Source organism: Chelmon rostratus, chromosome 24, assembly GCF_017976325.1.
Source record: "Chelmon rostratus isolate fCheRos1 chromosome 24, fCheRos1.pri, whole genome shotgun sequence".
NCBI lineage: Eukaryota > Metazoa > Chordata > Actinopteri > Chaetodontiformes > Chaetodontidae > Chelmon > Chelmon rostratus.
In genome coordinates, this window is record NC_055681.1 from 7743229 (window position 1) to 7805876 (window position 62648).

A 62648-nucleotide genomic window follows, 5' to 3' on the forward strand; every position below is an offset into this window, starting at 1 on the left:
ACATTTGAGGAAGTGAACATGTTGCTGCTTCTGGTGATTCTCCTCTGCAGTCCTTTCCTTTGGCTCCCTCTTGTGGTCAGATTCACGTCCTGCACTCTGTCCGGCAGCTCTGTTGTTTATCAGTGCGTCACATTGACTGTGCAGTGACAGAAGTTATGTTCAACATGCAGAATAAAGCCGAAAAGAATGATTTCTAAGTATTGGTCTAATGTTGCATTCTCTTTTGCACGAGCAGACTGTGTTGATGTTGTTTCACATTAAATCCCCTGTTTTGCACTTCCATACTTATATGCTATTCATCCTGAATCCATTACTAATTCTGCAATATATATGTTTACTGCAACTTTGCAATACTATTAACACCGTTTTCATTTGAAGGCAACATATATTTGTGTTTTTTATTCTCTTGTGGCAGCAGTATTCTTATAATCCTGCATATGATGTACATATACATGTTTTTTTTATTCTGGATACCTTTTTATTGACTATGCTCTGATGTCTATTTTTATTGCTTGCTGCATGTTACAATTTAATTCCCCGATCGTGGGATTAATAAAGTCTTTTTTTATGTGGATACTAACAAAGTCTGTAATTGGATAATAATTCAGATGTTAAGAGCTATATATTTTACAAATTTTTCTTCTTTTTTTTTTTTTTTTACAGTCGGTTAAATACAGCAGATTATACTCAGTAGACCTGCTGAGGCCAGTTCAGGTTAATTATTGTAAAATTTATCGTGCTGTATCGAAAGGCTGCAGAGGTCATTAATCAGTAGCACAGAGGTAAAGTGCTCAAATGTTTCTAGAGTAAAAGTCACCATGATTCAGTTACACAACAAACCTCACAGAGTGCTGACACCCTGTAAATACTGTTCGGCTCACTTTTTTCTGGAACCTTCTTTGAAAAGTTGTGTTTGTCTAAGTTTCCAGTAGCGTTATGTTGGGTCACACAAGGCAAGAAGTGGGCGGTTTCTGGATCTGCTGTGGATTCCATGGATCAAGTCAGAGAGGCAGCGGTGTGGGACAGGAAGTCAACTGCATGGAAAATAAAAGCATAATGTTTTCACTTCTGACAGTAAAAAAAAAAAAAAAAAAAAAAGTGTCTAAAACATCACGAAACTGTGTTAAACAATTCTTAACTTTAGTGAAAAATATCCTAAAATCTTCATATCCTAAAATTGTGAAAACGTAAACATTTAGGTATTCAGCATTGGGCATAATTGTACAAATTTTGAGGAGTGCAAAATTACTTTTCATCTCATTTTAGTTTATGTTCCTATTATATTGTAATGTGTTGCTTTGATGCGCTTCTATAAATCACTTGCTCGTGTATTTGAAAAGTGCAACTGTTAATTGTAAACAATAGTGCAAGAGTGCAGGGTGCAAAGACAACTAAACTAAACTAAATAAATACTGGATAACAGATATTGAGTGATTAATATTTACACATGAGGTAGATGTTCATGTACAGCATATGCATGTATACAGCATACACAAGGTGCTTAGATTTATATGACAGAGATGGTCAAATGTACGTGTTAAAATCTGTGTGCATTTAAACCCTCAAATATATAATTCAGTAATTTCAATTAATACAATCATGAATCATGAAATGAATAAAAAATGTTAGCGCTAGCTACTTCAAAAAATGCTTGAAATAAATATACTTCTGCATTGGGTCTTTTATTTTGAAGGTATTAACAGCCGGAAGTCTTGTTGAATGGCCCGACTTGACCTTGCGTGTTGAGAAAGTCTTGTCTTGGACTTGAATCATGTCTACAGGGAAAGAAGGACACATTTTGTGCTTCTTTATCAACGGCAAGAAGGTACGTTTAGCAATTCATAGAGTCATAAACAGTTTGTCGTATTTTAGCTAGCTCTAGCTGCGAGCTAGCGGTTTGTTTTAGCTAACTTCCGCCACAAAAGTGTGTTTTCAAGCTGACAAGACGACTTCACTGACGGTACTTGTGATAAATGTTGGTTTAATTATTCACCAACAGTGTTCAGGGTTCGGAAAATTAAATCAGCCAATTAGCTTAATTAAATGAAAACTAGTCAGAGCAGTGCTTAGCCTGTGTGACACCAAAATCTGCCGTCACACCTGTTACGTTAAAGCACTCGCCAGTAGTGGTAAAAAAAAAAAAAAAAGCACAAAGTTTGTGACCAACTTTCAGTTTGTCACTCAGTAATAATGACATATCTACATATATAAACTCAAATGAAATTTGGAATCGGCCAATAAAAAATGAATTTGCAACCGTTCTGATTAGTCAGTTGAGTCATTTTTTTGCGTAAAAATGCCCTGTATTTGCTGTTTCCAGCTTCTCAAATTCGAGGATTATCTGCTTTTTCCGGCCATATACAATACATTTCTTTGGGTTTTGGACTGTTGGTCAGAGAAAAGAAGACGTCGTTTTAGGCTCTGGGAATCTATAAATAGCATTTTGCACAATTTTGTGAAATTTGATAGACAAAATTGATGAATTGAGAAAATAATCTGCAGATTTATCAGTCAGTTGCAGCCCTTCTGTTTTCTGTAAATATGGGGATTTGTTTTTTTCAAACTTGAGTCGTTGCACTTTACTTCCCACAAGTGAAGAAGTTTGGAAAGACTATATAATTTTCTTATAATGAAAGTACGAGCCCACCAGCAGTAGGAGGAAGTCCTAACATTTTTCCCCTTCTGTGAAAACAGGTAACGGAGAACCATGCGGACCCTGAAACCACGCTGTTGTCCTTCCTCAGAGGGAAGTGTATCCTCCAGATCACATTCAAATCCACCTTCACAAATGTGTCTTTTTTTGAACTGGTTGAGGTTATGTTGATGTGAGCGCCACCTTCAGGTTTCAACACCCACAACTGGTTATTTCCTTGACTGTGACCTCAGTGCGGTTGACTGGAACCAAGTATGGCTGCGGCGGTGGAGGCTGCGGGGCGTGCACGGTCATGGTGTCGTGCTACCAACCGGCCACCAAAAGCATCATGTATCCTTTAACATAAACCCCAGGCCTTGCTGCTCCACTCTGATTGGCTGAGACAGAAGTCACGAAAAAAATTATAATTTTAACAACACAAACACAGCTGACATGAATTACTTTCATCAAGTCTTCAGGTCCATAAAAGCTGCCAGAACATCATCAAAGCAAATATGTACAACATCATATGTTTTACTGTTTATGTGTGCACCAACACAGGACTGCAGGAAATCTAAGTATGTTCAAATGAGTTCTGCTGCTATTGTCTCGTGCTTGGGAGATGTTTATACACTAAAAACAAACAGAAAAGTGCTCTGGTTTCCTCACTGACAGACACACAGCTGCAGGGTACAACACAGAGCAGAAAATCAATTTGTTCAGCCTCTGGCTCAGTTGGTTAATTCCAGAATACCAAACGCTGTGGCCATTTTATTTACTAAACTAGATTTTTAGAGAACAGGAGGAAGTCTGAGTGTGGGCCAATTATCTGTCAAAGTAATTTAGGCATCCATGGCTGAGAGTTAACAGAATTTCCCTTCCTGGCACCACACCAAGACAACAACTGTCTCAACCTGCACTCTGCTGTTGCGTGGAATGTAGCGTTGAAACAGTAAAAATCAGGAATGCTTCACCAGTAACAGTAACGTGCTGGTAGTATCATATGTAATGCTTTTTGCAGGATGTTACGTATCAGATGCATCAGCACAGTTTACCTTCACCACACCGTCAGACATTACTCAGCCAACGCCTGCCTCCTGCCGCTCTGCCAGCTTCACGGAGCCGCCGTCACCACTGTGGAGGGCATCGGCAGCACCAAGACCAGGATCCACCCTGTACAGGTCAGTGCTGGGACACCTTACTCATCTCAGCATGATGTGCTGAGGGAGGAGAGAGAACCAGCTCATCCTCACTCTCATTGGTGCTTGGACAAGTCGGTACACTTAATTTATGCCCCTAACCCCAGCCATCTTACGAAAAACAATTAGACTCATAGCACACTACTGAATGATGCACATCAGAGGGGATTTAGAAGCTGGTGTAAACAATGCGTCGTATACCTGCGTATACTCTGCACTACACCATTGAGTATATCCTGCACGAATCTGTGCATATATGGCAGATCTATCTAATAAAATAGGATCATGGACCCGTCCAACCCCTCCCAGCAAATGAGAACCTTCATCCTAAAGCTAACAAGCATAAGCAGCATGAAGATGCCTTGAAGGTGTGGTAACTTTATACCCCTTCAGATGTAAACCTCCAACCCAACATCCTGTCAAATGCACACCGAGCCAAAGAAGAAATGTATGATTCCAAAGCATTTCATGTGACCATGGACTGTTGGTGCTGTGTTTGTAGGAGCGAATAGCGAAGGCTCATGGCTCCCAGTGTGGCTTCTGCACTCCGGGGATGGTGATGTCCATGTACACTCTGCTGAGGAACAAGCCTCAGCCCACCATGGAGGACATCACACAGGCTCTGGCTGGTTTGTTTGCTGGTTTTGTTTTGCTTTTTCTGAAATCAGTTATAATTGCGTCCATTGAAATGTTTGCAGGTGTGTTACAAGATGTCATTTGTGTTTTTCTGCCCTTCTGGCACCTTTTTCTTTTGTGTTATCTGCAATGCAGCACTTTTTTTATGCAGGGGAACAGTGCATATGAATAAGTGTTTTTTAAGTATTGCACACTGCCCTTACACAGAAATACGAGCTGCACCCAGCCCTGTCCTCATTGCGTGTTGTTATTTTTCAGGTAATCTGTGTAGGTGCACTGGATATCGACCCATTGTTGACGGCTGCAGGACCTTTTGTCAGGTACAAAGCTCAACTCTACAGTCAATAAAAGTATAATAATTCTCAACTTAATCTGTATGTTGGACTGGTTATTGCCACAATATGGAGCTCAGATCTGATAGCAAAGCAAAAGCAGGGAAAAGGTTGAGGAAAAGGTTGAGGAAAAGTTCAGCAGGAAGACTTCGACAGTGCAGAATCCTTTTGATCCCACTGATAAAAACATAAAGTCATATGACACGATGGGAAATGTGTAATCGCTGCATGCAGTGTGACAGCCATATAAATCAAAACAGGAAGCCAACTGCTGCCAGGCCAATGGAGGTGGAAACTGCTGTCTCAATGGAGAAGAAGCTCCTGATGAATCAGAGCTTGTGAGTCATTTTGTCTTCTTTTATGTCGTCTTTTGTCTTTGTCTCATCTGTATTTTACTTGAATCTTTATCAGTCTTTTCTTACCAGTTATTTTATTTTGTTATTCTGAAGTCACTGTTTCACTTTCTTCTTGACTTTTTGACACAGTTTTGTCCTTGTCCTTAAAGTGCATCTCTTGGCATTGATTAAACCCTTAAAAACTCATCTCGGTTCACCAGAATTACATACTAAGAGTTTAAGTTTCCTAGATTAAAGTGCCTTCATGCCTTAAACTGGCTTAGATGTAGCCATCTCTGTCCTCTCTGTGCCTTTCCTCCCTTACGTTTTAATTAAAACCTGGCACAGCCTCCTCAGATATTTTGAGGTCAAGCTGGGTGAGATGTCATCTTTCATTTCACTGAACACATTTCTTTCCCATCACACATCATTCCTATAATTCTGTGCTGCTGTGGTGAATGTTGCAATGGGGTCCAGAGAAAGCCACAGTTGTTTGACAAGGAAGGGTTTCTGCCACTGGACCCGACACAAGACCTGATCTTCCCTCCAGAACTGATTGTAAGTTGTTGTTTCCATGGATGTTAAGCACATAATATCAGCGTTGCACAAACACCTCAAGTCTAAAGATGATGAAATATTGATGCTACAAACTTCCTTTACTTACTTCATTTATAGTACTTGTGATATAAAGATGGCACTTTGTCCACAGCTGATGGCAGAAAGATCAAACCCACAGACTCTCACTTTTTTTGGGGAGAGGATGAACTGGGTTTCCCCTGCCTCGCTGGAGGAGCTGGTCCAACTGAAGACCAGTAACCCTCAAGCTCCGCTGGTCATGGGAAACACCAACATCGGTGAGCAGTAAAACCTGGTTTATTCATTCAGTTTTAATTTCTATTTATTTCTGTTCTAGTTTTGAAGTTATCTGTATCCAGAAATGTTAACCTGGGTATTAAATGGTCCGATCTTGCCTTTGCCTTTTACACCTGGTATTTTTGTCCTTGTAGTCCTCATTGAGATCAGATCTCTGTCCTCCACAGCAAAACCTGCGTGTGAGTGATTTTAGGGGGTGGCAAATCAGCACCAAACTCCATTAAAAAGTTTTGTGAGTTGTTGATGACAAGTGGACGGAAACAATGTATGCATTGCTCCCTTGATATAATTACCTTAATAATATTCATCCATCTTGTAAATGTAATACATGAATTTGTTCCTGTCTTTGTATAAAACAACATTGTGCCAGTTTTAGGGCTGAACGGTGAATTGAAATATTATAGAAATCCAGTTTGGCCAAGTGCAATATCCAAAGCACAGGAGCTGCTAGTTTTTGCTAAAGGTAAAGTCAGAACATGTTGCCTTAAAACAAATATGTGCATGAAGTGCGTCTGTGGAGCCAGCACATTGTACAGATTGCGTTTGTACCTCCCCAAGATCCAAAAACAATGTGGGATATCTTGTAAATGGTGTTATTGTCATGTGCAGATTGAGACCAGTTGAACTAAACTCTGGTTTTTCTGCTTTGTGTTGAAGGTCCCGATATAAAGTTCAAAGGCATCCTGCATCCTCTGATAATATCTCCAACCAGAGTTATGGAGCTGTTTGAGGTCACTCAGACACCACAGGGTGGGTAACCTTCCTTTGCAGTTTGCATTTGATGTGATTTTGTTTCACAGACATTAAGTCTACGTCTAAGTCTAAGAGTTTTCTCTCCTCTCCTCTGCAACACTTGAGTGTCCCGGAGGCTCATAAAACCCACCAGACACATACAAAGAGATTACTGTCTTGTCTGCAGGTGTTTGGGTGGGAGCGGGCTGCAGTCTGTCTGAGCTTCTGTCTCTTTTGGAGAAGCTGGTTCCTCAGTTTCCGGAGGAGAAGACGGAACTGTTCAGAGCCCTGATCCAGCAGCTGGGGAACCTGGGAAGCCAGCAGATCCGTAACGTTGCTGTAAGGAGACTTAACTCCACCTTTACTTGCGTATACTGAATCAGAAATATTTTTTCTTATTATTCTATTATTCTTTCTCTTGTGTATTTAGTCTCTTGGGGGCAACATCATGAGTGTGCACCCAAACTCAGACCTGAACCCTGTTTTGGCTGCCGGGAGCTGCAAAGTGAGCGTTGTTTCCAAAGGTTAGTTGATTTTTTTCAAAGACGTACTTGAGGGACTCTGTGACAGCCTGTGGAAGGTGTGACTGCAGAAAAATGCAACAGTTTCATGAAATTCATCTCAGACATGTTTAATTTTCTTTACTCCTGATGAACAAGCAGTCGTATCTAAATCCAGCAGGAGGAAGACGAGAAGTTCCACTTAATCAAGACTTCTTTGTGAGCTTTGGAAAAACCATCCTGAAGCCAGAGGAGATTGTCGTTTCTGTCTTCATTCCCTTTTCCAGAAAGGTACAAATATTCTCTCTGAACATGCTCCTCAGTTTATTGTTGCCTTTGTCCATGTGCATGCAGGTGAAACTATTTCCAACCATTTTGTATAAGACTGCAACTAAGACTCTTTTCATTCTGGATGATTCAGCTGATTATTTTCTCCATGAATCGACTGATTCTATTTTATAGTCACAAATAAACAGAGCTCAAAATGACACCTTCACATGTCTTTTGTCCGACAATAGTCCAAACCTAAAACCCCAGTTTACTGTCATTTAAGACAAGAAAAGCAGCAAATTGTCACATGTGAGAAGCTGCAACCAGGAAATGTTTCAGTCATTTTTGCAAGAAAAGTGACTGAAAGGATTCATTCTTTATCAAAACTGTCGCGGATATGATTCATAATTGACAACTCAGCTAATCAATCAATTGAGAATTTTTATACGCTCGTGAGTAGTTGCATTTTTTACAGTGCATCATGTTTTAAAAGTTCTTTATACGTTTTGCCTTACGTTGTCTGTCCTGCAGGGGGAGTTTGTTCGAGCTTTCCGTCAGGCTCCGAGGAAGGAGAGCTCCTTCGCCACGGTGACGACCGGGATGAGAGTGTTTTTCTCAGAGGGGTCCAGAGTGGTCCAGGATGTTGGTCTTTACTACGGAGGGATGGGGCCGACCACCGTTAGCGCTGCCAAAACCTGCGCAGCTATCATCACCAGGTCAGAGTCATGTTTGTCATACACTTTGTAATTTAGTCTAATTAATGTTTTAGTTTTCCTTCCTTCCTCTTTCCTTTTTCTCATTTTCTTCCTACTTTCTGTCCTTTCTGTCCTATATTCCATCTTGCTTTTCTTCCTGTCTCCTTTTTGACTTTCTAGTTTTCTGCACCTCTTCTTCGTCTTTCTTGTTTGCGCCCTCTGTTTCTTTCCTCTCATCTCTGACATTTACGTCTTGATTTATTATGTTTGTACTAGCTTGATTCCTGTTTTCTTTCCTTTTCTCTCCACCTTCCCTTTCTCATCCCTTCCTTTCTTCTATTTGACCTCTTCCATCCCTTTTTTCTTCCTCTTTCTTTTCCATTCGCTCTTGTTGTTCCTGTTTTGTCCACTTGTCTCACTCTTTGCAAATTGAAAGCAGAAAAAATCTTGATTGTCATGGAGGTGAAAATAACTCAAACATCCTGTGTGTCCTTCAGGCCCTGGGACGATGAGACCCTCAGCCGGGCCTATGACATCCTCCTGGATGAGTTGGTCCTCCCTCCTTCGGCTCCTGGAGGAAAGGTGGACTTCCGTCGCTCTTTGACTCTCAGCTTTCTCTTTAAATTTAACCTGGAGGTCCTGCAGAAGCTCAGAGAAATGGTAGGACATCAACTGATAAAACAGAATGCAGTTTTTTTTACTTCAAATGTGGATTTTTAGCTAACGTAATTCAATCAAACATAGCAGATTCTGTGAGATTCTGATACCAGAGACTTACAAAGAGTTTCTGTTTTCAGAATGTAATTACAGATGAGCTTCCTGAGAAGATGCAGATCCAGCCTTTGCCCAGAGAGATCCAACCCAGCCTGCAGGAGTTCCAGGTCAGGAAACATTTCTCATTGAAAGCATTTTCACACTTTTACACAACACTTTTAATACCAACTGTAAAAAAAAACATTTGAAACGCAGCAAATAAACCCGACTGCTTCCTCTTCTTCCTCTGCAGCATGTGTCAGAGGGCCAGAGCGACCAGGACCCAGTAGGCCGCCCCATTATGCATCGCTCTGCCATCAGCCAGGCCACAGGGGAGGCCGTGTACTGTGACGACATCCCCAGGACAGACGGGGAGCTCTTCCTGGCTCTGGTCACCAGCTCTCGAGCCCATGCTAAAATCACGTGAGGAGCCTTCCAGCCAACGATGTCTGACACACTCTCTCTAACGTAAATCTGCGCTTGTTGTTTTAAACGCGTCTTTCGTCCAACAGAGGGCTAGATACGAGCGAGGCTCTGCGGCTTCCCGGTGTCGTTGATGTGATCACAGCCAAAGATATTCCCGGGAAGAAAGTCCGTACGATGTTTGGTTATAACGAGGAGCTGCTTGCTGAGAGCGAGGTAGAGTGTGAGTGTGTGCACACGCCTTTATGTTTGCATAGTGTGTGTGCTTGTGTACATTCTTAATGGATTGTATATAATCCTCAAAAGAGCAGAAATATTTTAGAAAATGTACATTTTCAGGCTAAAATACTTCAACAGGATTCCCACTGCTGATGAAAATTTACAGGTGCATTGCAAACAGCGAAAGTCACAGCATTGATTCATTCCGAGGCCTTCAATATTTGTCTCCAGGTGTCGTGCATCGGTCAGATGTTATGTGCGGTGGTCGCTGATACGAGGGCCCACGCCAAACGAGGAGCGGCAGCTGTGAAGATCAGCTATGAAGACCTGCCTGACCTGGTTTTCACTGCAGAGGTCTGTGGCGTCAGCTCTTACTGTCACCAAAGAAATTCAACACAAGATGCAATTTTTCTTTGGCTGCACCACAACGTCAGATCCTGTTTCGTGCATCATTTTGTACTTTTTGCCTTCTGCTTTAGCCTGACATATTTAGTGTCTCTGGATACTTTAGCATTTAAAGAAAAATTTTGTCAGCTGAACCAGAGTTTGTCCTGGAAGATTTCAGGACAAACTCTGGAGATCCTTTTTGTTTAACCAGAAACAGCCACTATGTCGCTCTTCTCAAAGCCACCAGACTCCATTTCCAAAAACATTAATTTTATCATCAACAAGCATACTTAATTCAAACTCGACAGAAACAAAATAAAACTCACCAAAACCTTCTTCATTCATCTTTCCACTGCTCAAACAATCACCATCACCTCTGGTTTTGGTTGGAATTAACCATTAAGTTAATTTTGAAGTTGAAAATATCAGGAGAGAAGCAGGGGGGGAAAAACAGCATGTAGAGCCAGAATATTTCCAAATCTAATTTGGGAATTATTTTCATCTGACATTATGACCGGAGAGATTTAAATATGTCGGATTTCAACAGACTTAACAAATGGATAATTACCGGATGATGGAAACTGTAAGTTGAACAATGCCTCTGTGCACCAGAGGTGAAATGTGCTGTGGAGAGCAGTGCAGCCTTAGTTTTCTGCCCTGTGTGTGTTCAGTGTGGAATTACCCTTTAAATAGACTCTTGCTTTACACTACACACTTCGTACAAGTAAAATGCGTGTGAGTTTACATCACAGCTCCTTATCATGTGACAGGAAGCCATTGAGAAGTCGTCTTTCTATGAGCCTCGCAGGGTGATTGAGAGAGGAAATGTGACTGAAGCCTTCGAAACTGTCGACCGGCTTTATGAAGGTAAAAGTCAGTTTCTGCCAGAAGAAGAACATGCATGTGCTGAAACATGTTGGTGTTATTAAAATCTCTAAATAATTACAAGAAACTGAACGGCTTCATTTCATGCGATTCAAGTATTTATTTTTATTTGTTTTGCGCAAAACACTTTCTAACATGCAGTCCACTGTTGCTCTTCTTGCACTGTAATTCATCCCATATGAAGAGAACCAGGCTTTGGATTTGTCCAGTCATCCGAAAGTGTTTTTAGCTCACTGTGTTTATGATTGTTTCCTCAGGAGAGATTCGAATTGGTGGTCAAGAGCATTTCTACATGGAGACCCAGAGCATGCTGGTCGTTCCTGTTGGTGAGGAGAGAGAGTTCAATGTTTATGTCTCCACTCAGTGGCCGACTTTAACTCAGGTACACAGATATTTTCATTGACTGTAATAATGATAATAATAATTCTAAACTTTCTTTTGTATAGGACATTTTGAGAAAGAAATGCAGCTCAAAATGCTGCACAACAAAGAAATTACATACAGCAACTGCTTCACATAAAAAAAAGACTGAACGTTAAAGCAGGAATACAGAAATACAACACCATAATAAATGTAAAGATGGAAAATGAAACCCGCTTGGATGAAAATAGAATACAGAGAATCCATAAGACGGCAAGTGCTTTAATAAAGAGAGACTTATTAGTTCATACTGTATAAATGAGTTCTTGTTTCGAGTGATTGCTAAAAGAGACCTCAGAGGTAAATCAGGTGGATTGTTTTTGTTCGCTTTGTCTCATTGTCCTGACTGCAGGATGTAGTTGCGGAGACGCTTGACACCCCGTCCAACAGAGTCACCTGTCACGTCAAAAGGATAGGCGGAGCTTTCGGCGGGAAGGTCACAAAAACCACGATCCTGGCTAGCATTACATCTGTGGCTGCGTGGAAGTAAGTCACAAAAACAACAAACAGATCCGAAAAAAGAAAAAAAATGTTGATGAAAACATAACATGTGGACATAAGTTAATAAAATCAGTCAGTAAATATTAGTTTTCATGTGATAAGAATCAACAAACAGGTCTTAAATTGTTTTTTTTTTTAATAATAGTTGTTTTAAATGTTTTGTTCAGGACCAATCGTGCCGTGCGCTGCATCCTGGAGCGAGGCGAAGACATGTTGATCTCAGGAGCTCGTCACCCTATCCTGGGCAAATACAAAGTACGACAACGCTGTCTGGCTTTCATTTACCCATTTTTAAACAACCGGATTATTCGCGATGATCCAAATACAGTTTTGATGGATCAGTGAAGTCGTGGTGTGCCAGCGAAGACTTAAAGAAATCCTGACAGCTAACTGCTGTTTGTTTCAGGTGGGTTTCATGAATGATGGAAGGATCGTGGCTGCAGATATCCAGTACTACGCTAATGCTGGCCACACTGTCGATGAGTCTCTTCTGGTTGGTAAAAGTGGCAGCATTTGTTATTTAATTTCATGTGTCAGTTACAAGAGAAGGCGACACATTTTGACGAGAACTAAAAATCGTGCCGTTGGTGATTTTATTCTTGCAGGTGGCAGAAAAGATTCTGCTTCACATAGACAACGCCTACAACATCCCCAACCTGCGGGGCCGTAGTGCAGCCTGCAGGACCAACCTGCCCTCCAACACCGCCTTCAGGGGCTTTGGCGTGCCCCAGAGCATCACAGTGGTGGAGAACATGATCAACGACGTGGCTGTGGTGCTGGGACGCCCTGTAGACCAGGTCATACTCCGTGTAGTCGAGCCACACGCTTGATGTTATTCATCTTGTGAATATTTAGAATAGACAAAAATGACTGTTCAATATCTTGTCTCAACAAAAGACCAGTATCAGCTCAGTATAACTAATTCTTCCTTAGATTCGGGAGATTAACATGTACAAGGGGCTGGCAGTCACCCACTACAAGTTTGAGTTCAGCCCAGAGAACTTGCTGCGCTGTTGGGAGGAATGTAAGGTCAAGTCTGATTACAGCGCCCGCCGCAGAGCTGCTGACCAGTTCAACCAGCAGCACCGCTGGAAGAAGAGGGGCATGTCCATCATCCCCATTAAGTATGGGATTGCATTTTCAGAGGGCTTCCTAAATCAGGTCTGTGTCATTCACTTTGTATTTTCACACCGAGTCACAAGAATGCAAATTTCAGGTTTTGTTCAAAGTCTCGAAAAGTTCTGAAAATGGTTAATTTTAAACGTTATGTTTTCAAGTTTAGGAATATGCTTGAATTCAGTTACATGCTTGAAAAATGCTTGATTTTCTGGTGTTTCAGCCACAGAATCACTAATGCAAACCAAAAATCTTTTCCAATTTGAAATGAACAAATGAAACAATCTTGTGGTTATATTTGTATGTCTGCTGGCCTCAAAATCAGCATTAGATAAAGTATCAAACCATCAAAACATACAATCAAAGTTAATACGAACAGCTGCTGAAATAAGAATTTTGTAAACCGCAGTTGCATTTAGAATAACTATCTAAATGTGATGATAAATGCTTCAAGAGAGTAGAAATCTTTGGTTAAGGTACCTTGGAAGTGCTTGAAAGGTGCCTGAATTTAACCCCCAAAATTGAAGCCTGTTATTTTCCACAGAAATAAAAGTTTTGTCATCTTTATTTTTTAATTGACTGTGATTGTGTTTGTTTGTGTGAGCAACAGGCTGCGGCTCTGGTCCACATCTATAAAGACGGCTCTGTTCTGGTTGCTCATGGCGGAACGGAGATGGGTCAGGGCATCCACACTAAAATGCAACAGGTAAAGCAAAGTGTCCACTGGCCTCCACATTCCACCGCAGGCTCCGAAACCTACTTTATCTGTGAATTAAATCTCTATTTCCACTCATTGGTTAGAAACATTCAACAGCCACTGCTAGAAATTTAAAAAGATGCATAACAATAAACGTGGACATCTGGGAGTTAAGCAGTGTTCTAAATCATTGCATACTCACACAGTTTGTTTCCTGTTAGGTGGCAAGTCGGGAGCTTCATATCCCGTCCTCAAAGATCTACATCAGTGAAACCGGCACCAACACCGTTCCCAACACCTGCCCCTCTGCTGCCTCCTACGGTACCGACGCCAACGGCATGGCGGTCAAGGTAAAGTCCAGTCCCTCATTTATTGCTGGTTGTTTTTAGGCAGCCGCTCCTGCAGATAACTGAGTGTTTCATGTTCTTATTTTAGGCTTTCACATGTAATAATAACAATTGTCATTGTTCTTTGTTCTCAGAATGCCTGCCAGACTCTGTACCAGCGGCTAGAGCCAATCAGGCAGAAAAACCCCAAAGGATCATGGGAGAGTTGGGTATGGTTAGATAAGAAAGGAAAACATGAACAGTGATTGTTCATGCTTTTGGATGTGATGTTTATTTGAAGTTCTTATCCACAGTCATTGTATTACCTGCAGTAGATGGCGGTCTGTACGCCTCAAGCAAACAGTAGAATCTGTGTAGGAGGTCAGCAGCAAAACCGCCGAAGATATTGTTTATATCAGCAATTTTGCACTATATTTACTGCTTTACCTTATTATCAGACATGCTTTTTTGACAGGAAACTTAAGTCGTTGAATCACTGTCATCGAATCCGCCAGACTCCTTTGACGAAAACAGTCATTTTACCTCGCAGAACACAGGAGTTGCTGGTCAACTTCTGCCTCTATTGATTAGTTTGTTTGTGTTATGATTAGACTTTGGTGAACCTGAAATAACGCTTTAAAATGCCAAATTCACACAATAACACAAACAAACCAACCAGTTAAGGCAGCAGTTGGCCAGAGACTCTCATGTCCTGTGAGGTAAAACTACTGCTTTTGTCATCAGAGTCTGGTGACTTTAAAGAGATCATAGATGAATATATAATTGCTTCCTGTCACAAAGGGCTGTCTGATGTCAACATAAAGCAGTGACAATATTCTGAATCGAGTGTACGCTTAAACTGGTATTGGTTTTTAGGCGGCTGAAATACGTTTTGCTGGTGACCCCATCCACAGCAGTACATTTCTTAGCTTCCTATACCGGCACTCTTGGTGTCCCAATGACCTTCTGCTGTAGGTTATACACTACAGTCTATGGAAACCTTCCTCATACAACCTAATTTCAACAAAACCTATCTTTTATTTTGTCCTCAGGTCGAAGCAGCATTTTTTGAGAAAATCAGTTTATCAGCGACTGGATTCTACAGGTACACCAGAAATCAATCTCGTCCGTTTCAACATGGTTATTTACCAAGTGACAGTAACAGTTTCCTGTTTGTCCTCAGGGGTCCAGATCTTCACATGGACTGGGACAAGATGGAGGGGCAGCCTTTTTCTTACTTTACATTCGGAGTGTGTTGCTGTGAGGTGGAGCTGGACTGCCTCACAGGAGACTACAGGGTCAGACTGAATCGTTTCATCTTAGCAGATTTCACCTGTACTCCCACCACACTCAGAATCTGAAAGAGCTTTTTTGTTTGTTTTTTCTCATAGACGGTGAGGACAGACATTGTGGTTGACATCGGGAGAAGTGTGAACCCCTCAGTGGATATCGGCCAGGTGAGTCTGGTTTGTTGTCAGCTGAGCACACATGGATGTTAATGAATATTTCCATGGTTTTCAATCAGATCTGTTAGTTATTTCAGTCATTAAGATTTTAATTCTCCCAAGGAAATTCTTCCAGAAACCACCAGTCGCTGATGCTACAACTGTATTGTTTTCTGGTTCAGTCTCAATTCCCTCTTTCTAACATCCTTTCTTTGTTGTTCTGGCTTTGCTTTCGCCTCTCAGATTGAGGGGGCGTTCACGCAGGGTTTAGGTCTCTTCACACTTGAGGAGCTGAAGTTTTCCCCCTCTGGGCTCCTGTACACTCGAGGTCCATCTCAGTATAAGATCCCTGCGGTGTGCGACATGCCCCTTCGCTTCAACGTTTATCTGCTGTCAGACTCCCACAACCCCCACGCCATCTACTCCTCAAAGGTTAGAGGTCATGATGCACAAAAATGCACCTTCTTCTTTGTTTCTCTGTGTGTTAGCTTTTCTTTTTCTTTATTTCCACAACACAAACAAGGAAGATAAACTTTTTTTTCAAACTTTAAACAGTCATTCAGGTGCTTTTGAAGGAACAGCTCAGTAAGCCAACAAACCATTCATAGTCTAGTCAAACTTAAGAGCCAATGTGTATGGAGATTAATTTAGTTGAAAATAGTCTGTCATCATTGGTCATATTTAAAAGAACTAGAAAATTTTGAAATGTTTGTTAGCCTTCAACTTCACCTCAGTCTTTGTAACTCAGGCATGTTTAAACTATTCCATAAAGGGCTTTGTGGCTGCAGGGTTTCGTTCCAACCAAGGAGGAGCACACCAGGCTGGATGTAATCAGCTGATCTCAGTATTCAGCTGATAGCTAAGTGATCCCTTGATGTTGATTGGTTGATCACTTAATTATCAGCTGAAGACTGAGTTCAGATGAGTCCATCCTGGTGTGCTCCTCTTTGGTTGGAATGAAAACCTGCAGCCACACGGCCCTTTCTGGAATAGTTTGAACATGCCTGATGTAACGAGTCCTGTTGATTCTCCGGCTCTGTAGGGTATTGGAGAACCCATCCTCTGCCTGGGCAGCTCAGTGTTCTTTGCCATCAAAGACGCTGTAGCTGCCGCCCGCTCAGAGTCCGGTTTAGTCGGACCGTTTTCTCTGGACAGCCCCGCGACACCGGAGAGGGCCTGTCTGGCATGTGCCTCCCCATTCACGCAGAAGGTAAAATTGCTGAAATGCTGATGTTCTGACTCAGTAAATGCACTGATTGTACAAGTTGTTTTATTGTTTGCATTTCCTGAAAACACTTAACGCTCCCAAGTCAAACTAAACTGATGACTCTTGGTGTCTTTGAGCTTTTAAATTCAATGATGGGAGAAAAATAATGATGCAACCTTTTAAATAAATAAATATTCCAAAGTAATTGAATAGCTGACTTAATGTTCAAGGAAAATTGATGATCATGTCTGCTATGCCAGCCCACTTTTCTGTAGCTGTTGTCAGACAAGAACATGATAATAAAAGGTCAATATTAATGATCAGGTTAATGCAAAGGAAGCTACTCAACAAGACCTCCATCTATTTTTTCCTCAACTGATTACATTTTCTTGTATTTTCAGATCTTTTCTTCTTGTTTTGTTTTGGAAGTAAACTAGTTACCAAATGTGAAATAATATCATAAACCGGGGGTGGCAAAAGCGGGATGTGTCGGCCAGAGTTGGGCCACAATAATGTTTGATTTGGCCCACCTGATGTTTCTAACGATAAACTGTTAAAATTTGATTTAAAAAATTGCGATATGAATCTCTGTTTAGTACAGCACAGTGCGAAACAATACACTACAGTAAAGCACAATGCAGTAGAAAACAGTACAATATAGTACTGTACAATATAGCACAATACAGTACAACAAAGCCCAGCACAATATAATACAATACAGTACAATGCAATACACTACAGTACAATACAGTGTAGTACAGTACAGCACAGTGCAATACAATACAGTACAGTACAATACAATAACAAGTGTTTGTCTTTGTCCAGTGGCCGCCCATCAAGTTTGAGATTTGGCATTCAAAAAGAAAAAAATTATATATAAAATTATATAAAAATCTTATACTGTACAAATTAAGCTTTATTAAGATGAATGAAGCTATCATAACGAAAAGAAAAGCAACGAGAAAATGATTTAATATGTATTCCTTAATAAGAAGAAATTATAAATGCAAAACATATTAAAACAAGCACCATACATTCTTTGATTTCTGCTCATTTTTAATTCAAGTTTTTCTGTGTCTCCAGATTCCAGCCAGCAAACCAGGATCTTTCAAACCATGGGCTTTAAACATCTAACGCTGGATCTGTGATTTTTAACGTGATCAAACGAAAGCTAAACTGAAGTAAAATGTAGCTAACAACCATTAAGTAACAGTTACTTTACTAATACTCTAAACTTTCTTCACATGTAAATCTGAAACAAACAAATGAGATTTCCGTCGTATTGTTCTTTGCATATGTATTCTCATTTTAACCGTGTATAACATGAAACAGATGCTTTATGAACATGTGAATTTACAGTGATTATAGTTTTGCTTGTGCTGTGATCCTGCCTTATCACTTTATCAATAACAGAAGAATAAATCATGAAGCAGTCATTGAACACATTCAATAAATTCAGTGTTTCCTCTGTCTTCATTCAGAAGCAGGACATAAGCATAGGGTCACACTACAGCCATGGTGAGCAGCTCATAATTGTTGGATTTGTGGGCCGAGGCGGATGCACCTGAGGCGTCACGGTCGTCATCTCAAAATTCATCTGGAACCAAGCTTGATACACTTGGTTTACAGAGCATTAGCTAAAAATATGTAGCTTTAGTGATATGAAATAGACGGACAGCAGCAAATCCTCACATTTGAGAATTTTTTTGTTTGATATTTTAATGATTAAATGATAAACTTAAGAATATTTCCACAAAACGTAGAATAATTTTAACTTAAACAAGAAAATATTGCCATCAGCCTTGGAAAAAAAAAATTAATTTGTTACATTTTTTCTCTCTGATGATTGATGTGATATTGTACATGATGTATAAAGTACCTCTTCTTCAGCAAACAGTTCCTCTGGGTTAATGAACCAGAGTCAGAGGCCTCTGACGAGTCGGTGTTGCTAGTTTATAAAGCGAGGCACTTATGGTTAAAGCAGGTGTTAAAGGAACAAAGGGGTTGTTCTTGTTGACATGACGTAAGTGATTTTTGTGTGATGGAGATGAATAAGCTGAAAGTGTATGAAAGTCATTGTCTGCCTATGGGCTGTGGTCCTTCAATGTGGCCAGCAGGGGGTGTTATAGCACCTTTAATTCGGGCACTCGAATCTGACTTGTACACATACTATGGAGTGGTGCTTAGATTATTCTGCTGCTCGTAGTGACTGAAACAACTGACACAGTACTTTGCTTCACCTGTGGCCTGCTTGAAGGCAGACTGATGCATGCTGGTACGGCCCAGCAGGTCAGCAGAGGACTGGGCCTCAGATACCAGCCGTTGGCAAACAGGAAAAACGGGTCTGATACCTGATTTGTTTGATCAGATAAAGATGCGCTGCAGACACAGAAATGTTACATGGAGCTAATGTAGCACATCGGAGGTAGTTCAGTTCTGTACAGCATCAGGTTGTTCGGACAAACAGTGAAAGTGTAAAAATAGATTTGTACCGCAAACACTGTTGGTCGCCAGCCAAACCATGTTTTCATGCTGCCTGTCAAATCGAAGTTGAGATGATGATTGCAATGCTGAAATATACACTGTTTAAAATTTAAAAACAACAGTAAGTGCAAAAATGTTGTTAATGCAGTGACATATTTGAAAACCTGTCATTGTAAATACTCCAGGGTGTCTGCTGATCCTTCAGTATCATAAATATCAGGCCTTAATCATCAAATAGTCTGAAATTTGTTTTGATCAATTAAAATTGTGAACCAATGCAATAAAAACCTTTTCATAACCAGGTGCAGCAGGGTAGCCTTGTTAAATAATGAACCACCACCGTGTTGTGAATCTATTTCCCTGCCAGACACTCAAGAGTCTGCAGCAGTGCCCGGTGACCTGGCTGTCTCCACCACGGCCTCCTTCACCTCCTTCTGCAGCGTGCTGAGGCTGCAGGCAGCTCCGACTGTCACACCTGGAGGACAGGTAGGTGGACAGTTGAGAATAGATGTTTGTGGAGACGAAAGCCTGAGGGCAGATGTTGCTGCAACATCCGAAAATTTCAACATGAACTGCAAATGATCAGCAGTGGAAGAAGTTTTCAAATCCAACAGTAAAAGTACGAATACCACTCTACCTGAAGTAAAAGTTTCATTCGATTCAATATGACTTTATTTATTCCTGTAAGGGCAACTGAATGCTGCAGCTCACCACCCAGATCAACAGATCACACACACACACACACACATCAAAAAAGAAGATAAAAAACTATAAATACAGTCATAAATATGAGTATTTAAATAACAGTCGGCAACATACACAATCTAAAAAGATACACAATTCATTGATGCAGTTGTGTTTCACTAGTTACAAAGAATAAATCAAATGGCATTGCTTGTATATTAAACAATTTTAATGAGTCAAATTAACAGAATAAATATGCGGAAGATTCAGTGTATATACGTTGGAAATACACTGTGGTTGTCCTCCCTTCCTCTTAAAATAATTGAATATAAAAATAAATAGCATATTTCTCTGTCCTTTTTTTCTTTTTTTGTGTAACGGAAATCCCCTTTAAATCGCGCATGCGCAGCGGGCGGAGCCTGCGGAAGTTCTAACGGGAAGGTCTTTTTGTTTGGGCCACAGAGACACTCGTCACTTGCTTTGATTCCCCTGGTTAACAACCGTTTTTTATCTGCATTAATTTCGGTAAGTACCTATATTTCTACCTTCTCAATCTTGTTTCACACCTTAATATGATCGTAAAGACGCCAAGATGTCTGGTTAGAAAGTGTAAAATAGCCTTTTATATCCAGGAACGTCGCCATCATGGTCGCCGCTGTAGGGTGAATTTCGGTTTTCTTCAGTTCGGCTAGCTAACTTAGCTTTAGCCTATTTATAGCTCACCCACTTAAGAGCGAACTCGATATGAATCCAAAGTTTCGAATGACGTTTTGACAGGAAGATGTGTTTAAGGCCACGCATCATATTATATTGAGTTTTAGTGGTTTCTTAATTAAACAAACATGGTTAGCTAGCTAGCGGGCCCGGCTAGCCAGCACTGGCTCGGCGCATGGTGAGGCCGAGTTAGCCAATGCTAACCTTCAATTAGCTAGCTGTAGAAAATATCTCACTGCATCCAAGCCGATGTTTATCCATTACACCTCGTATGTTCATCAATACGTCTGCTTCAGGGTCACTCTTCAGGTTAAAACCTTAACTGTTCTTTCCTGATTAATTACACAACCCAGCACCCACAGGCTCCATTGTACCACCTCTTATTGTCTTTTGTCTGTTTTGTCACCATTGATAATGTGTGAATGATTAATTGAACAACTCTCCTGTCATTTGGCACTGATGACAAAATATTGCTTCGCAAATTAATCTGGATGTAGTAGCCGCAAAGTTTAACATCCGTTCACATGGAAATATTACTATTGTAAATAAGCTTTGGTCAGAGAAAACTTAAGTTGACAGTTAACTTAATTAAATGCATCAGACATATTAAGTCATACCCTTCCTTATTTTAAAAAAACCAAACTGCTATATTTAAAAGATTCGTATGGAGTTCAACATTTTTTTGTCTCTCAGTGCTTTCAAACTTCCCTGCCCTGTCTGTGGCATTTAGCCACATGTGCACTGGTTTCTGCTAAAATTATTTCATTCTTTCTCAGAAGGCTGAGTAAGTTTCTAAAACAACTTGACACATTAGTTTTTAGCAAGGGTTTCTCAATCACACATAAATGGTGAGTTCTCGTTCTGCTCTGTTGTGCTCTAGTGGGTGTTTACAGCAGCTGGATGGTGTTTGTGGGATCTGACCAAAATAAGTAACAGCGATCGGGTTCATAGTGGTAAAGAGACGTGTCACTCAGTGCAACAGTGTGGCTCTTTCGTGTGTTTGCAGTAGTTCTTGGACAACAATGGGGCTCAACACAGAAAATACTAGTCAGTAGGATCAAGACATTGTTGGCAATGGCCTTTTCATGAGCTTTTTTGTCAGTATCACTAGTTTTATGCCTGTGACTATCAAGGGTACACATTTAATCACAGGCTTGAAGCGCTATCTTTGAACTTCAGTTACGTAAGAGTAATTTACAGTGGTGAACTCATGACAAATACATGGAGCTCGCCCAGGTTACACCCAAAAGCTAGAAAAACAAAACAGTTAAAAAAAACATTGTGTGTCCTTAACTCTTGTGTCAGCTTGTAGTGTGCTCAACTTGAGTTAATATTAACTATGATTGTGTTGTGTTTTATCCCCTTCAGAGTGTCTTTTATGAATAATCAAAAGCAGCAAAAGCCAACGCTAACAGGCCAGCGTTTCAAAACGAGGAAAAGAGGTTTGTGGTCACCCTTGCTGCTTTACATGTGTTCTGCTTTGCATATCTGACTCTGTCCAAATCCATGTTCCATTAGGTTTTTTTCCACATCTAACATGTGCATCCTTCTCCCACAGATGAAAAGGAGAGATTTGACCCTACTCAGTTTCAAGAAAGTATCGTACAAGGCTTGAATCAAACTGGCACTGATTTGGAAGCGGTTGCGAAGTTCCTTGATGCCTCTGGCGCCAAGCTTGACTACCGCCGGTATGCAGAGACACTCTTTGACATCCTGGTGGCCGGTGGAATGCTGGGTGAGTTGTGTTCAAACATGTTGTTTGTGCATGCATGTTTTACACTGATGCCTGTAAATCTTAGAGTTGAAAAATACTTTAAAAACAGGTTCAATGCAGACGTCTTTGGTAGAACGGTTATTTAAAGAGCAGGATACTATTGTTTGCGAGAAAAACATGCATTTTGGATTGTGTATTTGTGCCTGTGCACCACAATAGGGTTAACAAGTGAATGTTAACGGTATATATGTAAACTAATAAATATGAAAACCTTGCTTATGTTTTGGTATCATGTACAGAAATGTTTTGACCTCACATGTAAAATAGACAGACACCTCGTTTTTCATTGACATTGTCTTTATATTCTGTCCTGCAGCCCCAGGCGGAACTTTATCTGACGACATGACCCGCACCGAGTTCTGCCTCTTCACGGCACAAGAAGACCTGGAGACAATGCAAGCATATGCTCAGGTAGAAGGCATGCCCAGCATCGATCAATTTCACAGTTCTATGTAAATCAAGATGCTGGAAAAACTGCCAAAAGACATTTCTAAAAACTAGTTAACATTGTGTCTTTTCCCCATCTAACAGGTTTTTAACAAGCTGATCAGGCGTTATAAGTACCTGGAGAAGGGTTTCGAAGAGGAGATCAAGAAGGTGAGTGTTTTTGAAAAGTTTCAAGAGTTTATTTTCTTATCAGTATTTAACTGAGCTCACAACTTGCTGTTCTGATTGAAGTGAGGGGGTGCTTCAGGGAAAGCACAACAATATGTTTTAGAATAGTTTAGCAGGTGTCACACAGTCCTTGATTTATAGCTCAGAGAATGGCTGTTTATTTTGTGATTGAAAAACTAAATTTCCTGGTAAATGACAGAAAATGTTGAAGTCCTGAATTGATATTTAAATACCCTGCTTAAATAATGAGTTGACTATTGTAGAACATAAGAGTTCAGTAGTTCCAACCAGAAGTATGAATATTTGTTTTGTCCTTAAATGAGTGATCAGTTATTATTGATATTGATATATTTGCTGTGTTTACACACTAATTGTTTAGTGGGAAAACAGAAATTGAATCAACAGTCCTTTCACCATTGTACCAAGTTTTGTCATTGTCAGCAGCTCATGTGTTAAAGATCTTCTCATAATATGAGAAAGCAGTGACTATACGGTTTACAAAGCAGATTGTTTGCCAGCTGCAGGATAATAAAGTTAAAGTGAAAGCAACACCCGCAGGGTGTAAACGGCTTGAATTTGCCTGCAATAAAATCAGATATGGGATTAACGAACCTGTTAAACTCATACACATTAAAATAACTGAAATTTTTATATATATACACACACACACACACACACACATTTTCCCCTCATTTTCTCTGTCCTCCGTCCTTTTTTCTGTCCTCTGTAGTTGCTGCTGTTTCTTAAGGGGTTCACTGAGTCTGAGCGCAACAAGCTGGCCATGCTGACTGGCATCTTGCTGGCCAATGGCAACATATCAGCAACAATCCTGAACAGCCTCTTCAACGAGAACCTCGTCAAGGAGGGTGAGAGAGAAAGCTGCCTTTCCATAGCCTTCAGTGAAAGTCACAACTTGTCACAACCTATCAAATTGTCAATTCTGGGGTTACAGTACAAAAGACATGTTTGTACTTTGTGGACAGGGAGATTACAACAAATTCAATTTGTCCTTTTTATGTTCAGGAGTATCTGCAGCCTTCGCTGTCAAGCTGTTCAAGTCATGGATCAATGAGAGGGACATCAACTCAGTTGCTGTCAGTCTCCGCAAAGTCGGCATGGACAACAGGCTGATGGTAAATTATCTGTTAAGATCTGAGATGGCTGGAAAAAATCTTCAAATCCTGCTTGTCCAGTATAACATGTCACGTTTCCTGAGAGACTTTTGCTGATTTTTGTATGCAAATGAAGTCTAATTATCAATCACCCACAGGAACTCTTTCCTGCCAACAAACGGAGCTGCGAACATTTTTCTAAGTACTTCACCGACGCTGGGCTGAAGGAGCTGTCCGACTTCGCCCGCAACCAGCAATCCATTGGCGCCCGCAAGGAGCTGCAGAAGGAGCTCCAGGAGCAGATGTCCCGTGGTGAACCTCAGAAGGAGGTGAGGCTGCTGTAGGTTAACAGCCTGGTTTAACTAGCATTTTGTCTACAGGAGTTGCTTTTGTCTGGCAAATAGTGTCTCTACAGTAAATAACGCTTTAAAGCTGCTCATCATGCTCAGTTGAAACTGACAGAGGTTTTCACTTAGCTGTTAATATCCTGTTAACTTTCTTTCAGTCAGTGCAGGTGAAGGTTTAAATGTTGTCATTGTTCCTCTTTCGTAACAGATTTTTGTGTTTTGCAAAAGTTTTCATGATTGACACTTCCCCATGTTGTATTGTTGTTGTGTTTGTGACTGACAGCAAATCAGGCAGTAACTACTGAACTGTTCGATAACAAAGATGGCTACACAATGAGTCATGAAGTTGAAAACAAAAACAGTCTGTGTTAATAGAGGCCTAACAAGTAATCATTTTATAGCAAATTTTCAAAGCAACCTACAGTCAGACAAAGAGGCAGATTGTCACTGACTGACCTGTAGAATTAGTGTTTCTCAGTGTGAATTTAATGTTAAGTGGCTGGTTAGAAACTAACCCAGCAGTGTTTTCTCCCTATTGGTTCAGATTATTGCCTTCACCAAAGAGGAGATGAAAAAGGCCAACCTCTCTGAGCAGACCATGATCAGCATCATCTGGACCAGCGTGATGAGCTGCGTGGAGTGGAACAAGAAGGAAGAGCTGGTGACCGAACAAGCCATCAAACACTTGAAGGTGTGTAGTACTGGTGAACTGTCCTGGGAGTGGTTTAAAGAAAGTTAAGTAACAGTTAAACAAAGCCCTGACATCCACCAGGCGTAGTTGCTGAACCAGTGGAGAGATTTTGTTCATGTGTTTATTTTCAAAGATTGGGCAATAACATGTGAGCCTTCCTCAGTGGCTGCAGGTTCTGGCACGTCTGAAAATGTTTTGAGTTGAAGGCTTCAGATGTTATACAGTGCTGTCTTCAGCAGTCCAAGGTTAGATGTTCTGTTGGGGATTGGTGCACTCGAGTGTTTTGTTTTTACTGTGGTAAAAAGATGAAAATCTGGTCACTGAGTTCAAACTAACTTCATTCACGCCTGTTTTCACCCTGAAGAGAAAGTGTTTGGTGAAATTATGTTGCTGCACAATTGGAATTTGTACTGTTGATGTGATGGAAGGTGTGAAAGTAGACGGAGACAGGAACAAGGACAACACTTTAAACTAAAACTGAAGAGGAACCCGTTTAGCTGTTTCTGCTAAAATTATTGTAAATCAGTACGCTTTAAAGCATCAACAAGCTTCACGTCTCTTGTTTCTGCAGCAATACAGCCTTCTGCTGAAAGCCTTCACCTCCCAGGGTCTGTCCGAGCTCAGCCTGCTGCTGAAGATCCAGGAGTACTGCTACGACAACATCCACTTCATGAAGGCCTTTCAGAAGATTGTGGTGCTCCTCTACAAAGGTTGGTGTCGGGTTCACAGAGGCACATTCAGCTACATCGATGCCCAATAATTTACTATAAACTATCCACTGACAGTTTGTCTCATTTTGTTTTAGGTTTATGAAAGTCCGTTCACTTTTAACGCTGAGAAGTATGAGGTCATTTTTCAACATTTCCTTGACCTTAAAATGTTGTACCTCCTAATGCTTGGTGTCATGTTTAACAAAGCAAAGTCTGGCTTGTCGTTGCCTTTTACACTCGGCTTCTGATTGGTGTACAGATTTCCCAGAAAAACCCATTGACTTGTTGAAGTAAACAGCATTTGTTTCTAAGAATAGCAGTACTTCCCACCAAGCATCAGTTAAGCGTTTAATCCATAAGTGAAGGCATATTTCGGCACTTTTAGCACATGCTGAATGTGATATTTGTCAGTCTTCCCGCACTGCACTGACACTGTCGTGTTCCTCCTAACAGCGGACGTATTGAGCGAAGAGGCCATACTGAAGTGGTACGCTGATGCCCACCTCACCAAGGGGAGGAGCGTTTTCCTCGAGCAGATGAAAAAATTTGTCGAGTGGCTGAAGAACGCTGAGGAAGGTAAAAGACAAACAAAAACACACCTTCGCCCTGAGTCTCACGGCAGATATTTTTACTTGTCACAGCAGGGAAAGATGTTTCCTGATATTGATTGATCCCTCCAGCATAAACACAGTGATGAAATTCAGTTTTTATTCAAGTTAGACCTGTGTTTTAAAAGTGAAAGTGGCTGCCTGCCGAAAGCCTAAGGTCATTATTCGAAATAAGACCAAGATGCTTATTTTCAATATTGATCTGCAGTTGTTGCTGTCTGGATTTTGGGTGGTTGGTTGGGCAATTTGTAAACTCAGTGATTTACAGGCAGATTAATAAAAAATGAAAATGATAGCTTCAGCCTGACATTAAAGAGCTTTATATTAAGCCCAGAATAAGGTCCTTGTGCAATGTGATGAATATGAATGGTTAAAACATGCAGTGACATTGATCATTATGGCTAGTCACTAACTTTTAAAACCGTTTCTTCTCTCTGCAGAGTCAGAATCAGACGAAGAGGAGACCGACTAAAACCTCCACCACCAGTTGAGCTTTTTTTCCCCCCGTTTTCATTTTTTTTTTTTTTATAAGTAGCAGCAGGAGCAGTAAATTGTCTCTCCCCCCCCCCCGCCCCTTCTTTCTCTTCTACCTCCTGTTACTTGTTTATTCCCATACCCTCTCTTCCACCACTCCAACACATTTAGTCGTTATTTTAACAAAATAAAGGGCTCAGTCCTTATTCGTAACATGTTTGGGTATCGCGGCTCACAGTGGAAGTGGAAACTGATGAATACTCCCCTCTTTTTCTTTTTTGGTATTATTGTTGTAATCCCTTCTGTAATTTGGATACAAAACATTCCGTGTGATCTCGATGGCCGCTTGTATGAATCTGAAGCAGGATTTATTTAATATTCGAGTTCACATTTTTGCCATGCGAGGCAGACGAAAATTTTGCCAAAGCTCTTTTCTTTTTTTAAAAAAAAATCTCCCCTTTAACTTTTTGTTATTTTTGCCCAGCTCATGTTTTGGCTCCTGTTGGGTCTTAAACTTAGCCTTTTCTTGACTTTTGGGTAAACCTGTATGGCGTGTCGAGGTCGCTCTGGTCAGTCCGTCAGAAGACACGCGGGCTGTAAGATGCCTCGCCAGCTAACTGATTATTATTGGTTTCTACTTTCTTTAATCTGATATAAACCAATTGACTTTTTTATGAAATAAAGAAATAAAGATTATTGAAATGCTTCAACTGTGTTCTTTGGCCTTTTATGGCAGTGTTTTCTCATTAGTTTGAGCTACTCACTCTGACTGCAGTCCTAATTGTGATGAAAGACTTAAGTTCTGATATTTAGTTGCAATAATTAATACCAATCATATGTTAGAATAAAATTTGTAACCTTTTGTAACAGTAGTCAAACTTGTTGCTGACATGAAAGGGGGAAAAAAAATCTCAATGCATAAACATGAGGAATAAAGAACCGTTTGAAACACACCTTTAATATTTCCACTGCACATAAAGCCAAAAGCATCCCCCATGATGAAATGGGTGTCATTAATGGTGTCTGTCAATTCAGAAAAATAAATGAGGGTTTTTTTTAACTTTGTCAGGGAGAAATGTAATCGAGTAAAAGAAGTAACATGCTGTGGGAATGAGTATGAAGTAAGTAGCCCATTTGTGTCAGATCTGTGTCAAATTTCTGACTTAAGTCAAAATTCTATGAATCAATTTTTACATATTAAGTAAAGTAAGTTTCTGAACTATAACTATTGCAATAACCTGTTGTGAGCATTTTCATCTCATTTTGGCTGGCTTCCGTAGCTTGGTTTGACCTCCATTGAAAGTGACTTACAATCCTTGATCTGCTTTGTTTAGTTCGATCACAAATACATTTTTGAACATTTGCGGACAATGACCAAAGAGACTGTTCTCATTTTTATTTTTATTGTACAAAAATACATTTTTCTTTCAGCAGCTTCTCATTATTTGCGATGTGCAAAGAACACAGTTGTCAGGTATTCAAGTACATTTTTATACAGTAATGTTACACATTAGATTTAGAGGTAGGCCTTCATATTTAATACATCAGTTTGAGGTAGTGTGCAACATTTCCAAGTGATAGTTTTCATCCATATGTGCTGTAGAATAAATATAAAGGGATCTAGTTGATTGTAAAAGGATTACACTTAGATCTTCTCCAAATTGGTACAAAAGGCAAACTAATGCACTTTGCGTTCCCAAACATCCCACATTCGTGTGCACACAAAACATCAGTTTTGTGTTTAAAAGTGATAACAGATTGTGCAACAATGCAAAAGTAAACATATCGCCACACTGCAATTATATTTGTCCGAACATTTCATCTTGAAGCTAATAGATAGACAAAGGGTTAGAGTCAAAGTAGTACGCTGTTCAGTTTCAATTCGATATTCAAATTCGGAACAAATCACTTATTTCTGTGAAAAGCTTTGAGGCAAAACCACATTGATGTATGCATTGGTGCCCACTTGTGAAGTCCCAAATGTCTGATTTTCACTAGTGCATGAAGGCAGTAACAACCCTTGAATGCATCAAAAAAAGAAACTGGTTCAACACTGTAACAAAAAATAAAAAAAACAACAACATAAACTTGTAGTTGTGTTGCATAAAAATGGAGCCATGTGTTGTTTGTTACATGCATTCAGCAAATGATGCAGCATGTGGAGATCAGTTCTGTCAGTTTTATTGCATTTCTCACTGTTCATCACTAAGTCGGAGGAGGCGATGGATCAGTTAATGCCCCTTAAGAGTGCCCCTGCATGAGTGCGATATTTCTGACAGCACTGGAAGGCAGCGTGAGCACCACTCAACTGACAGCAACCGCTGCTCTTCAGTTTTCTTCATGTGACTGAAGGCGGCAAGGCTTTTTTTTTTTTTAGGACTTGGACGTGGGGCGGTGGGAGGGGGTTGGGGGGTAGTTTGTACTATCGGTGGGACCAAAATAGTCCCGTCAGGTGCAACTTTACACATCGGCTCAGATTACAGCTCAACCAAAACACAGAGGTTCAGCAGCACACGAACGTGGACAGAAAGTGCTTTTCAGAGTTCGTTTTGTTTTTCAGGCTAATCCAAAGTAAATACATGAATATATATACAAAGTCCTACAGGTGTTTTTTGGTTTTTTTTGTTGTTGTTTTTTTACGCCACGTGTCTGCATGTAAACAACATCGAGTGGACTCCTCGTCTGTCCGGAGCCGCTTTGCTTCACACAGCAGCTGAGTGCTTCCCTCCATCTCTGAGCTGTGGAGGCAAAGAAACGGCCTTTTTTTTTTTTTTTTACCACAAAAGCACAGTTCAGTGAAAGCATCATGACATATAATCCTCATAACACTTATTATTACTTACTTATTATCATTTACAGCTCATTTTTAGGTCTTTTAGGAAGAACCAACAACACACAAGTAAACAAAACACTGAAACAAGACAGAGTGTGAAAATCACTGCACCTGAACGAAAACGAAGTCTCAGATTGAAAGACATGAAATTACACCTCATCCAACTATCTCGTGTGTCTATGTTTGCTTTAAGAAAGTAAGATTTAAAGACTTTATGACACAGATGTGTTTTTGCAGAGCGCCAGACAAAAACCTGAAGTTTCCACCGCTGTAATGGTGAAAATCCAGATGAACATGTCAAAGGCAACAGTGACATAATACTACTGATCTTGTGCCAGTTTCTAGTCTCTCTATTTATAAGTACAAGGTGTCCAACCAAACACTAACAACTAGTGTAAACACTTCTAATCCACAATTACACATGTGTATTAACAACATTTGAGATTAAAACAATATAAATATTGATGATAACAATTTGCATTCAGAATATTTGCAGCTTTTTGGTTTGTTTCAGTCAATTTTGGAGCCTCATTTTTAATCTATTGCGCTCAAACTCTAAATTCCAGCTTCTTTCTCTTTGCATAAATAAAATACATTAGCTGGTCATCCTTAATTAATTATAACCAATTCTGCTGCCTGTTCTCATTGAACACACAATCCATTATTTTTGGAGTGTGCCAGACCTAAACCTGAAACAGTTTTCTTAAGTTTAAGGATCCAGCAGCTGCATCAAGCTCTTACACTTATTTTAAACCTTTGGAGGCACCACAGCTTGTTTTCATTTTGTGTTGTCAATCAATGCAGAAACAGGTGCATCTCTGGTCAACCCAAATCACCTTTGGACCATGCAAGCTCAGCACCTCGCATTCCTTCCGATGTAAAGAGGATGCGGCCTGCACAGGTGGCATCAGCTGCTAGGCTTTTTAAAACTATCGCACTGGATGCACTTTAACATTATAGCCCGCTGCAACAGGAGTAAATGGCCACTCACCAGTTTCCTCTGGTTGCTGAGGCAGAAAGTGCAGATGGGCCGCAGGGACGCGGCGCTGAGCGCTGCGGGGCCGTGCAGGATGCTTTGGTAGCGGAGGCAGGGCTGTCCGTCCCGGCAGTCCTCCCCCAGCAGCAGCACGTTGGCCAGGTGGGAGATGTAGCTGGAGGCTAGACGCAGTGTTTCTATCTTGGAGAGCTTCCTGTCGGCGGGCTCGGTTGGGATGAGCGTGCGGAGCGCCGTGAAGGCCGTGTTCACGCTGTGCGTCCGGTCCCGCTCCCGCGCGTTCGCCGCCTGCCGCTGTTGGCTCACGCCATAGAGACGCGCGTCTGTACCGCCTCCGTCGCTGCTGCGCCTCCGCCTTCTCCTCCGTCTCGGCGCACCGGCTCTGGAGCCACCTCCAGCCGCGGCCTCCTCCCCCGTCACATCGGGCTGCATGCGGGGACTGCAGCCGCCGGTGGACTTCCCGTCGGAGCTGTAGCTGCCGCTGTCCAGGTCGTCCAGGTCGGAGTTGAAGCCGTCGGGCTGCGCCGTGCGCTCGCTGACTGTGGACTTCATCCCTGCTCTGCTCTGCTCTGGAGCTGCTGGGGCCGTGCGGGCGGGCAGCGGCTGCACATCACTTTATCCTGAGGGTGAAAATAGCACCCGGGGGCCGAGCAGCTGCCGCCGATCCGGTGACCGAGGGGGTTTGTGCCGTCCGGCCCCCCGGCGGAACGGCATACCATTTCTAATGAATGACGGCTGCTTTCTGGGTCGCCAGCCCGCCGCGGAGAAGAGAAGACAGGTGGAGCGTAAAGGGAGGGGAGGAGGGGGGCACCTGTTGTGGTCTGGAGGATACAGCTTTAAAATGGGTTCGCCCGATATGGGTCAAGGCCGATACCGGATTCAGAGCTGAAATAATGATATTTGGGCTGATATTCAGAGTTGATGAAAAAACAAACAGAGAGGAATAATAAGCCATTAAGCATGATGTTTACTTTGATTGATGCTTCCAAAACAGATGACCCTGTGAACCTAAAAGGCCTTGATCCATGTTTATGCCACAGAGGGGTCAGGATTGGCCTTCTCAGTGAGATGTAGCACATACAAACGTCTTTTTATGAGCAGTGTTTCGACCTGCTGCAGTTCCTCCATGTGTCCGCTCGCAAATTTTGGTCCCTGGAGGCATCAGTGAGCAGACTGTGAAATTTTTGTTATGTTTGGCCCTCTGAGCTTTGAGGCTCCACATCCTGCTTAGTGAAAATGTAGCAAACTGGCTTGATTGGAGCCGGCTTTGGTGTGTTTAATGAAGATCCCCTGAAACTGCAGGACCAGGCTCAAGTTTTGAGTCATTTTTCCCTCTCTGACTCTGATGAACTTAGTGGCCAGTTTACTAAACCAGCAAACCAGTCTGATCATACAAACAAACACACACACACATACTGTAGGTTACTAATAACTAGTGTGTGTATGTTTCTGTCCTGCCCGTTGGCAAACAGCATGGAGGATAACCTTGCTGCCTTGGCCGGCGGCTCCGAACGTCCATTGAGTGAACAGTCCAGGTGGACCCGCTGGTCCCATCCCGTTCCATCTGTGCCCACCATGATGGACACATACACCCCCTCTTCCTCCACCTTGCCCAGTGCCATCTTTGGGGGTGGATATAAATATCTATGAACGGACGATGCCTTGTGTGTGTTGCAGTTCAAGCTCAGAGCGACCTTCAATGCAGGTTGCCGAATTCATTCAAATCACACAAGAACGTGAAATTCATTGAAACCTGTAAATGCATGAGGAGATTTCTGCTTGTTGAGCTGAGGCTTTCATGAACAGATCATACAGTGACATTGTTATCACTGCCACCAGAGGGCAGCAAACCCCCACTGATCATTTCCAGATTTCAGTTTCGAAGCTTTATTGCAAAATGTTGATTTCCAGCTTTTAGCCTTTTTCAAATAACCAACTAAAACATATGCAATAATTTCCGATTTAGCATCTTATTCATTGGGAAAGAGTTTTAGAACATTCAAAGCCCTTAATATAAATGATGTTCAAGCAAACTGCCAAAGAATCACACAGGGGTTAGAGCGATGGCTGCAAATATCAACAGAGGGCCGAGCTTGTTGCTCCTGCTGCAGTCTCAACAAACTGTCCGGCTTTGTCCTAATCAGTTGTAAAAAGTCAACGGGCTCAGTGTTTGGCCGTGCAGAGGCGGCAGACAGCGAGAGGCTGGCTGGCAGAGAGTTATCCTAACTGGTGCGGAGCTAATGCGGCCTCATTAATCTTTTAATCCTCATTTCCTCGCTGCCCCCGTGGCCCCGACCCGCTGGCCATGAACTTGCATGGCCCCTGCTGCTGACGACTCCCCCACTGAAGTAACAGCACAAACTAAAAACCTCCTGCGCTGTCATAAATAAATAAGAACTGCCATTATCACAGAATACAGATGTTCAGAATACAGATTATGTGTTTGTCTCATTGTCTTTCATTGAATCTGTACTTTCAGGTGGTGGACTGGTGGCCATGTTGAAGATCTTTAGCTCTGTCACTTCCTGATCTGCACTGCAAACTCGAACAAGCTCAATGAACAGCTGTGAACAAGGGATGATGGGTACAAGCAACATCAAACAATGTGCAGATATGGAAGGTGAGACACCACAGTGTGTCTGGACCTCGTATTAGTGGTGATATATGTAGCCGCACCATAAGTGACTGAAAAGGTCGATATCCAATTAATTCCAAAACATTGTTTCTAACCGTTGGAGAGTCCAAGAAACAGGAATGTTGGACCTTCGTCGTGTGAGGTGCGTGATGTAACTTAAGCACATTCTGTAAGATAAGTCAGCGTTGACTTTTCGGCGACTATGGGTGACAGTCCTGCATTTATGTTCCTCATCCATCCACCCCGCCTCCTCCATATTCTGGTTTTCTTGCTCTTTACACTACATCACCTGACTTCCACCTTTTCTTTTGTCATCATTACTGTAGCCAGTAGAGGTCACCGTGTAACAATACATGTAAATATGGGATGTAGTAACCATTCTGGTTGGCTTGATTTTATTCCTAAAGGTGAACAAAACAAATACAAAAGTGCAAAAAAAAAAGTCATATTTTCCAACTTAAATTTATATCAAAGAATGCAAATTTAAGATTGTGCTGAAAACCTTCATAGGCAACAAACCTCTCAGATTATTAAAGGCATCCTTGTTCAAGGAACCAGATTAACTCCAGCTACCCTCCCTACCAAAGAAGAAACCTGAAGAAATCAATACCTTAAAAGGACCTTTATTTGTTTTCTTACAAAACAACCAATAAACAAGCTTTAATACTTTATAACATCGATTATACAGTGATTGAGATATATACAACAAGAAATATGCGACAATATAAAACAACCAAATAAATAAATACTCGTACAGAGGTGTGGGTTTGTAGCGGAGAACCTGATGGCATTTACAGTGAAAACTCCGTCCAGCTTTTAAACGATCATCCTGACCACTGCATGAAACAGCTGCTTGTAAAACGCTGATCATGAACCACATCTTGCATGTCTGAAGTCTTTCGTTGAGAATAAGAAACCTGCCTTTTAAAAAGAAAGACCTTAAGTCAGATTCAGTACGGTTAAACGTCTCGGACCCATTAAAAGTGTGCAGCTGAGAAAATGCTGACACTTCAACGGAGGAGTCTTTTATAATGTTGGGAAGGTCAGGTGATGATTTCCTGTCTGCAGAATGCATATGTAGCATTGTGGGAGTCTGTACCTCACTAGCCTAGCTTAGCACAAAGACTGGACTCGGGGGGAAACTGTTGTGTTGGTGTTTGAAACTGGCTCCAATGACGTCAACGAAAGATGGCAGTGACTGTGTCTGGGATATTTTAGCCTCATTTCTTTGCAGTAGGAAGAAGTGGAGATATGTCGTCCATCTTTATTTGTAGTCACTGGTTTATATGCACTCAAGTAACCAGAGAGATGAGGCTGATCATTTAAATCTCCCAGTTGCTGTAGTAAAGTCTTGTTATCAGATGTGTTTTAGGTTTTTTGCAAGTTAGTTCTTAAGACATACATTTTCCCCCAGCGTCCACTTTTTTGCTTAAAACCGGCGTAAAGATGGAAGAGACATATTTCTTCTGATGGCGGTCTGCGCTGATGGCTCTGGATCACCTGGAGGTTTTATTATGAAATCCAGCTGTGTGGTGTTTGTAAGCAGAAATCAGCCTTGAGAAATTGGGAGCTGAAAAAACAAGAATATGAGGTTTTATAATGACTGACAGAGATCAGTGTGTTGTGAGAAGCAAGAAAAAAAATCTGTGTTTTAGAATTATCATGATGACAATGCTAGCATTTAGCCAAACTCAGCAGACTTTAGCCCGTCTTGTTAAATGAGTAATGATATTTCGAGTGCACATTCACATCACATCACATTCAAAGTGAGAGGAAATTGAGCTTTACTCTCTGAATGCACCATGAGGCCGAATTTCAGCATGTTTGCACGGACAAAATGACAACCAAAACACACACACAGTGCTGCAAAATGCTGCAGCACCTGCAGACTGTCCCGCCACATTTTTGACTTTTTTGCACAGCTTCGTTCACTGCGCCTCAATATACCATCATCTGTAACCGGTCAGTTCATGAGACTGGATGGATTTTCATGTGTTTCCAGTTTTCTTTAAGTCTTCTGACCCCCATGTGTGAATCTCAGACCAGCTGGGAAAAATGTAGCTGAGAAAATAACAGACGTTTGTGCATTCCCTCCTAAAGCTGTTAATGATGCGCCCTTAAGCAAAGCATTAAATACGCAATTAAGTCACAATCCACGCCTCTTTTTTTTTAGTCCTTTATGTCATTTTTCTGGCCAAAACTAGAATGAAACCCTGACGAGATGATTTAACAAGCTTAAAGGAGGCACATTTGGAGGGTTCAGTCCTTACCCTGATGGAGCAAAGAGAACCTGAGTACCCGCTCCGGCAGGCGCAGACGTTTGGTCGGACACATCGACTGCCATAAAGACACTTCTGTTCACAGTGCGCTGAGAAATAACGCAAAAACAAACAAGTCAAAAGATGCTACAGCTCCTGGAGTATCCGATCATGTGAATCAGCCAACAGCCAACACCCAATGAACGTGCACCTATCAGCCAATTAGACACGTTTTCCGTGGACATGGTGTATGTTGACAGCCAAAAGTAGATGAAACACATTCTCTATGTTCATTTCCGAAGGTGTGTCTGTGTGTATATTGTTGGGAAACTCACGGATCTGGCACAGCATGCCCTGCCACCCCGGGGCGCAGTGGCAGGTGTTGGCTCCCACACACTCTCCTCCATTCAGACACTTCTGCAGACAGCTGGCTGGTAAGGCAACACAAGACGTGACATTAGAGCTGCAGTCAAGCCCTGAAAAAGACGACTGAAGACTGAAAGCAAAACCAGCACCAGGCAGGCCCTACAAAGAAGTAGACTTGTTCTGAAGGACTCGAGACATGTCTTTTTTTCATTGAAAAAATGCTCCCTGACCTCCCCACGGTTTGATTTTTCCCCCTTTGGGTTTGATGTTCAAGCATCAGCAAGGCTTATTAAATTATTATGTTATTACTTGATACTTCAGGTCATTTACCATTTCCTGCAGGAATGTACTGTGGGTGCTGTGAAGCCAGTGGCCACAAAACAGGAAGACATGAGCTTCCAGATGAGTGACAGGCGTCACCTGATGGAGAAGGAGGGCGGGGCTAACACCACACTTCCTCCCTTAAAATAAAACCTGCAGATTTGAGCATCAACAGTGAAATATTATCTGCGGTTAATCCTGTCTCCCCTGTGTTTGGACGTCTTTCAGGTAACCATTTCCTCAGCAGCGTCTTGCTGAGAAGGTCAGACCACTAAACCATGCAGACATTCAAGCTGATGTGTTCCAGCTGCGAGGCGCCGCTGTGGAAGCATCTGTCAGCAGAGACTGGAGACACTGGACAGTATCACTGTGCTTCTGTTTCTGCTTCAGTTTGAGTGTCACGGAGATGAGCAAAAGTCCTCTCCTGACTCCAGGCCAGTTTCTGTTCAATTCATAGATTTTCATGAGCAATGAACAGCAAATAGTTTCTGGACAGACTGACTTCAGGTGTTTTCAGGTGTTTGCTCTGATCCAACACAGGATCCAACATTCTCATATCATGGCACTTACGTTTGTCACATCTCTTTCCTCGCCAACCAGACGGACAGTCGCAAACATCTGGGCCGACACACCTGCCGCCGTTCATACACATGGGCTCACAAACACCTGCAGCGAGAGATGAAGAAACTGGAGGCTACTGTTTCACCTCATTCAAAAATAAAGAAGCGAGAGAGGCTAAAGCGATGGCTGAAGAAGAGAGCAAAGGATGATGAAGACAAAGGACATTGTGATGGAAAAGTGAGACAACGATGAAGAGAATAATGCTGAAGGAAGAAGTGGAGGAAGAGAGGGGGAATCATGGGAAATAGGATTAAGAGGACATGAGTTGATTTGGAAATTGGAAATAGATTAGACTAAGAAGTGACAATGAGGAGAAAGACTGACTTTTCTCGCATCGTCTCCCGCTGTGTCCCTGCAGACAGGAGCAGACGTTGTTCCTCATACACAGACCTCCGTTCTTACAGGGAGGACTGCAGACAGCTGGAAATAAGGTGGGAAATTTGGTAGAATTGAAGGGATTGGGATGTCTTTTTTTTAATCAAATTCAGCTCCCAGTAATACGTCCCTGACTTGCAAATAACTCAATGAATGCTTGAATTGCTAATCGACTTATTGATTGATTGATGTCTGAACTTGCAGATTTACCATTCTGACACTGTGCGCCGTAGAAACCGTGAGGACACTCGCAGATGTTTGACCGAACACACAAACCTCCATTCAGACACACGGGAGAGCAGAGGGCTGGAGAAAGAGATGAGGGCATCTGCATTAAGAGGTCTCACACACACACACACACACACACACACACACACACCAAAACACACTCACCAGTCTCACAAGACAGTCCAGTCCAGCCAGGCGGGCACATGCATTCGTCTGGAGACACGCACTGGCCTCCATTGTGACAGTGACGGCTACACACCACTACGACAGCAGAATTATTAATGTCACAATAACAGCAGTCAAAAGCAAAATTATTAAGTAAATAAGGAGAAACAGGAAATCTCAGCAACTGCAAACTCACTGGTCTCACATCGAGGTCCAACAAACCCATAAGGACAGGAACAAGTCTGCAGTCCCACACAGGTGCCTCCGTTTTCACACGGCAACCTGCACAGAGCTGCAGAGGTGCATTTCTGTTAGATCTATCATCTGAAATAGTTCATTTATAAGCCTTGATGTAATACAGTGTCTACCATGAGAAATCTAAGAAGATGCAAAGAAGACATACTTTACTGATGGTAAAAACCAGTAGTACATTGGACATCTGTCACTGGATTAACTGGGAAAAGGAGGCAAGCTTTACCTTCCTGACAGTTTTCTCCATGAAAACCTCTGAGACAGTCACACACACCCGGAGCAATGCAAACACCCCCGTTCATACAATCTGGCTCACAGATTGCTATATGGATGTTAAAAAAAAAAACCAAAATATAAAAACAAATCACTGCATGAAATGAAATGAAATATAAAATAGTGTACACAAGACATTTATTTGTCTACCTGTCTGACAGTCGAGTCCAGTGTAGCCTGGTTTGCAGCGGCATGTATTCGGTGCAGCACACACCATGTTCCTACCACACGTATGTCTGCAAACAGCTTGAAAAACAGACACAGTCACACTGTCACACTTATCATTAATTCAAATAGGAGACAATGGGAAATTACAAGCCTTACCTCGACAGGCTCGTCCATCTCCAGTGTATCCTACAGGACACCTCCCACAGCGGAAACCCCCATCCATCCCTGGTTCACACAAGACACCAGGAAAACATGGCCGGTCGGCGCAGGTTGTCACATGTTTGTCGGCTGTCGTGTCGCTCCTATCCCCTGGCTGGATGGAGGTAGCTCTTTGCAGCAGGGAGCCGCTGTAGACTGTCTTGCCTGGAGTCGTGAAGGTCGATGCTGGGAAGACCTGCAGCATCTCTGGGCCTTCGGATCCAGGCTCAGCCTCATCTCCGTCTGCAGAGAACTCTGACTCAGACAGTGAGTAGGACAGAGCGGTGAGGGCCGACGTAAGCGGGAGGGGAGGTCTTTGAGGTGTCCACGGTTTGGCCTGGGTGGATGCAAGATGGTTGAGCTGGGGCTGGGTTGTCTTTTTGGACTGCGTCACTTTGGCAGAGTGAATGGATAGGTGAGGACCTGACGGTGTTACCTTGGAGGGTGTGGCACCTGTCAATGCTCCTTCAGACTGCTGAGAGATAATCATAGAATGAAGCAAGCAGTTGAATTTGTGCCCACCTGCACATCACAAGTCGTGACCGCTCTTAGGGATTTTCATGAATGAACAAACCACAGAAATGGTAAACTCACCTTGGAGACCGTCACATGGGGAACCACAAAATCCCTGGAGATGCTAGATCTGGTGTATGTCCTGGCATCCGATCCGAGGTTGGCACTTTGGCGGGTCACCTGAGTGTTTGAAGTGACCTGGTGGATTGATGTTCTCGGAACATCTCTTGAAGCAGTCACCGCCTCTCTCCTCCCCGTCCCGCCTCCCCTCCGTGAGGCGGGAACCTGCCGCGGTGTATTATCTCGGTTCGCTCTGGTGACAGACACGGACAGGTGTTTGATACTGTGCCTGGTGGGAAGGTTGGGCAGGTGGAGCTGGGAGACCTTGCTGCTGCTTCCGTGCGGGAATCGGATGGTTTTGGCTACTGTCTGCTGCTGAGGAAGGTGATTGGATGCTGAGGGAAGACAGGAGGGGACATCAGTTCCTGAGACCAATTCTTCCAAACATTTAATATCTAGCAACTAGCTCAAGCCAAACATTGGATTTCTCCACAGGTCAAAGCAGTGTGATTATTATATTATTCCCACAGTAGGAACCCAGCGTTACTGCTGAGGCTGAGGAGCAGTTCATACTCTTGTGGAGGGAATCTTTTTGGCTCTGTATTGCTCTTAATTGCATTTGGTAAAGTTTACACCAAAGCAACCCAAACACATTACCTGAGATAGCGTTATTCTAAGTAACCAAACAGTTATGTTAGAGCAACGTAACAGTCTGTTCTTACGTTTTTCTGCAACACACTTCTAATACTCTAACTACACTGCAATAAAAGAACAAAGCTGTTTCCTCATTTCCATCTCTGCTGCGTCAGCTGGTGAGGATGCTTACTTTTTGCCTGAGACATGAATTTTTGGCCCCAGTCTTTTAGCATGAAGCAGCATAGCATGAAACACTGATCGTGAAAGAGCGTGCAATCAGTCACAGTCAATCAAATATTGCGAGCAAAGAGTCCAGTAGAACTCTTCAGAACAGCATTACAAACTGGTGTAAACAGTTCACGTCTCGTTTGAGGCTGACTGACTCATCTGCATAAACACTTTGTTCCAGACAAACACGATCCACAGTAAAGGGATTAAAGTTGGAATGAAACTGTCTCTTCAGGGTTGTTAGCCCCCCCGCTTCCCTCATGAGAAAATAACATTAAGCAAACTTCTGTTGAAACTTTGTGGCCGGGCGCCGACTCAAAAAGCAAAGTACCAACGTGGTTATTGCATCCACTTAAACTGATTTATCTGCTACAATGAATGGCATTCCTTCCGACCAAGAAAAACACATAAAACAACATCAGGGAAACCAGAACATCATAAGAGCAGATTAAAAGATCTTAAAGTGGCCCACAATGTTCGGAGAGATATCACATGACTGTTTGTTTTCAGCAAATTCAAGATTTTTTTTTTTAAATCCTTGAACAGCAACACATAAAAGTGTCTTTAAGAACAGTCATGTATGGTGACATGCATGCGTTTTCTTTTACGTCAGTGGAGATTTTTGCCAAATTGGGGGCTCCACCCTAAATCTTCAGTATGTATCCTAAGAAGAAAATATGAAAATAATGAAGGCAACTATGTATCAGAGCCACGGCTTACAAAACCACTAAATTAAATGCGAAAGAAATTCCTTACCTGCCTTGGCGTTCTTCACACAGGTGCGTCCGTTGCCATAGAGGCCGGGTGGGCAACGTCCACAGACGTAGCCGACATGTGGCGGCCTGCGGTTGACGCACAGAACCCCGGGGAAGCAGGGCCTACTGGCACAAGTAGCCGACACGTTCACAGCCATCGACTGACCAGATCCTGAGAGACACAAACTGTGGTTCATCATCACAGCAGCCTCTGTTCCTCTAAAATGCCCCCAGCTGCACTAATAATAATTTTAAGTTTCTGTATTGAAAAACACATTTGGTAGAGATGATTTGTTGGAAACGCTGGACTTACCTGGAGTTTTTTTCCCATTTCCCAAAAGCTGGGTCACAGTTGGTGTCTTAGCAATAGTGTTGCTGATTTTGGGAGAACCAGGCTGAACTTGGTCCGGTGTAGTTTCAGAGATGTTCTTCAGAGTGTCTGTGTTAGTCGTGGATGGGTTAAGTTCACTTCCCTTGTCGACCTTGGTTTGGAACACGATTGGTGTGATTGCTGTGATGCTCTTGATAGTTTCTGCCGTAGAGAGCACTGGGTTCTGGCTTATTCCTGGAATCCGCCTCCAAGTGGTGGACTTTGATCGGTTTGGGTCAATCCCTGGAATCGTCTGCACGGAGCTAACACTTGACGTCTTCCGGAAGGTGTCTGTCTGTATTTTGGGTGGTTGCTGCAGAACATCTGGTATTTTGTAGACAGTCATGCGAGGAGCAGATGTGGGAGAGATGGGGACCGGCCTGACGACTACTGAATGAAGAAAGAGACAGATTATATTTTTGGTTGCCATTTAACGCCTTTATTTGATGCGTTTATCTGGAATTTGGTTTCCTGATCACCCACATTGCGATGACCCGACAGCAAAGAGCTAAAAGATTGAAGACTGTCGCCTGGAAGGTTCAAAAGGTTGTTTTTCACAAGCGAGACGCCCAGCAAGAGAGGAGACGGTGGAACGAGTGTGTGTAAAGCTCTCCACAAGGCATGATTACCACTCACAGCCTATCAACACATCTACAAGCTGCAAGCACAGCAGGAAGCTCTCAGTGACTGACGACAACAGACTGCAAACATGTCTCAGATATGCCTGCAACCTGACTCTGATTTATCCTGCACTAGCAACGCCTACATCAGAGGACTTTTAAGATTTAGGAACTTCATGGTGTGACCCCTGGCACAGCTCCCGATGGCCCCGACACACAAGGTAGTGTGTCTTTTGCACTTAACCGAGCAGGGAGGTCAGATAAGTCAGACCAAAGTCTCTTTGCTTGAGAAGATCAGAGGACGGAGGAGTAAGCAGTTAAACAAAGGGAAAGAGGAAATCCAAGGATCTGTCCTCATGAGTGTACTTTTACAAAGCTCCATAAAAATGACAAACAATCTATTACTAACAGTATTTTACGCTGTGTGCTTTGCTGTGAGCCAATTTTTCCATTAGGGATGATAAGATCTTGAAACATACACCTTGGGTTGATTTTTAGCCTGCTAAGTTGCCAGAATTCAGAATTGCCAGGTTCTTTGATTACTCGAAGGACAAGAATGTAATTGCCAGAAAGCCACAATTCTGACCCCACAGCTAACAGTGATGATGATTTGCATTTTCGCATTTTAAAGCCGTGCATTGCCAACTTTGAATACGCCACTGGTGAAGTTCAACATCGCCTTGTTGACCGCAGTACTGAAAGCCAATCACAAACTTATTTCTCCTTGTCAGCCTGCCGCCACAGCTAACAACGAACCTGCCTGCTTCAAATAAGCATGGTGTGTGTTATGTGGAAGTTATACGGCCTTCACCCTTCATTCTTTCATTCTACAGCTGCAGGGAGGTTCTCAGGCATTTGCAGGCATGCAGCAGCAGGAGCTACCACCTTCATGAATCTCAGATGTTTCAGCATTCCAACTATTAGCGACTCGTGTGTTTATTGTGTGAATTCACATGTGCATCTACACAGAAACACCTGAGCGATTAAGCTGAGCTAGAAGCAGGGAGAAAAGAAAAAAATATTACTTTTTCTCCCACAGTGTCAGTGTTTTCAAAGCATTAACTCCAGTTAGCGGTCACTGCAACACAAAGTGAGCACATGAAGGGAGGCGGCAGTATCAGCTGCCATCAGACATCTGGTTTCCATTCAACACAAGTACTGCATCCCGACTGAGTGTTCCTCAGAGACACACAAATTCACCTTCACGTTCAAGGCATCTAGCTGATGCTCTCATTCACACTAATTTACTTTGCACAACCCCCGATTCCAAACAGTTTGGGCGCTGTGTAAAACATAAATAAAACAGAACGTGATAACTTGCTAATCCTTTTTGACATATGCTCAAATGAACAGCACAAATCCAATATATTTAATGTTTGACCTCATCAGCTTCATTGATTTTTGTAAATATCTGCTGATTCTGAATGTGATGCAGCAACACATTTTAAACAAGTTGGGACAGGAGCAGCAAAAAACTTGTGTTGTGGAACGCTCCAAAAACACCTGTTTGGATCATTCCACAGGTAAACAGGTTGATTGGTAAAAGGTGATAGTATCATGATTGGCATGATTGGGTATGAAAGGAGCATCCTGGAAAGGCTCAGTTGTTCACAAGCAAGGATGAAGCCAGGTTCACTACTTTGTGAACACATGATTGGATAAAGGATGTTACTACGTGGGCTCAGGAACACTTACTAAATCTAATGTCAGGAAACACAGTTTGTTTGCAAATGGAATTGTGGAATTGGGTTGTGCAACAACAGCGTAATCTTTTTTTGGAAATAATCATAAAGAATGTTGGAACCAACTTCCCAGCCTCTAAAAGATGATCATGTATGATAAAGAAGTTTTAGGAAATTAAAATATATATGTATTATATTATGTGAGACCTCTTGAGAATGGCTGCACTATTTCAAAGAACAGCCATATCTGATAAACTCATATTATGCCTGTTAATGAGATCCAGGTTTTGGGGTAGGAGCTACGTCATAATGTGTAGGTGTAGGGTCTCGTATGTGTACAGTGTGTATGCAGTTTTAAATCTTTTTGGAAAAAACATCTTTTAGTTATAAGCCTTCTGAAAATAACTGACATTATCATTAGTTTTGAACTCTCAACTTATTGCGATTTATTGAGCAGAATTTCTCATTGGTGAGTAAAACATCTCACTTGTTTTTTAATAAACAATTTTAGGACAGAATATGAGGTAAAATAATTTGTTCAGAACGACATTTTTTGCAGCGTAATCTGACCAATATGTTCATTTTTATCATCCCAGAAACCTGTAGAGAGTAAAATTCTCATTTTATTCACATGATGTGAAGATCAGACTTTCTTTTATGGTCTTTGGCCGTCAGCTCTCATGACTGGACACCAGATTTGGCAAACCTGTAATTTAATATCTCTTACAGCATGTAAAAAAAAAGCCATGCTTTGTTGGTACTTAACTAGTTTATGGTACATGGAGCGGGTAGATTATTCAGTACGTTGACAATATACAGTATGCTGTTGATGCAGCGTGAAAATTATCTAGCAGAATAGTCTCAGCATATGTCCTGGTACATGGCATAACCCATCTTAAATATGCACTGTATGCTCATGCTTACCTGTACACGCTGTCCCATTTCCCACCATGCCTTTGGGGCACGGGCCGCAGCCGTAGGAGCCGAAGCTGTTGAAACATTGGACTCCTTGGAAACAAGGCTTCCTTTCACACTCATTGATATCTTCCAGGCAGGTTACACCTGCCAAAAACACACACACAGGAAATTGTTTCTGCCATCATAAACCATAACTGTGATTGATCTTCCACACCTGCAAACGTGATGCCAGAGGAGCCAGACAGAAGGAAAGAGAATCTGCTTTTGTGGGTTTTAAAACCCAACTCTTCTATCTTTTGTGAATGCAGGTAGATTTCAAGGACTTTCACTAAATTCTTACCTCTCAGCCCTGCAGGACACTCGCATCTGTACCCACTGGCTGTGTTAATGCACTTGCCGACTGTGCACGGGGCTGACAAACATTCGTCTACATCCTCGTTGCAGAGGTCGCCCTGCTTACCCTCAGGACATACACACAGGTACTTTCCACTGCCGGCAGGGTAATTGACGTCCGTCACACATGTGCCTCCATTCTGACACCCGCATGGCACCACGTCAATCTGTTTTACAGATGGACAAGAGAGACGCTGCTGAGGCATATCCTGTTTCGTGAAGTGTGAGGTGATTACTCTATTTCCCTGCTCCACCCTCTCCTTCTCCAACTCTACCTCCACGGTGAAGGTGCTCTGGGCGTCGCACTCATCTGACAGCATGAAGCGGAAAGAGCGGCTCAATCGACCTCTCTCTTCCTCTATAAGCGATGGGACCCTCCAGATAAGGAGGCCGGCAGGCGAGAGCACAGCCCCCCTGGGCCCTTCCTCCAGCTGGAAGAGGAGTGCCGAGCCCTCTGGGTCTGACGCTGCAAACTGGAAGACAAAGTTCTCCCCGGCAAATGTCCGCAGATCACTTTGAGGTCGGTGGAAGGACGGTGGCTCGTTGACTGAAGACAGAGGAGGAAAAGTTAAGAAAAAGACCAAACACGTGTGTTAAAATATATTTATGATGCATTATATTCTAAAGTAGCTATGAGCTACAACAGTGTTGGTGTTGGCAAAAACATTTCTCCAGGCCGTTCCTGGAATAATCATTGTAAACACACGTGTCCATTGCTGGAGGGGTTTCCAGCTTTGATTTCCAGGTGGAGCTCTAAACGGCCATTTCAACAAGATCATGTAGCATCCACCACTGAGATCACGTTTTCCGCACAGATGTTTAATCGGAAGAAAGTGATGATAATCCCAGGAAACACCTGCTCAGCATGATGGCCTTATGTTAAGAAACCGACAAGAGAACACTTGCTGATTAAGAGGATTATTACTATTACTGAATTCCTAACTGTCTAGAAATAAGCAAGAAGTCTGGCATTGTGGTGACATAATTCCACTTGCATCCAACATAAAGAAAAAAAATGTTGTTTTTTTCATAATTCAGCCCTTTTATGCTTTAATCTGCCTGATTTTTTCTTGTTATAAAGTACTGAGCAAGGTAGAAGAGGAATTATCTCATCGCATTTGGATGATTACTGTTGAGAAGTATTAGAATTGCCACATAGAGAAAATTCAGGCCTGAAGGCTGAATGTGAGACAAAAAGACATGTTGGGTTGGTCATTTATTGCAGTGCACAGCTATTACAGCCTCACTACTGCACCTGACTTGTGGTTTGCTGAGTGTAAGTTGGGATGATTGTCATTTTATGTGGCTGTGGTAATCAGCCATGTGATTTACCCCCTCCCCTCTTGCTCAGAGTGGTTAAGCGACAGGTCAGGACTCCTTTGATCTGCTGATGGTGACAAACAGGAGCGCAGCTGGACCACAGTGACAGACTGCCACTGTAAGATAAATACTGTTTTCCCTGTTATTCGTCATTAGTGAGCTGAAAGCTGAATAAAAAGCACCTCCAACCCCTCAGTCAGTTTAGGAATGAATGGATACAGACTAACACTAAACACTAAAATATCACCGCAAGCTGTAGTATTAAGATTTCCCTTCACTGAAACTAAGGGGCCCAGCCCAAGGTATGAAACAGCTCCAGACTAAGAGAACACAAAAGGGGTCCACATATTTTTGGACAGTGTTAAAATTATTTGCAATTTTAATATAAAATGGCAGGCAGATCATCTATGGCATGGGTGTTTTTCCTTAGGATGAGATGTGCAGTAAAGTGTTTGTACCTTGGTTCACAGACCAGGTGAATTTGGAGGTGTCTGGGTCACAGAGGAGGCAAGGGCTGCTGGGATTGGAGTCTCCCTCCGTGAAACACATCCCGTCGATGTTACACGTCCTCTCCTGGCAGCCACAGACAGAGCAAAAAAGGAAAAGGTTCGTCTGTGTCTTCATATTTACAGTGCTGTTTTAAAATGTTGACATGTTGAGGCACCGTTATTCTTCAAGCCATTTATTTTCATTTCGTGGTTTTTCACACAGGAAAACAGCTGTAAAGACACATCTTCTGCTTCAGTTAATTCGCTTTAGTTCAACTTTGGCAGGCACATTCACACGTGTTCACTCCAGGTTGTTTGTAAGGTTACATGATGTCCTGTCTTCATTCCCATAAAAAGCAGTTCCAGTAACAACACAAGCCCCTCTGTACCTATTTTTTTTTATTAATGTTGGGTTTTTAAATAGCCAGCTGCTGCATGGTGTGTTGGGAAATCACACTATCTCTGGTTTAGTCATTGAACCAGCTACGAGTCGTTCAGAGTGTAGAGTCTTCACAGAGCATTTAAACCAGGCATGTCAAACTCATTCCATAAAGGGCCGTGTGGCTGCAGGTTTTAGTTCCAGCCAAGGAGGAGCACACCTGGCTGGAATCGATTAATCAGCTGATCTCAGTCTTCAGCTGATAACTAAGTGATCCCTTGATGTTGATTGGTTGGCCTGGTGTGCTCCTCCTTGGCTGGAACAAAAACCTGCAGCCACACGGCCCTTTATGGAATGAGTTTGACATGCCTGATTTAAACACTTCACCACACTTTTCCACTAACACCCACTGAATCACATCTGTCTCAAAAGTCTGTTTCCCGAAGTCAGAAAAACCCAAGAGATTCCAAGTGTTCAAGTCATGGTGTTGAAAGGTCATACAAAGTGCCTGACTTAACGATGAGGAGGATCTTTCACCTCAACCAAATACCTTTAGTTGCTTAGATAGAAAAAAAGTACCTCAGGCGTGTCTTCATTCTACCTATGAGGGCACCAGATCAGAAAATGAATTTGTATGTACAGTATCTTCTGTTTTGAAGACATTGTCGGTTGATTTGGATGGAACAACTAAATTTTCCATGATTTTACAGATCAGCCATGTTGGTCATCCTCTAGAAAACATGCAAATATTTTCCAGGTAGTGGCCAAGCCTTGAGCAGAATTATCTTTATTTTATTTTCTTGCAGTCTTAGAGTAGTCACAAACCTCATTGCGAGCAGATGGAACTTGTTCCGTCCACTTAGATTTTAGTCATCATGGAGAAAAACACTGTTCATTTTTGTATGTGAGTTACCTTTAACTTACAGAGTCCTGAGCGCGAAGCCTCGCAGACCTGACAAACACCATCATAGATTGTCAGCACCTTGGTTTGGCTGTACTGGGAGCCATCATTGGTTACCTGGGACAGGGGGGAGTAGAGCTGACACTGAAAAACAGCCCCCAACAAAGAAACAATGACAGCCTCTTTCAGGTTAATATCAGAGACGTTACTTTAATCTCCCAGCGTGCGTATGGTTTGTCGTCCATCATGAAGTCCTCTGTGTTGACGGCTGTGTTGCTCAGAGATGGCACAGCACAGTCTAAAGCCTTGGAGCTGAGGAAGGTGGCTTTTGTTCTCTGCTTTTCCCCCGGAACCCAAACTCCATTCATGTACTGTGGAGGCACATCACCATCAAATTCAGAGGAAATAATTTGACAAAAAAAACGACCTTTGACCTCGCCTTTCCTCACCTTCAGTCTGGTGGCATGGCAGCTGAGGTCGGGAGAGTCAATGAAGCCAAGGCCGAAGACTCGAATGTTGCGACAGTTGAAGGCTCGAATGTCACACAGTCCGCCGTTCTCCAAGTCTGTTAACTCGACTGGCTGGCCTATCAGAACACAGAATGTTGTTGTTCGTGAGTACTTTACAAGATGATCAAAAGAGAGAATATTAGTTATTTTCAGCTAACTAAAGCTTACTGTAGAAATGCTGGTACATTTTCTAATATGAATTACTGGCTAATCATCTCCACATAATGATCGAGTTTTCTAATCTGATTTCAACACACGGAAAACATGGATGTTGTATCCTAATGACGATCTTCCAGTTGTACACTGTGTACCAGCGGTGTAGTTTGAGCACAGTTAAAACACAGTAATTGTCCTGCTAAACCCATCAAGGATTGGAACAACTGTCCCTGGATACTCACTGATGGCCAGGCTGCAGTCGTAGAAGCTGTAGCTGGGATAACACTGGCAGCCCCACTCTGTGCACTCTCCGTTTCCGTTGCAAAAGTTGGGACAGCGCAGCGCTGTCACCACCTCTCTGGACACCCCTGGTGGACCACCCACCTCCAGGGCTCTCTGGGTCCGGTTTTCCAGCAGCCTCCTCTCGCACTCATTCTCCAGGTAAGGCAACAGTGCCTCCTCCCAGCCCAGGTCGTCTTTGAGCTGCAGGTCCAGAATGCAGAGATCCACCGCCTCATCCAGACGGCGTCCCAGCAGCCCCCGGCACACTGCACCAACAGTGGAGTTGGCCAAAGCTATCTGGCACACCTCCAGAGCTTTGGCCGAGGTCAGGCCGCTTGGCGTGGGCCACTGGGGTTGCACCTCCGGTCGTGCTTCCGCCAGGTGATCCTCTGGGAAGAAGTAGGCAAAGTTCTCCAGATCGGCCTGGCTCAGGCTCTGAGCAGCGAAGACAGGCTGGAATTCAAATGATGCCTGTCTCTTCGGCCTGTCAACAGAAAGCAGAAGATCCTCCCTGAACTCTCCGTCCAGTTCAAGATCACTGTTTTTGTTCTCGCTTTGCAACCGAAGGTGCCTCCTCTCCAAAGGATGACTGTTAAACGCAGACATATCAAGGATGCTTTCCTCTCTTTCTGGACTCTTGATGTATTCCACTGTTGTGTCCATAGAGGGGAACACAGATGTGTAATCCACATTATCATATGCTATGCAGTCGGAGTGAGCAGAAGGATTGTACAAGTTCCTCATCCCTCTGACAGCATGATGAGAGGTGCTGTATCCTTTTTGGCACTGACAGAAGGGCCTCCTGACCTCCTGCGGCGTCCCAGGAGGTGTCTTGTCAAATAAACTCTCACCAGGAGCTATCCTAGCACACACACAAAAGAAACAAATAGCTCTGTGGATTCTTGGAGGATTCGCCCATTTCAGCCAGATGAACTTAGAGTAAAACAAACACACTAATTTAAATTGCTGTTTCTGACTGACCTCCAGACCTCTATGAAGCGATGCAGGTCACTGAGACCAAAGGAGCTACCATCAGAGCCGTGGAAGTCATTGTTGCCGTTGCGGTCGAAGGTACCGCAGAGGCCTTGCGTGTTGGTGTAGTCAACGCTGGGCGCCCGGACGGACAGGCTCATCCCCCAGTCGCCAACATCGGCCCTAACAAAGGCCCCGGAGGGAAAGATCAACTACAAGAGGAGAGTCACACAAAGTACAAATTCTGAACTTGAAAGAGCTGCGCATTCTTTGTCACATTTGAATGATGGATGTAGTTAAAGACAGGGTTCCTCATGTAACTGACAGGGTATGATTCGAGCATGAAAGGAGCCAATGATGTTTCCTGGAAGGCAAACAGCCTGCCGTGATTTTCCAAACAAATCTGCACCAGTGTCAAAATGTTTGGATACCTACGGTGACCTTCTTCCCCTGGTGGGACTCCAGGACCCTGACTCGACTGCCCTCCCTGTCACCTATGGTCTTTAGGGTAAGCTGTGGCCTGGTTTCCTGCGGCTGTCCGTTGCACATGTCAAAGATGGCAATATCGTTCTCCTCTCGCGCCGCAAAGCCACAGTTGCAGGCAACAGCGTAGTGTCGGCTGCCACAGTCCCACTGGCGAGAGTGGACCTCAAATTCCCTGACGAGGCTCCGGTAAAGAACAAAGGTGCCAGTCTGGTGGTTTTCATAACGCCTGCAAATTTCAGATTGAAAGCAAGACATCCAAATATATCAATATCTGAATTAATCTGGTGTTTTACAGCTGAAATTCAAAATAACCACTTGATGTCTGCTGATAACCAATTCAGAGGTAAATTACCTGCCATCCAAGGTAACAACATGTGGGTCAGTTAGAGAGTGGCAGATGGAAGTAGGAACATCCTGGACGGTGACCTGGGGGCAAAGGCCAGGAGAGCAAAGATTATGAGAGCTCCACCCTCTGACCTTTGGCTTTGATGTTTTCACTAAGCACAGATGGGAAAACTCCTCTGCACCAGGCCCCTCAGAGACTCAATGTCTGGATGGCTGACATCATGTCTTACATAACATAACAACTTGTGTGGACCCAACTAATAACTACATAGCACAGTTAAACATCATGTCAAACCTTCAAACAGGCCCACTTATGGCCCCAAACCCCCACCCTCCCCTTCAACTTTTTAAAACACTGTATGGCTGTGTGTATATGTAAACAGTATGAGAGAGAGAAACCTGTAATAAGAGCCATCTTTTTAATACTCTCTAATTAAAGTAATACTTTCATAATTATATCACACTGCTGTGACTTTATTCTTCATTTATTTTTGGACCCTCTTATTTTTGATGCTCTTATAAGTTATTCATGATACCCCTCGAGGACTCCTGGAATCCTGAAGGGATGGTGTCCTCTGCAGTTTTTGTACCACAGGACCCTCATATTAAGAACCCATGACACCACATTACTTTAGAAACATGCAAGAAACCGCTTTTATTTACTGAAGGACTTACGGAAGCTACTCAAGGATTCCTGAAGCATCTGAAGTTTCTCCAAAGCTATGAAGGGGATTTAAGGTCCACAAGAAGAAAACAAACAAAAATACAAAGAAAGAAACCTGCCTCCGTATTCTTTCCCCGGTGGCCAACTTATGCTTTACATGGGGTGACCAAGGGACATTGAGCATTTAAAAGCCATGCAACTTGCATGATTCAGATTCCAATTTTCTCTGAAACCTCTTCAAGGTTTCCAGGATCCCCATCAAAGACCCCTGGAAGCCCCTCAAGGATAACAGAAATCTTCCGGAGTACTTTTTGATCCTCCTTGTGGTCCACTAAAACCTGTTCAAGGATCCCTCAACGACCTTAATGATTCCTAGAACACCCTCAAGAATGACCTGAACTTTTTCATGTACCCCTGGAAAACGTCTCCAGACAGACATTCATCCCTGGAACCTCTGCCTCTGCACAGTTTTACAATGCTGCATATTTAGGAGTTTCACTTCAACTCACTTTGAGGGACGTTGGGGCGTAGTTTCTCCAGAGTCGTGGTGCGCTGGGTCCCGGTAAAACACCAATGAGACTTGCCCGGTTCCCATCTTGTGTAAAATCAGTGACAGCAGTTACAAAAAAGGCTGCCCCGCCGCAGCTGCCATCGCTGCAGGCTTTCGGCTGAAGCTCCACCTGGCAATCGGACAGCACCACATTTGAGGCCTCATGTCCGAGACTGTCTGTGGACGTCAACACAGCAGTAAGTTAGTGTTAACGGACGACACACAGCTGCCTGCAGAACTGTAATAACGTCTTCCTGAAGCGGCTTTGATGTGATGACGTACTAGGCAAGTTGGAGCATAGCAGAAGAAGAACCCAAGACAAGCTCATGAAAGGTTTTCTGCATGAAATAGCCTTTTCATCACCCACTCTGATCTAAACAAAGATGCTTGTGACATTTGCATCTTTCAGGCATAACATTAATGAGGTGGTAATGCTTTTGAAGGATCTTTGAAGCATTAATAAAAAGTTTGAGTCTCAATAGTTAATTTTAGTTCCTCTAATTTGAGTTTTGGTCACAAATAATTGTCCAATTAATGGGATATTAAGTCTTAAAGCATAGTATGTTTGGTCTGCTGTGGTGGTTGTACAGGTCCATCCCTGGCTGCCTTGCATCACACTCGAGCTGTAAGTTTCATGACAGTTAAGTAAGGGTGACTACACAGACGCTATCTCCTGGTTTCCTGCAGGTCTGACCTGGGTCGTGGACGCTGAGAGCCAGAGGGACTCCACACTGGTGACCGTGGTCAGGGGTGTAGCAGGGGATGGGCACTGTGCTGTGGACGGTCACCTCGTGCTCCTTACTGTTCTCTGCTATGTGGAGCGAGTCTGGAGAAAACTGAAAAGAAAGAAAGGAGCCTTTGGTGAGTTGGCTGGGCGGGTTTCAGCTCATCAAGTGTTTATTCATTTGCTGCTGTATAAAAAATAGCACCATGCCTCTCTTACATCTTAAGTTGAGTTCAAACACAACACAAGAACGTTTACCTTTAGTCCAGCGTAGAAACTCTCACTTTCTTTGGGAGTAGATCTGCTGTGGCTGAAGTTGGCTCTGAAAGTCGACACACTGCAGGAGAACTGCAGAGAAAACATCACTTGATGCTGCTTTTGAACTGAAGAATAAGACGAGTTCATGTATGTGTGGAACACAATCATTTTTCAGCTGTACAGAACCTGACAGGACCTGTTTTGATTACATTTCCAAGTGAAAGAGAGTCTTAAATTTCTACAATGTGCACTTGTTAGACACACAATGTACGACTGACGCTGTATTTGTGATTTATCAAAACATTTCCTTATGCTGCTCACAGTACAGAGCTCCTCTGATCCACAGCTCTGAGAGCACTAACATGATGACCTTTGACCCAACTCAGCTGCAACTTCAACATGTGTTAAAGACGGCCCTCTGCAACACGTTCCAGACACAGCTAATACAACCCTGGTGTCCAAATATGGCAGCCCAATGGGCCGCAGCTGTCGAGGGCGAGCAGTCGAGTGACATCACCTCAGTTCCAAATAGCATCACATTAAAAATCTAATTACTTAATGTTTCCTGGCAACAAATAATTTCTCCAAGAAATGAGAGCTGTCAGCAGCCTCTGGGTCCCGGCTATTTGAAAATGAAGCTGTGCAGAAAAGCAAAAAATCTTTCAAGTTTACTTCAGCTATAAGAAAGCGACTCTATTAATAAGCAGCAAACAGTGGATGCCCAAAAAAGCTAATTTCTTCAGATTTCTTCCCTGCTCATCAGAATTACTTTCATGAGCGATAACCCAGCCTGACAAGCACAAGGGTCTTCAATTCTAGTTATTGGTCAAAGGCACAAGACTTGTGTGTTCTGGAGGACTTCCTGGTCCAATCCAAGCGGCGAAAACTGCAGCTGAATGTAAGATGCAGTTCTTCTCCTCACTCCAAGACCCTCGATAAAAAAAAATAACTGACGGTCTTGGCGCTTGAATCCGAACTCAAAGAACTCGCAAAGACATATTCTGATTGATCAAATGCTTTGTATCACCTCATGTCTCCTAGTAAAGGAATACAGCTGAGGGACATCTGACCACCAACATGCACACAGATGTGACAGCTGAGAAGGAATAACTGCTTTGAAGTCAGTATTCATCGTCCAGAAAACGTTGTGGAAACATGTAGCGATGGTCAACCACAGATGCTAAATGATAGCTCATTGCTGGATGCCATTCACTGAAATTTCCCAGAGGAGAAAACACGTCAGCTTTACTGCAGATCTATGCACAGAGGGGTGTTATGGATGTCAGTTGCAGAAGCATATAGAGGAGTCAATACTTACACCTCCCAAATCTTAAAAGCAATGCACGTCGAACAAGCAGTTTTGTGGATGCAACTTCCCGTCAGGAGGCAGGTATAAAGCAGGACACTTAACTGGGCGTGTTAACATTATACCCAACATGTGTGCTATTAAAACAAAACATCTAAGTGAACACCTATGAACACCTTCCTCAGCTGTGCAAGTTGAGAAAACAACACAAGCAACAGCTTTATTGTGTATGTCTGCATATGACCATGCAAAAATAACGTCTCCAGGGTTCATTGTGAAGATTTGAATGAAGAGGTTTTAAATGGGAAGCATGTGGAGCGAGGCTCTTCCAACCTGCAACTGATTTAACCTCCCCACCCTCCTCTTGCCTTCCCTTAACGGGATATGACACACATTGCCTCTCTGCCTTTGCTTTGTGAGGCTGAACCCAGGCATAAAGAGGTCAGCATGATCCATGGCTTACTTTGCCCGCTGGAGGGGTCAAACCCTCCACATGTGCTCCCCGAAAACTTTCAGCACGGTCTGGCAGGAATTACCGTTTCTCCGAGCCTGAAGTGAACGCCATCCATCTCAGCCAGAGTGAAGGGCTTCAGCGTGGATTCCTGCCTGATCTCAGCCTTCATGCTGTGGCCGATGTGTCTGGCCCAAACCACCTGGAAGCCCAGCGGCTGGCTCCACGGCGGCGGGATGAAGGAGCACCTCAGGTGGACACTTTGGCCAATCAGCTCTGGGGTGATCACTGGCCGGGAGGGCAGGGATGGAACGGCAGCTGAAAACATAGACAGAGGAGTAAAGCAGTGCTCAAGAGAGGATTCACCAAAAAGATGGATTTGCAGTACAGATGTTTGCAGATGTTTGTAGTCCAGTGAAGAAAATGGAGGCTCCATGTTGCACACTGGATGTTGAAAGTGCAAAATTGTCCAAATTCCTGGTGATAGACCACTTCACCATACTAACATCAACAGCAGTAGCAGTTTTGTGGATCAGGCAGAAACATTCTCAAAATATCTCACCTTTGCATCGGCCGTTGACTTCCACCTCACCGGGTGGGCAGAGTCTGGCTCCCAAATCTGGAGCCACTGAAACATGAGATTTATCAGATTTCCTCTCATTATTATGGAGGAAAAAGCAAATAAAACAGTCTGAAAAAACCCAAAACATCATCAAATACTTTTTATACTGCCATTGTTCATATATTCATGACTATTATACCTATATGTAATATTATATGCCTAATTCATCTGTATCAGATATTGTTACTGTCCATGTGCACAGCTCCAAACTGTTTTAGTTCCTTTAAGGATCTAAAACTGCCTTGTTTTCACTTTGACCACCAGGAAATTGGGTTCATGCAGTGGATTTTCCAAAAAGGTTTAATAAGGGTTGACTAACCTTCTTATTACACAAAAAGAATGTATGTTATCGAAAATGTGTGTCACACTCCTTTTCTAAAGTGTTTATGTCAAAAAAGTAATATTGGCCAGTAAAAATCAGTGTTAGTATTGCTCTTAAGTTTAAAATCAAGTTTCGGCTCGGTTATGAGGCTCAACAGGACATTAATGTGCAACCTCTGACCTTTACTAATAGCACAGAGCATTGAAAACATGTTAAGATCAGCTCAGATTTTGCTGAGGCATAGACCCCTCCAGCAGGTTCACCTTTAGCGCAGTATCCCATGCACCCCTGCGTGGGCTGCAGGTGGTAGAGCAGGAACTCGCCGCAGTTCCGCACTGTGACGGGGATGCGGAAAAGGCAGCAGTCCTTGGCGCTGCCGTGGAAGAACTGCCAGGTGGCACAGGCTGAGAGCTGGCGGACCTCGCCGGGCCGTGGCAGAGAGGCGTCCTTCAGGGACAGCCACACCGGAGCCTGTGTACCACAACGATTCATCTGCAAAAGAGGGGGGGACATCGACAGAAACAGTCATTACCTGCAGCAGAGGGGGTTATTATGCCCTCCATCTCACCTGAAGGTGCTTATTTAACCAGTGTGCCAGGTGCGAGATGTTTGCACTGGCAGAGGATGATATTTTTTTAGTAGAGGAATCTTTACAATCAAGTAGTCAGATTGGAGACACAGGAGGAGAGAGTGCAATGATATGAACACAACCACTTTTTTGGGGGGATAATTCTGCCTTACTTCAATGCAGGTGGTCGGCATCTCCGCCGGCTTGTTGTTGATCCTGAATCGATACCAGCCCGGCGACAGCGAGTGGTCACAGATCAGGTCCTGGATGGCCGTGTTCTGGATCTCTGTGGAGTCAAAGTCCACGCTGCGATAGGGATTGCGCAAGATCTGATGGCCTCCTGGGTAACACTCTGGAGCTGAGATGAGAACAAGCACATACGGATGGTGTCAAACTCTTATCCAGAAGAGGAAATTTAGCAGATGTCAAAAAAAAGACCAGAAAATAATGGATTTCTCCAGACTGAGAAACAGACACTCAGCATTAATGTGGCCCTGCTATGAAAGTCTTAATAATATTTTCAACCTTTGGAGAACTTTTTGGACGCTCATCTTTGCTGAAAACTCAATGTTTTCCAACTCTCTTCCTCTCCCTTTGTCTTTCAGCCTTCCAGATGTGCTAGTGTAACCAAGAGGAAATGAAAACTGAAGAATCTCTCGGCATGATCAGATGAGCGGGTTCAGCCCAGAGTCAGGTCTTTATCTTTGACAGAGTCCTGCTGGAGGACCGGTCTGAGAGGACAGACATGACAAAGATAGACGAAACAAAAACAACTGTCGTGGGAATCGGCTCTCAAAAGTCTGTGCGTCCTTGACTCTCTATCGGTACACTGCTGCAAAAAGGCTTAATTTAAACTTGAGTGTGAAACCTTATTCTTGGCCTTTGGGATCGTAGTTTGACACAACAATCTCAAATAATCTTAATTCTCCTCTTAGAATTGCAGGACAGAAGCAACACAGAGACCAAAAGAAGCCATGAATCTTACAAACCACCATCGAGGCAAACGGTAAAAATGGCAAACGGTGAGAAAATGATGAGTACGTTTTGCTCTCTAAAGTGTCAGAAGGCATTGAGGAGGTGAGCAGGAAGGATCATTTCACCCCCAGAGGTTATCTAAATTGCTAAGAATAACAGACATTCCTGTGAGCCTCTCGCCTCTCTAAACTCGCTCCGGGAAAGGACGCTAAAGCCGATGGCACATGACAGGCCTCTGAACGCCGCCAGCAGCTGGAGGCTAAAACAACCGGGGAAGTTACTTGAGCAGAACATGTCGTTTTCCACGCTAGCACACTCAAAAGCTCTGCGCCTGTGAAGTGAAATGGGTCGAAGTCGTCAACAGAGGCCTCTCTGAATAAACCCAAACAAAGAGAGCACGCTGCTCTTTCACTTCCAGCAGAAAACACGTCTTCCCTTTCCCCCCCGTTTGAGTTTGATTGTGGCGGCTGAGTAAAGTCACATCGGGGAAAACAAACATTTGGGGTATTTAGGATGTCTTGAGACCCTCAAAGGCCTGAATGGGCAGGGCGAAGTTATTGCTGGTGATCCCAAGCCTATACAAGGTCTTACAGGCAGGTCTTCATGTTGACAGCCCCTTGAAAGCAAATGCTCTTGTTTACACCTCATCTGGAAGCTCCACTGACAAGATTTGAGGTCACAGGTTGTCCAAACAACCCGGTTTTCAGGCAGGAGGACAATCGGCGAGACTTCGGCTGCCGGCTAAACTGCTCCAATTGGTGGCTTAATGAGAAGGAGGGGGTGAGCTAATGAAGCGTCCCCTGGGGGGGAAGGAGATCCCGTTGGGAGAGAGGCCCTCAGCAGCCCAGATGTGCAGGGACTCCAATGGGAATTCTTCAGTTTATCAGGAAATAAGATTAACTTGGGTGAGCGTTGTGTTAACACAGCGGAGGTTATGGGTCTCTTTCCCAGAGGGCCTGTCACTCAACATGAAAATAGAAAGAGTTACGGGTCTGGATGAGATCTGGAAATGATAAGACTCATTATCACTCGTTATTAAAGCAGTTTTGTGGCAGGTAACACTTAACATGCTTGATTGGCCGTGTTTAAGAGCAGGTTTTCGAGAATATGGGCTTTTAAAGACCTGGAGTGATGGACTATGGGATGAAGCTCCCGAATCCTGAAGGCTTGATAGCTTTTCTTTGTTTGCCAAAATCTGTGTTTTGTCTGTTTCTTGACAAGGTGGAAAAGCAGCATTTACACTGTCAAATGAAACCTTGCATGAGAGGAAAGAAGACGTACACTTCTGAAAGGAGAGATAAAGGAAAGAAGAGGTGAGGATAGTCAAATCCCTTAAACGCACCCTTAAATTTCCTCTTAAGTGGCGTCAAAGTCAGATAAACCCTGTTTTTCATCTTGACAATGATAAGTCGCTGCTTGTCCAAACACACCTGAAACCGAGTGAGATGGTCAAACATAAGCTGCCCTTTCTTTACATCTGGACGATCACATCAGATAGGAAACTGTGGGAGATAACTTTGGCAGTTTGGGATCTTGACTTTAGAATAAAGTTCAGAGGGTTTGAACAACGTGACTTTTTATTGATGAGCCACTGAAGGGTCAGCAGGGTTAAAGCATTTTAAGTATCTGGGGAAGAACTTTGAAGATAAGTGCTGTTCAGAAAGTTACACCACCACTGCTGGATTTTTTATTTTTTTTTTTGGAAAAGTAGGCTTTGCTTTGGCACAGAAATGTCTGGTCATCTTGCTGCAAAAGCTCTGCAAGGACCCTCAGTGTTTCACTTTACAATGGCCCGCCCTAAAGTTTACGACTGCATGCTTTGATGTGCTGTTGGACGCCCTGGAGACGAAGATATGGGAAAGATGGAGGGCAAGACAACAGCTTTATGTTCCAGTGAGATCAGAGTTCAGTCAGCAGTATGTTCACACTGCAGGATTCCAGCCTCAGCTTCTGCTCAAATCAGATATTTGAATGATTCTTCATCCTTCATTGGCTAATGAAGTCAAAAGAAGCACCACATCTGCTTTGGTGTCAACACTCTTAGCTCTCTTCCTAGTCTGAATTTAAGTGAGACATCAATTCATGTTTGTCTTTCCTTCTATATGTGTGTCCACACGTTCAGCCATGGTGTGAACAGAGCCTCGCTCTCGTTAAACAGCAGCTCGCAAAAAAGAATCACATGTGACATTTGTGACTTTTTGTGCTCAGACCATGAACTTTTTCGAGCAACTTTTACAGTCCTCTTTTAAATTCTGTCATGGCTGCACTGCCTGAATATCAAGATGGACTGAACAGCACCGAGAAAGTGGAGTAAACTGGATTAGATTGAGCAATCAGTGTATTATGTTGTGTAATGAGTCATCACAACTGAGGTCTGTGATCTTGTTTCAATTACAGCCACATTTTTACAAGGACTGTTCTCTGCTGTTGGCCGACTTTTATTTCTGTTTATGTTGTTTTACAGCATTTATTACCTTTTGATTCAGCAAATTGTCCCCAAAGTTTTAACTGATAATGGGCACAAAAACCTGCAATCAGATCTTCATGTTGCATCTATGAAGGAACCTTTTCAAAATGAAGATGTTTCTGTATGAGGAAGATTCCATCACTGAGTTTCATTCAGTCTTTGTGTGAAGTGTCTCATACTTGTTTTGTCCTCTGTATGTCCTGTCTGAGGTCTCCTCTCTGTCTCTGAAGGTCCATCTAACCCCTGGACCTGCTGAGTGATCGGAATGCAGCCTCGCAGGCCAGGTCCCGCAGCTCTGCAGAATCTGCTGCTTCTACCAGGCGAGATGTTGTTTTTTCATGCATTTTATTTCAAGAAATGAATGACTTGCATTAGACATGTCCTTCTGAAATGCGCCTCATCATGAAGACAAGAAGTCACTTTGTGTCTTACAGGTAAAATCATCTGCTGCATGGCAGCTAGGGGCACAAAGGATTTCGATAGTTTTGTGCTTCCGAACAAGCCATAACCTGGGCTATAAAAAAGTTTTCCATCCACCTACCATGTTGCGCCAACGCTCCTAATTGCACGACCCACAGCAGTGCGATGCGTAAAAATCCAGGGAAGAACAGGCGCACCGACCCAAATGCGCGGCAGTCCATGGCTGCGGCTCCGGGTGAAAGAGATGCAACAGGCTGGCTTCAGTCGTCGGGTCCCATTGACGGTTTGGAGAAACGGTGAGAAAGTCGCACAAACTGTACTTATCACCCGCTCCTGTCTGATAATTAGAGGAAAAAAGGCTCTAATTTGCGCCCCGCTCGCTGGAGACTGCGGCTTCCCGGTGCCAAAGCCCAAGATGACAAGGAGAGGAGGAGGGAGGAGGCAGTGACCCACCGAGGGGTCTGTTCCTATAGGTGGGTCCTCTGTGATCCCCGACATAAACGCCTCTCCATCTACATCACGTGGCTTCAAATCAATAAAGCTGGAGCGTCTGCGGTTTATTCCGGCGTAAACATGCGCGTCTGCGGGCTTCAGTAACTGTTTAGACTCACTGCAGGGAACCATGAAAGACACAGATCCGAACATCCTCAAAGTCATTAGATGCCCTCAGAGAGCGCGTGCTGCTGCCACATGTTGACATCTGGTGTCTCCACAAACAATACAAAATGAGCGACTCATTTCTGAGATGTTTACCGCAGTTCTGCGCAGGACGGAGTCACTTTGATCACCAAGTGGAGAAATACACAAAAATCTGGTCCCCAAAAAATATCAGACTTTCACTGTGGAGACTACAGCAGACTACACACAGAACTACACTGTATATACACGCAGCCCTCTGCAGCTGCAGGCACTCAGCGTGTTGTTGTATACACTCACAGCATGTCAGCAGCTGCAGAGGAAGACAGAAACACGAGGATAATGTGATGCACATGAGGTGAATTATGTACAGCAGAGGGAGTGTGTATGAAAGGCTTTATCCAAAATATTAAAAAGTTGAAAAATGCCAGTTTTTGCCTACTTAATGTTTGATTTTAAAGCTTTCATAGCTTCTATAAGCCTGTTTATACTTTATTTATGTACATTGTTGTAAAGACAACAAGACATTGCATAGACTTTCATCCATCCATCCATTCTTCATCTGAGTCTGTTCGCTCGTTCATTGTCTCCTCATGTGACTGAAAACAGTTTGTGACTGAGATGATTTCACTGCAGGGGGAAGCAAGAGCATGCAGAGCTGAAACGGAGAAGCTCGGCCTCCCGAGTGTGGAGTAAATATCAGGTGCTGGAGGCGACGGAGACGGAAAGGCATACCTTTCCACTAAATAAAAGACCTGAGAGGAGCAGCAGGTGTTTTCTGCTCGCCTTTTCATTCAGGCCCCACTTCAGCGGTGTGAGAAAGTCTCACTTCAAGGAAGGGTTTGAGGAATTCTGGTGGTTCAGTGCAAACAAGTTGAAAGGTGAAAGGTGAAATGCAACCAGAGACATTAAAGTATGAATAATCTAGTGAAATATTGGGTTAACTAAAAGCCTTTTCTCCTTTTCTACTGTTCCCTCTCATTCTCCCTGCTGCCCCTGCTCTAAACCCCCCAATTTGTCCTGTAGCTCTCAGCCTCTTCACACCTGTCACATGTGTTCAGGAGTGTAGCGCTTTGACTCCCGGGAACCTCCTGGAAACCTCCCTGCTCTGGGACTGCAGTGGCGGTGGCCGAGGCGTCTGTACGGGGGAAAAAAGACATTATCTGCCGCCACCTTTGATGTTTGTGCCCTGAGAGACGACAAGGGGGGAAGTTTCAGTCCTGCCTCCTGAGCGCTTCCAGATGTCACACATCCTCCTTCACTGTGAGAAAAACAAGGGGAGAACATACAGGAGGGCATGTCAGCAGCTTCGATGGCCACAAACATCTTGCAGCCATGTTGTTGCTGCACTATGAAAAACCGTGAGTCATTTTTTTTACATGTCTGTGTTCATAGCCTTGAACACCGACACACAGAGCTCAGGGCTGATGGGGTCAAAGGTCAAGCAGCTTGACCTCGAGGGCAACCTCTTATTGAGTTTTCCTGAAGGTCATGTCTGAGGTGAGGGGTTTTGTTTGTACAGCACAGGGGAGGCTCCAAGAGTGGATTTATCAGCAGCACATAAAGTTTAAAAGCACACACACTGCAGCTACATGAAGGGACACAATGCAGCACATGTGATAAAAGACCCCAGGTATCCTTCCCCAACCTCGTCCCATTGACCAATAAAACCAGGTAGTAGTCATTTGATTTGTGAGAAAATATGTGAGTGATGGTGTTCCACCTCCAAACTGAAGGTGGGGTGCAGAATGACCTCTAAACCTTCAGCGTTGGCTTTTCTCACTCTGCCAACTTTGATTATGAGACATGTCCCAAACAGCGAGGTGTCAGTGATACAATGCGAGTTACTGCGAGAGTCTGCAGAATATGGGTAATTAAAATCGCCTGCCTGGACTGTGTTTGTATCATTTTAGGTGCAGCATGGAATATCACCTTCAGCAGTGAACAGAGACAGTGAACTCCATGTACTACAATGCAACATACATTTGCTTTGCACATATTAATTCTTTAAATTGAACTCATCAGCTTGTATATTATGTCCCATGAATGTACCATATCTTTAACTCTTATTCTCTTGTCTGTGGATTCATATTTGTGGACGTGTCCCTCACCTCCAGGGCTGACAGGACTTTGCTGCCATCTAGTGGAGATGTGATGGAACATGGAGACAATGGGAGAACATATATACA

The 62648-nt window shown here is 43.1% G+C and overlaps 4 protein-coding genes across 6 annotated transcripts; 2 read left to right on the forward strand and 2 right to left on the reverse strand.

The window, feature by feature from the left end:
- Nucleotides 1–1722: 1722 nt before the first annotated feature.
- aox6 (aldehyde oxidase 6) lies at nucleotides 1723–18046 on the forward strand. Of its 2 annotated transcripts, none has more exons than XM_041965862.1 (35): nucleotides 1723–1825; nucleotides 2695–2752; nucleotides 2887–2983; nucleotides 3705–3813; nucleotides 4334–4460; nucleotides 4726–4787; nucleotides 5060–5137; nucleotides 5612–5692; nucleotides 5844–5988; nucleotides 6665–6757; nucleotides 6927–7078; nucleotides 7170–7263; nucleotides 7418–7530; nucleotides 8041–8225; nucleotides 8702–8864; nucleotides 9002–9085; nucleotides 9211–9380; nucleotides 9470–9596; nucleotides 9831–9953; nucleotides 10757–10853; nucleotides 11129–11253; nucleotides 11644–11777; nucleotides 11960–12047; nucleotides 12199–12285; nucleotides 12398–12589; nucleotides 12726–12953; nucleotides 13519–13614; nucleotides 13827–13955; nucleotides 14087–14161; nucleotides 14984–15036; nucleotides 15115–15229; nucleotides 15323–15388; nucleotides 15620–15808; nucleotides 16419–16586; nucleotides 17667–18046. In XM_041965862.1, exons 1-35 carry the CDS (start codon nucleotides 1772–1774, stop codon nucleotides 17715–17717), a joined length of 4008 nt encoding a protein of 1335 aa, XP_041821796.1. In that variant the 5' UTR covers nucleotides 1723–1771; the 3' UTR covers nucleotides 17718–18046. The 2 variants fall into 2 exon arrangements, with proteins under 2 accessions (XP_041821796.1, XP_041821797.1); XM_041965863.1 differs by having other exon boundaries at nucleotides 7421–7530.
- A 2108-nt stretch (nucleotides 18047–20154) lies between these two features.
- On the forward strand, nucleotides 20155–27501 carry bzw1a (basic leucine zipper and W2 domains 1a). 2 transcript variants are annotated; one of them, XM_041966193.1, is made up of 12 exons: nucleotides 20155–20276; nucleotides 21834–21907; nucleotides 22024–22200; nucleotides 22556–22650; nucleotides 22771–22836; nucleotides 23585–23720; nucleotides 23878–23987; nucleotides 24125–24295; nucleotides 24858–25004; nucleotides 25576–25714; nucleotides 26168–26290; nucleotides 26763–27501. In XM_041966193.1, the coding sequence occupies exons 2-12, from the start codon at nucleotides 21844–21846 to the stop codon at nucleotides 26792–26794; spliced, it is 1260 nt and encodes a 419-aa protein (XP_041822127.1). In that variant the 5' UTR covers nucleotides 20155–20276; nucleotides 21834–21843; the 3' UTR covers nucleotides 26795–27501. The 2 variants fall into 2 exon arrangements, with proteins under 2 accessions (XP_041822127.1, XP_041822128.1); XM_041966194.1 differs by lacking the exons at nucleotides 20155–20276; nucleotides 21834–21907 and having other exon boundaries at nucleotides 22123–22200; nucleotides 22556–22561.
- Nucleotides 27502–29401: 1900 nt separating this feature from the next.
- si:ch211-246m6.4 (transcription factor 15) lies at nucleotides 29402–31175 on the reverse strand. Its single transcript, XM_041966195.1, has 2 exons — nucleotides 30621–31175; nucleotides 29402–29534 (listed from the first exon to the last, which is right to left on the reverse strand). The coding sequence occupies exons 1-2, from the start codon at nucleotides 31173–31175 to the stop codon at nucleotides 29499–29501; spliced, it is 591 nt and encodes a 196-aa protein (XP_041822129.1). The 3' UTR covers nucleotides 29402–29498.
- Nucleotides 31176–34050: 2875 nt separating this feature from the next.
- Nucleotides 34051–60044, reverse strand: si:ch211-246m6.5 (von Willebrand factor D and EGF domain-containing protein). The gene is made up of 33 exons (XM_041965846.1): nucleotides 59945–60044; nucleotides 56135–56319; nucleotides 55657–55885; nucleotides 55012–55077; nucleotides 54535–54767; nucleotides 52693–52782; nucleotides 52405–52546; nucleotides 51670–51887; nucleotides 50504–50577; nucleotides 50101–50377; nucleotides 49675–49877; nucleotides 48654–49555; nucleotides 48196–48332; nucleotides 47956–48117; nucleotides 47759–47863; nucleotides 46437–46551; nucleotides 44934–45205; nucleotides 44606–44825; nucleotides 44272–44409; nucleotides 40989–41432; nucleotides 40677–40847; nucleotides 39078–39451; nucleotides 38442–38958; nucleotides 38268–38363; nucleotides 38071–38166; nucleotides 37789–37884; nucleotides 37593–37688; nucleotides 37410–37505; nucleotides 37149–37244; nucleotides 36774–36869; nucleotides 35852–35947; nucleotides 35529–35626; nucleotides 34051–34828 (listed from the first exon to the last, which is right to left on the reverse strand). The coding sequence occupies exons 1-33, from the start codon at nucleotides 60042–60044 to the stop codon at nucleotides 34808–34810; spliced, it is 6261 nt and encodes a 2086-aa protein (XP_041821780.1). The 3' UTR covers nucleotides 34051–34807.
- Nucleotides 60045–62648: the final 2604 nt, after the last annotated feature.

What these genes read in the sequence shown, in the direction of transcription:
- aox6 (XM_041965862.1), top strand. Translation starts at nt 1,772, where the DNA reads ATGTCTACAGGGAAAGAAGGACACATTTTGTGCTTCTTTATCAACGGC. An exon ending in TCCACACTAAAATGCAACAG is followed by an intron (nt 13,615 to 13,826) that starts GTAAAGCAAAGT and finishes GTTTCCTGTTAG; the next exon opens with GTGGCAAGTCGGGAGCTTCA. An exon ending in CCAACGGCATGGCGGTCAAG is followed by an intron (nt 13,956 to 14,086) that starts GTAAAGTCCAGT and finishes CTTTGTTCTCAG; the next exon opens with AATGCCTGCCAGACTCTGTA.
- bzw1a (XM_041966193.1), top strand. Translation starts at nt 21,844, where the DNA reads ATGAATAATCAAAAGCAGCAAAAGCCAACGCTAACAGGCCAGCGTTTC. An exon ending in TTTCAAAACGAGGAAAAGAG is followed by an intron (nt 21,908 to 22,023) that starts GTTTGTGGTCAC and finishes CTTCTCCCACAG; the next exon opens with ATGAAAAGGAGAGATTTGAC. An exon ending in AAGCCATCAAACACTTGAAG is followed by an intron (nt 25,005 to 25,575) that starts GTGTGTAGTACT and finishes TTGTTTCTGCAG; the next exon opens with CAATACAGCCTTCTGCTGAA.
- si:ch211-246m6.4 (XM_041966195.1), bottom strand. Translation starts at nt 31,175, where the DNA reads ATGAAGTCCACAGTCAGCGAGCGCACGGCGCAGCCCGACGGCTTCAAC. An exon ending in TCAGCAACCAGAGGAAACTG is followed by an intron (nt 29,535 to 30,620) that starts GTGAGTGGCCAT and finishes TTGCCTCCACAG; the next exon opens with CTCAGAGATGGAGGGAAGCA.
- si:ch211-246m6.5 (XM_041965846.1), bottom strand. Translation starts at nt 60,044, where the DNA reads ATGGACTGCCGCGCATTTGGGTCGGTGCGCCTGTTCTTCCCTGGATTT. An exon ending in CATGGGATACTGCGCTAAAG is followed by an intron (nt 55,078 to 55,656) that starts GTGAACCTGCTG and finishes CTCATGTTTCAG; the next exon opens with TGGCTCCAGATTTGGGAGCC. An exon ending in ACGCCCCAACGTCCCTCAAA is followed by an intron (nt 50,578 to 51,669) that starts GTGAGTTGAAGT and finishes CTTTGCCCCCAG; the next exon opens with GTCACCGTCCAGGATGTTCC.